The 72,089-nt window shown below is 39.3% G+C and overlaps 2 long non-coding RNA genes across 2 annotated transcripts; one reads left to right on the top strand and one right to left on the bottom strand.

The window, feature by feature from the left end:
* Positions 1-19,925: 19,925 nt before the first annotated feature.
* LOC106006930 lies at positions 19,926-38,052 on the top strand. The gene is made up of 3 exons (XR_001181280.1): positions 19,926-20,023; positions 29,727-30,059; positions 37,965-38,052. It is a non-coding gene; the product is annotated as an uncharacterized LOC106006930 (long non-coding RNA).
* LOC106006929 lies at positions 34,677-68,492 on the bottom strand. The gene is made up of 5 exons (XR_001181279.2): positions 68,403-68,492; positions 67,885-68,103; positions 67,241-67,329; positions 44,387-44,479; positions 34,677-36,543 (listed from the first exon to the last, which is right to left on the bottom strand). It is a non-coding gene; the product is annotated as an uncharacterized LOC106006929 (long non-coding RNA).
* Between the last annotated feature and the right edge of the window lie 3,597 nt (positions 68,493-72,089).

Genomic DNA, 72,089 nt, shown 5'->3' with positions numbered 1-72,089 from the left:
ATTCTGGAATCCAGAAAGTTTTTTTGAGCAGTGATTTGTATCAGCTGGAATTATGGCCCAATTTTTAATTCACAGTGGATCCAATGAGCCTAAGAATCTATCTTCTGGCTGTTTACCTGGTTTCTCAATTATAGTTGTAGACCAGCTGACAGAATCTTCTCTTTGATCCCCATACTTGTGGAATCAAAGAGCCACTATTGTAGGAATGGGCATGTAAAAGTCTCTGAAAATGTTCATACCCCACTCACCAAGATAGGAAGTTAGAAACAATGTCCTATCCAAAGAGAAACCGCAGATTAGTGATACTGCCAAAGATTCAAAGAGGTGGTAGTTGCCATTTAATTAATCTGTGACCCCTAGAAGCCCAGGTGGATTATGCTTGATAATGAAGGAGTGCTATAAACAAACAGGTGACAGCAATCTCAGCGGCTGGGCTGGCTGTGGTCTGTGTACTGGCTGGGCTGGGTGTGGTCTGTGTACTGGCGCAAATCGACACAGCCTCTGGCACTGGATTGGAAGCTATTTGTCTGGCAAGAGTACCCTTGAATCTCCCTGACTGGGGAAAAACTGAATGAGCTGCTGCCACTAGGAAATGAAAAACCTGCCTGAGCAGAGGCCACTATTAAGTCCTCATTATGGTACAGTTTCTTGAGAAGCCCAACCAGCGAAGTGGGAGCTTGAGTACATTGGACTTTTTCCGTTTTATTTTGACCTTATCTGACTTGTAACCTGATAAGTGACTTAACATTACATACATGGAGCCCTTCTCTGGATATGTATCTATTTCCCTCTCTTGCCCACAGAAATTCTGCCAGAGTCATTATTTGAGAGCTTTTTAAATGTTTTATCTGTCATCATGGTGAACAAAGAAAGTGAGACAATCGGCATCTGACTATAGCATCCACTAGTCTTATGTTATAGACTAAACCTACAATCCACCCGTATAACAGAACTGTGGAAGAGCCTACTAATACTTAGTAATGTGCCAGCTCAGGGTTGGCAACTGTACTCCAGGATACAGCACATGCAGTAGACTTATGCTCATGGTACTCTGTCTCTACTGGCCAGAATACATGATTCCAAGAACCAAAGGGTAAAAGTGGTATTATTGCCTTTAGCCATCATCATTCCAAATGATCCACTTGAAAATTTTGTTTTCCATCTCCAAAACATTAGGTCTTCTCAGTTATAGGCCAGGATTTCAGCAGGTGGAAATTTCTATGAAAGACAATATAAGGATTCCTCTGAACTTGAAATTAAGAGTACAGCCTTGTCATTTTGGGCTCTCAAAATCTATAAACCAGCAGGCAAAGAAAGTTACTCCTATGGGGGTAACTGACTCTGAAGACCATGAGGATGGAGCTGCTGCCACAAGTTGGAATAGGTGGAGGAATGAGTAGATCTGAAGTCCAGGAGGTTTTCTGAGGTGTCTATTTGTTTTCTGTGCTCAAGGATGAATAGGCAGTTGTTGCAAAGAAGCCCTGACAAAAGCAAAGCAATAAAGAAATCGGGTTACTTGGAATATGGGTGTGGATCACCCCACCAGACAAATGACCCAGACCAACTAAAGTGCTGACCAAAGGTTAGCGATATATAGATGAGCTGGTAGAGGAGTGGACGGGGACACTGGTTAGAGCCATGTGAGCAACCACAGCTCATTTGGTTTCCTTACCCCCTTCACAGGGTCTTCACAGAGATTGTGGCCACTCACCACCTGAAAGGGACATCTGTTGTAAACTGGACTTGAACGAGGGCACAAGTGGATCAGAATGGGCAAGGGGTGAAATATAGCAAGTACTTCTTAGGCACTGTTAAAAATCTTAGCCGCACCTCTTATACTAGCTGTGATTGCTTTGACTAGGTTGGTACAGGTTCTAACCAGCTTCAGACTCATCAGGCTCCTCCTACTTATCCCTTGCCTTGCTCCATAGGCAGAAGGCAAACCACCTTTTGATTTGATGCCCACACCTGTGTGCATCAGAAGTAGAGAACATTACCCTACAAAGTGAATGTTTTACCAATGGGAAATAGAAGCTAATGGACAAATGCTTTCTCCTTAGTCCTCCGAATAGACAGCTCCAGGTGGCATATTTTTTCCTGCTTCTCAGATGCTCTTGGATCAAGCAGCAAGCCAACAACACGTTCCTGTATGGATTCTGACTCCTTTCTGCCTTTTTTCCCTAGACTCCATGTCTGCTGCAGGAATCACACCGCTCAGTAAGGTACTCCCACAAAAACCTTTGTCTTAGGCATTGCTTCTCAGGCAGCCAAGCTAAGATGCTCCGTGAGAAAGCTCTTATTAGATATGCAGTCCAGATGATAAATAATGCTGTGACTTACCTAGAGTCTCACAGATGGTGATCAGCTGAGCTACATCCTGATCCTATCATCTGACTCAAAATCTTGTTGGTTCTATGCTATAACCACTCCACAATGAGGTGAAGATAGGAGGTAGCTAGGACATTGCCAGTTCTAGTGACTGTGACTTTAAAGTAAAATCTTGTGGGGTTTCTTTATAGTAAAAGCAGGGGCAGAATACGTAAGAACATAGCAGATTCCATACTTTCAAAAGTAACAAGAAAGGGGAATGGTGACTACTTTAGGTCACCCTCTGTTTCCCGGGAACTGTGAAGGGGCCTCACATCACCGTGTCTACTGGGGAAAAAAAAATGCATTCCTGCCCCCACTTTTAAAAATGAGACACTGAGGCCCAGAGAGATTAAGTTATCTGTCTAATTTCATAAGCTCATTACTGACAATATTTAAATTCTGACTAGATAATCTAAAGAAAGGAGTAATTATGCTTTTGGTAAGTTTAAATACAGGTCTATGGAGGAATCTGGGAATTTTCGATAAGGCCTCCTGAGAACCCTTCTAACACTGTATTTCTGTGATTCTAAGTAATCATCACATCCAAAGAATTAATTATGCTACATGCTATTTTCCCAGTGTAATACAGATGGCTTCATCTTATAATTTTAGGCTATAGTTAGAGATGATTCACTGGCATTTTAGAGGTACTGTTGCTACTATTCCCCAGAAGAAACTCAAAGAGGCTGCTTCAAATTTCTGTGTATTGCAAATATATCACTTACCTAGGGGCAAGTTCCTGTGCATCAGAAAGGGAGATCTGGAAAATGGGGTCAATAATGCACCCCAGGTATAGACTGCCAAACCGGCCTTCAGAGACTGAGCTGGCAATGGATATGCCTGAGCAGCAGGGTCTGGAGGCCTACCTTGTGCCATATGCCAGACTGGCTCAGAACCAAATGATGAAGCCACTGTTAAAAGGTCTTAGAAGCTCTGAGTCAGAAAGACAGCTAGAGAGCATTGGCGGAATGAAACCCTCTGTTAAAAATTTGATGCTTAAATCTCTCCCATGGTCTCCCTGTCAGACAGATATCTAGGCCCTCTCTGAATCCACTCAGCAGCTGAATTAAATGCTGAATCCACCACTGTCCAGTTTAAAGTAAACCTCCTTCTACCTACTGGACACTATGTCTGGCTATAGAATTCACTTTGACATTCAATCAATTTGACAAGTGTTTACTGAACAATATACAGTGGAGACATACAGATGGCCACATGGCTGTGTGTACACCTTGCCTCGTTCTGAAAGATCCTGAGCAATACCAGTCTTCCCTCGTGTAGAGCTCTCAGTATAGAGCAGATGTCAAAATTTCAACCAATGATTACTATAAATATGGTGGTGGTGCTCAGACGGAGGGCCTGTTGACCTGGGTGATCAGGGATGGTTTCCTGACGATGGGATGCCTGAGCTGAGGACTGGAGAATTGGTGGGATTAGATGGTAATGGAGGAAACAGCCTTCCAGACAGAGCAACATGTCCAAGGGGGAGGGTGCATGATGCAGTCTAAGAAATGGCCACCAAAGCAAAGAAACTGGTATAAAGTGCATGTGAGACAGATGTGCTGAGTGAGGCTGGGCCGATGGGGGAAGCCAAGTTACCGAGTGGCCTGTAGAAGCTTCCACTTTATCCAACAACCTGTGGAGGCTGAGGATGAGGTTGGAGTAGGGGAGTCGTATCCTCAGGTCAATTACAGCATTTTGTAAATTGGATTGTAACTTCTGCAGGTCTCCCCATACAGGTCCTGCTAGTAAGTAGAATAAATGGAAACTTTCCCTGCTATAGGAAATCTCCTATTTCACACAGGAAGGAGATGTAAATTAATAAGTGATTATAGTGGCAGTGCTTTTAACAGATGATTAGTTTCTTTCCAGCTGTTCCTTCATTTATTTCCTACCCAGGGTCTCTGGCTGTCTCCTCTACATGATTTGAATATTTCTCAGTCCGGTCGTCTCTTGCCTGTCCTTTGTGCATTTAGTGGGGTTTTTCTTTGTCTCTCATCCAAACTCCCTAATGGAGGTTTTGGTACCATCCTAACTCGACGGCTTTCTTTGCAGTCTATTCTCTTGGAAACTTAAACTGGTTGGTCTCAATCACTGTTTCATAAGTGGATTCATGCACTGCCTAATGCTATCCCATAATATAAAATTGGCCCTTAAGAAAATGGGGAAAAAAATAATACACTGAGGGATTTGTGGTCTTATCGTGTTGTTTGCATTTGGATCTCAGGTGACAGCGATGGATTAATATTTTAGTAATTATAATTTTCTTCTTTGTGACCTATTCTTATCATACATCCATGCATAATCCTTGTCTGTTTGCTTGTTTGAAACAGTTGAATTGCGTAAGTAGAGATAGATCTCCGATGTAACATGGAAACTAGAACATGGATTTTAACTTGAATCTGCATATGTAACCCCCATTCAATTCATTCTCATGCCTTCCTTCCCTTGCGATATTTCATTCTTCAAACAATTATATACACAGTTATATGCATACACATTTGTATGGAATCCTAAAAAGTATATCATAAAATTTTACTTTATAAACAGTGTGCCTTATTATATGTAAACTTCTCAGAATTTTTAATATTCAATCTTTTATTAAAATTCACACTTTTTTCATGCAGCTGTTCACTTAGCCTGACTACTGCATAATACTTTACTACATAAACATACCACGTATTTATCCGTCCTCCTGTAGATGGCCATCAGGATTATTTCCCAGATACTTCTCGTATGGCCAGGGCTGCTTGAACACTTCTGTGCATATCTCCTGGGGTATATTGATAAGAGTCATCTCAGATAAAAGCCTGAAGGTAGAATTGCTGCATATTAGATTATGCATGTTTTCCACACAGATAAATGTGCTCAGTGGAAGGACTACTTATCCTTCCTTAGATGTGCTCTCTTATAGTAGCAAATGCCCTTTTAAATTAAGTGACCCTAATTATAGATAGCAGTTGCTGATTTTTGAAAGGTAGCCGCTGTTAATAAAATGAACAACCTCAAATTTTGTTAGGAAGTTTTACTGCCCTGAAATTCTAAAGTTCAGGGAATGCAAAACTAGGTCATACACAAGAGAAAGACCAGATTTTATCCACCTCTGTGAAGGAACCATCATCACGGGGCTTCTCTCACTGTACCATCACGAGTGTTAATGAGATGAGTAATGATAAGCACTGGTATACAGTAATGACCCAGGAATCTACCATGGCTCCCTTGGTTTCAGATGGTAACTTGTAAACAAGCAGGGAAGGGTGCTTGCTGCAGCATTTAAAAGCCTTTCTAAAGGTGGAACAGCCTTTCATGAATTGTCCACTCCTTGCCTTCATCTATGAAACAAATAACAGTAGCAGTCAGAACGTGGTGTTAACCCTGGACCGTAGTGATGCCCTTTATTCAGATGGAATTCTCTTCTATTTGTTTTGACAACATGGGGGAGGCAGGGCCATGGCACAGAGGACATCTTTGGTCTGCTTCCGTTTCCTTTTCTGAGGATAGGAGCACTGAACTAGTTAAGTGGGGGGTGGGGAGGGGAGAAGGCACTAGAAAAGAGAAAAGGGAGGAAGGTGCCAGTTTGTTACAAGAGAAATTAACTTTGTTCCAGTCCCAAGGCTGGGAGGCCTCTCCCCCTACGGGGAGCTCTCTGGTGGTCTTCCCTGGCTGGGTACTGGGTCTATGGGGCACCTAAATGAAATTAGCTTCATACAGAAAAAATTGTGGACATGAAGATCTCAGGGCATCTAGACGTCATTCCCATTCATTTACCAAATCCATCAACTGCATAGCCAGATATTATTTAAATAATTCAACAAAATACTACTACATAAATTTGAGCAGCTCTTCCCATTGGTTTACAGACAAAAGGGGCATTTTTGTCCCTTGCTCGTAGTTGCTGCTTTGCAAGTGGAACTTAAGACACAGGTCTGTGTTGGGGTCAGGTATTTCTGCCAGGAGAAAGAGGGGGCACTAACGTAACAGGTGGAAATGTCTCCAAAGTGCACTTACATACTTTAAAAATCAGTATGTGCTTTTCACTTACTATATGCCAAGCCCTGTGTAGGATACTAAGGATACAAACCTGAGTAAGAGATTTTTTTTTCCCTTTCCTGAAGTTATGGAAGATGTGGGATATGGGCAACTGAAAACATTACAGCATGGCCCATAACTATAAAATCACCATGGGCAGGTGCTCTGAGAGCACAGGAGATAGCCCCCTCACTGAGGATGGACAGGGAGCTGTCACACGGATAAGGTACCATGTAGGTAGAGCCTTGAAGCACAGGTGGGATATTTCCAGTAGAGAAAGAATTCCTGAGAGCAAAAACCATTTGAGCAAAAGCATGGGGGTGAGAAAATTTGGGGTCTCTTCTAATATCAGGGCCTTTTTCACAGCCCTGAGAACTCTGTGCCATTTTCCTGCTCTTTTCCCTCCTGCTATGCCCCCACAACAGTGCATCAGATGACACACATGAAGCACACAATGGCGGGCATGTGGACGCTGGTCTGGAAATGGTGACTGTCACTATGGCGAGGCTTCCGGTGCATGTCTCCTATGTCTGGCCAACTTCACTTCTTCAACTTGTCCAACAGTGCATGCACAGTGGTGGAATTGGAAGCCAGTCCAGCTCTGCCAGACTCAAAAGCCTATGCTTTAGCCATTGCTCCATCTAACTTCTCAGACTGAGTTCATGATAGATCTTCTGGGGTTGACCGAAGTGAAAAACAAAAACAAAACAAAAAACCTTCAGCATCTTCCAAATCTGTCCTAAGCCTGAATATTTGAAATAGCCTGTTGAAGGCACCCACAGTTTCTGCCTATCTTCCAAGCTAGCATTTGGAAATCACATCTCTTGCTGGAGCAGGAGCAGACATGGGTAGTGCTCCCTCCTGTTAGCCAGGTCAGAGCGTTTGGAGACTGGCTCCCCTGAGGATAAGCATCTCTGACCAAGGCTTTGAGACTCTAAATGATGTTCTCATCAAGATCTTTATTTTCCCCTCTTTTGCATTTAACTTTTACGGGATGGACACCCCCTTTTTTAAGAATCCATCTCCTACTGCTGACTAAGTCCCAAATACTGAGCTTTGGATTCAGGATGAGAAAACCCTGCCCCTCAAGCAATCCCTTAAAATCTGGGCTGTCACATATTTCAGTTTAATTGGGAAGAGAAGATTATATGCAGGATTGAGGATTTAGGGATTTTTCTAAGCCTGCGATAGAGTATGACTCAAATCTAAGAAGTCAGTGTAAGCTACTATCTACCTAAGTCAGGAAGCCCCTAAGCCCCAAAGTCGAATTGTAATTAACATTAGAATTTCTTCTTTTCTCCGCCTTGCTATCTGAGCGTAAGGTTGACCCTATGAACCCATTTTAGCATAGACAAATGAGCTGTAATTGCTCAGCAGCTCATTGTGAGGCTGAGAACCCAATTATATGCATCTTTGATCACATCACCTCCATGGGGTTTAGACTCAGAAATATCCAAGAAATATTTGCTAAGTTAACAGAACCAAGATAAGAAGCAATTATCTTTCTAGCTGAAGAAAAGACACATGTCAAAATAGATGTTTTTAAAAAAATTGTTCATTAGGCTTGTGACATAGAAAGTTACCACAAATAGAACACTTCCTGATGTTACTGCTTCAATATTTACTAAAACTTCCCAAAACATTGGTGAAGAACTGATATGAGTCAGGCATGTTGCAAGTGGGGGTAAAACAGAGTCCTTCCCCTTAAGCGCCTTGCAGTCTTTTTGAGGAGAAAGCCACCTAACTCCTAAGTCTTGTAAAGCAGGTAGACACTCCAGCTGCTGTTCTGTGAGGGTGCTGGTGGCATGGCTTACAGTAGGAGAGCCAGGTAGCACTCACTTGAAAGAGACCAGAGAACAGAGGGAGAGGAAGAACATTTGGGGCAAAAAGAAAAACAGAGGTAAAGAAGTGCAATATATTCCAAGAACGTCAAACATCAAGTGTGTTCTGGGCATAGAGATCATGCAGGAAGAAGAAGGGTTTGGGCAACACAGTGATTCAACAATTATATACATTGCTCACCACTCACCATGGTAAGCGTAGACACCATCTGTCATCATACAATGGTTATCACAGTATTATTGATGGCAATCTCTATACCATACTTTTCATCTTTATATCTTATTTTATAGCGGGAATTTTATACCTCTTAACTCCCTTTGCCTATTTCAATAATTGTCCTACCCCTCTTGCCTTTGTCAACTGCCAGATTATTCTCTGTATTTGGGTCTGTTTTGATTGTTTGTTCTGATAAATCCCACATCTAAGTGAAATCCTTTTGTATTTGTCTTTTTCTGACTTCCTTCACTTAGCATAGTACTCTCTAGGTCCACTCATGTCTTTAGTGGCTGAGTAACATTCCAATGTATATTCATACACTCAACTTCTTTATCCATTCATCCATTCATCTATCTATGGACACAAGGGCTGCACCAACTTGCATTCTCCCCAACAGTGTAAGAGGGTTCCCCTTTCTCCTTATCCTCTCCAATGCATGTTGTTTACTGTCTTGTTAATTTTGGCCATTCTAACTGGTGAACATTTTTTCATGTGTCTGTTAGCTATTTGTATGTCTTCTTTGGAGAAGTGTCTGTTCATGTCTTCTGCCCATTTTTTGACATTATTATCCATTTTTTGGGTGTTTATTTGAGGAGTTCTTTATAGACATTGGATATCAGCCCTTTGTCTGTAATGTCATTTGTAAATATCTTCTCCCATTCCATGGGTTGCCTCTTTGTTTTGTTAACTGTTTCCTTTGCTGTGCAGAAGCTTTTTATCTTGATGAAGTCTCAAAGTTCATTTTCACTTTTGTTTCCCTTGCCTTTGGAGACGCGTCTTGAAAGAAGTTGCTGTGGCCGATGTTGAATAGGTTGCTGCCTATGTCCTCCTCTAGGATTTTAATGGATTCCTGTCTCACACTGAGGTCTTTTATTCATTCTGAGTTTATCTTTGTATATGGTATAAGAGAATGGTCTAGTTTCATTCTTCTACACATAACTGTCCATTTTTCCCAGCACCGTTTATTGAAGAGACTATCTTTTTTCCATTGGCTATTTTTTCCTGCTTTGTTGAAGATTATTTAACCATAGAGTTGAGAATCCATATGTGGCCCTTTACTCTGTTCCATTGGTCTCTGTGTCTGTTTTTGTGCCACTACCATGCTGTCTTGGCGATCACAGCTTTGTAATACAGCTTGAAATCAGGCAACATGATGCTTCCAGCTTTGTTTTTCTTTTTCAACATTTCCTTGGCAATTTGGGTTTTTTTCTGGTTCCATACAAATTTTAGGATTGTTTCTTCCAGCACTTTGAAAAATGCTATTGGTATTTTGATCTGGATGGCATTGAAAGTATAGTTTGCTCTGGGCAGCATAGCCATTTTAATAATGGTTTTTCCTCTGCTCCATGAGCATGGAATGTTTTTCCAACTTTCTGTGTCTTCTTCCATTTCTTCCATAAGTGTTTTGTAGTTCCTAGAGTATAGATACTTTACCTCTTTGGTTAAGTTTATTCCAAGGTATTTTATGGTTTTTGGTGCTCTTGTAAATGGAATCAATTCTCTAATTTCTCTTTCTACAGTTACATTGTTAGTGTATAAGAAAGCAACTGATTTCTGTGCATTGATTTTGTATCCTGCCACATTACTGAATTGCTGTATGAGATATAGTAATTTTGGGGTGGAATCTTTGGGGTTTTCCGCATAAAGTATCATATCTTCTGGAAACAGAGTTTGACTTCTTCTTTGCCAATTTGAATACCTTTTATTTCTTTTTGTTGTCTGTTATTGCTAGGACTTCTAGCACTATTTTAAGCAATAGTGGTGAGAGTGGGCATCCTTGTTGTGTTCCTGATCTCAGTGGAAAGACTCTTGGCTTTTCTCCCTTGAGAACGATATTCTCTGTGGGTTTTTTAGATGGATTTTATAAAATTGAGGAATGTTCTATCTCTATACTCTGAAGAGTCTTAGAAAGGATGCTGTATCTTGTCAAATGCTTTTTCTGAATCAATTGAGAGGACCATGTGGTTCTTGTCTCTTATTTATGTGTTTTATCACATAGACTGTTTTGTAAATCTATCAAATAGATTGACTTGTGGCTGAACCACCCTTGTATCCTAGGGATAAATTCTATCTGGTTGTGTTGGATAATCCTTTCAATGTACTGTTGGATCCTATTAGCTAGGACCTTGTTGAGAATTTTGGTATCCATATTCATCAGGGATATTAGTCTGAAATTCTCCTTTTTGTTGGGTTCTTTGCCTGGTTTGGGGATTAAGGTAATGCTAGCCTCATAGAGTCTGGAAGTTTTCCTTCTGTTTCTATTTTTTGAAATGGCTTCAGGAGAATAGATATTATTTCTTCTTTGAATGTTTGGTAGAATTCCCCAGGGAATCCGTCAGGTCCTGGACTCTTGTTTTTTGAGAAGTTTTTGATCACCACTTCAATCTCGTTACTAGTTATTGATCTAGTCAGGTTGTCAATTTCTTCCTGTTTTAGTCTGGGAATTTTATAGGTTTCCAGGAATGCATCCATTTCTTCTAGGTTGCTTAACTTACTGGCATATAGTTGTTGATAATAATTTCTGATTATTGTATTTGTTTCTTTAGTGTTAGTTGTGATTTCTCCCCTTTCATTCATAATTTTATTAATTTGAGTCCTTTCTCTTTTCTTTTGGATAAGTCTGGCTAGTGGTTTGTTGATCTTATTAATTCTTTCAAAGAACCAGCTTCTAGTTTTGTTAATGTGTTCTACTGTAGTTGTCATTTTTAATGCATTTATCTCTGCTTTAATCATAATTACTTCCCTTCTTGTGTGTGGGTTAGGTTTAATTTGTTGATTCTTCAGTTCTTTAAGTTGTAAAGGTAGTTTGTGTATTCGGGATTTTTCTGGGTTTTGTTTTTGTTTTGTTTTTGTTTGTTTGTTTGTTTGTTTGGTTGGTTTGGTTTGGTTTTTTTGAGAGAGGCTTGAATGGCTATGTATCTCCTCCTTAGGACTACCTTTGCCATATCCCATAGGTTTTGAATTGATGTGTCTTTGTTCTCATTAGTTTCCATGAATTATTTAAGTTCTTCTTTGATTTCCTGGTTGACCCAAACATTCTTGAGCAGGATGGTCTTTAGCTTCCAAGTATTTGAATTTCTTCCAAACTTTTTCTTGTGATTGAGTCCAGTTTCAAAACATTGTGGTCTGAGAATATGTAGGGAATAATCTTAATCTTTCGCTATTAGTTGAGACCTGATTTGTGGGTCTATTCTGTATTCAGTATGTGGGGTCCATTCTGGAGAAAGTTCCATGTGTGCTCAAGAACAATGAGTATGCTTTTGTTTTAGGGTACATATCTATGAGGTCCATCTTGACCAGTGCGTCATTCAAAGATCTTGTTTCTTTGCTGACTTTCTGCTTATATAATCTTTCTATTGCTGAAAGTGGAGTGTTGAGATCTTCTACTATTAAAGTATTATCAGCATGGGCGCCTGGGTGGCTCAGTGGGTTAAGCCGCTGCCTTCGGCTCAGGTCATGATCTCAGGGTCCTGGGATCGAGGCCCACATCGAGCTCTCTGCTCAGCAGGGAGCCTGCTTCCCTCTCTCTCTCTCTGCCTGCCTGCCTACTTGTGATCTCTCTCTGTCAAACAAATAAATAAAATCTTTAAAAAAAAAGTATTATCAGCACTATGTCTCTCTATTTTGGTTATCAGTTGGCTTATGTAGTTGGTGTTCCCATGGGGGCATAGAAATTTATGATTGTTAGATATTCTTGTTGGATATAGCCTTTAAGAATGATACAGTGTCCTTCTGTATCTCTAACTAACTACAGTCTTTAGCTTAAAAGCTAATTTGTCTGATATGAGAATTGTTACCCCAGCTTTCTTTTGAGGTCTGTTGGCATGAAAGATGGTTCTCCATCTCTACACTTTTCAGTCTGGATATATCTTTAGGTTCAAAATGAGTCTTTTGTAGACAGCATATGGATGGGTCCTGTCTTTTTATCCAATATAGAACCCTGTGCATTTTATGGGAGCATTTAGGCTGTTCATGTTGAGAGTGATCATTGAAAGATAAGATTTTATTGTCATAATGTTGCCTGTGAAGTCCTTGTTTCTATAGATTGTCTCTGTATATTTCTGTTCTGTATCACTCTTGGAGTCTTTCTTCTTTTATAGAATATTCCCTTAATATTTCTTTCAGAGTTAGTGGCCTCAAATTCTTTTAGTCTCTGCCAGTTCTGGAAGCTCCTTATCACTACATCAATTATGAATGACAGCCTTGATAGATAAAGAATTCTTGTCTGCATTTTCTTCTCATTTATTACCCTGAATATGTTTTGCCAGCCCTTTCTGGCTTGCCAGGTCTCTGTGGACAGGTGTGACATTATTCTGATGTTCCTCCCTCTGTATGTAAGTAATCTCTTCCCTCTGACTGCCCATAACATGGTTTCCTTGTTCTAAGATTTGTGAGTTTTACTATTACATGCCTTGGAATTGGTCTGGTCTCCTTGATCTTGGGAGGGGCCTCTCTGCCTCTAGGACATGAATGCTTGTTTCATTCCCCAGACTAGGGAAATTCTCAGCTATGATTTGCTCAACCATATATTCTAGTCTTCTTTCTCTCTTCACTCCCTCAGGGATCCCAATAATTCTGACATTGGAACTTTCATGGCATCATTTATTTCTCTAATTCTGTTTTCATGGATTTTAAGCTGTTTGTTCCAGGCCTCCTTCTGCTCCTTCTTTTCTATCAGTTTGTCTTCAAGATCAATAATTCATTCTTCTGCCTCATTTACCCTGTTAGAGTATCTATATTAGATTGGATCTCATTGATAGAATTTTTAAGTTCTTTAGATCCACTCTCATTTCTGCCCTTAGTGAATCTATGTTGCAATTGATAGGTTTCTCCAGCCTGACTATTGTCCTCATAACTCCTACCCTGAATTCTATTTCTGACATCTTGCTTAGATCCATATCCATTAGATCTACAGGATAGGCCATTGTCTTTGGGTCTCTTCTTTGTTGGGAGTTCCTCCTCCTAGTCATTCTGTTGAGTTGTGGTTGAGGGAATATACTACCAAAAATACCACAATCCAGGCAAAGTGTACCTTGGGAAGATTAAGCAGAATTAGAAGTTACCACCAAAAACAAAACAAGCAAACAAAAAAACAGCCAAAATGAAACCAAAGAGTAAGATTTATAAAGTAGAAAAACAAAATAAGCAAAAAGATAAAAAAACAACAACAAAAAAGGAACCCAGAATAAAAGGGGTGACGGATGATGAGAAGGTGGTTATAATCTCTTGATCTGGGCGAGGAAGTTCTTCCTGCGTGTATTTTGTTCTCTTTGCTAGAGAACTCTACTTCCCAGAGATACACGGAAATTAAAACTGGCATATATATAATGGTAGTATTAAATAGGAAGGAAAGGACTGTCTTGAAACTTATATATATTTAAAAAAATGAAAAAGTTCAAGTTAAAAAGTTACTGTGGAATTTGTTTTATTAAACATCTAGTTGAAATGATAAAGTAAAAATAAAAAAAGAAGAGTTTTAAAAAGAGAAAAGTTGTATCTATGAAACATACAGGCCGTGAGGCAACACCAGGAGTTTAATATACCGTTTTCTCCTGGTTTGGGGGTTTTACAGTTTTATGGGGACCCTGTGGTTGTCGTCCTCTTGTTCTTTCAGATTGTCTTCTGGGGGAGGGGCCTGTTGCATTGATTTTTAGTCAGTCCTGCTTGGACAGAGTTGTGCTTTTGTTCTCTGGAGTTTGGGCTTTTGTTCTCTGGAGGCTTTTGTTCTTTGGCAACTTTTCTTGCCTTTTTGGAGGGTCAGAGCAAGGTAACCTGTCCACACCCAGATCTCTGCCTGAGAGATCTGCCAAATCCTCCAGAACATACAGATTCCCCATCTGTAAGCACCGCTGAAAACTACAGCCTCCCACAGGTGGTACACACCCCCAGCGACCCTCTCAGTGGTTGTCCGAGACCTCTGCTTGTCTCTGTACCCCTGTGCCACCAAAACCACGAGTGATACTGGTCTCAGTGAGCCCAGCCCCCATTGCTGTCATTCCCGGGACCATGGGCTCCAGTCCAAGCTGGGTCTTCTCTGGTGCAGGTGGTGGTGACAGTGGCTCCAGCAGTGGCAGAGGCTGCCACCAGGCCCAAGGACTGCTGACTCAAGTCTGTGCCAGGTCCTTTCGGGCATGGGCATTAAAGGAATCCAAAATACATCTTCTTGTAGTTATTGACAATCAACTGCTTAAAAATAATTGGAATCATCACATTTTTATCTTACTCCCCTGGGACTAGGCAGTGTGATAAAAATCTCTAGTGACCTGACATTCTGACCTCTTCCTTTATGTTCAAGAAAGCCTGGGATAATGCCAAGGAATGAGTGTGAACTTATTTTAGGGTATAATTTTGAATTGGCTGTAGTCAAGAAAAATAAGTGAACTATGTATCAGCTAAGACGTTTTAAGTTGTTTTTAATAGAAATGATTTGTAACAGCTTTAACTCCCTGCCCCATTGCTCCCAAACTGCTGTATTTTAACATCATGACTGTACTGTGATCTGAGAAGTATGTGATTGGAGTAGGAGTCTCTAACAGCTATACATTGTAGGATAATAATAAAAGCCAAAAATTATTACCTAATTGCCCCAAATCATAGAGTACTAAAAACATTTTTATTCCATTCCCAAGAACTTGAAAATATTTTTAAACTTTTTATTTGAAGCAGGTTTGAATTTTGCAGACCTCCCCTTGGCCAGACTGCCTTTAGAGAGATGTTTAGCTGCAGAACACATTGCGTTTTGTTGCTAGTTCAAATTGATCTCCCTACCTTGGTAAAAAAAAAAGTCACCAGTCCAGCAATTAGGAACTGCTGTGCTCTTCTGTTTTTAGCTGATGTCCCATATTGAGAAAATTGCACTTTACTTTGCTTGAGTTCTATTCTTGAGTAACGCTCAAGTTAAGAAGCAAGTGTGGCTGGTAGCACTTAATTTTTTCAGTGAATAAAGTACTGTAAATGAGATGGCCCATATAGTCAGACTTCCAGTAAATACAGAATCATTAATTTTAATTTTCTCTTCCCCCACTTTCAATGACCTTTGGCCTTTACCTGGACTCTTTCAGTAGCCTCCTAACTGATCTCCCTGATCCAACTCAAGTGCTCAAATCAATGACTGTAGTGCTGCGGTAGTGATTCCTCAACAGACAGCATCCGCTCACTTCCCTTTCATAAAACTTTTAAATAACAGTCCTGTTTTTGAGAAATTAACATTGAAAGTTCATGATTCAGTCCTAAGAATTCTTTCAAATCTGTTAACTTGAGCTTTTGCTCTTCCTTCAACACACCAATCTCTAAATCTCTCCCCGTCCTATGCCTTAAACTCTGTTCTCTGAAATAAGTTGCTTCCTTAAATGCCCTCCTATCCCTATTGGCTTTATCCTTCAGGATAAATTAAGTTTTGTGACACCATTCAGTCTCCTTTTTGTCTTTGCAATCTTCTCGTTCATTCATATTGCCAATATTTACTGTTTTCCTTGTGCCAGGCATTGCTGGGAATAGAGAGATGGACCAAGGTTCTTATCCTCATTCATCTTCTATTCTAGTGTTAGTTATATAATAAAGACAATAATTAAATGCTTGAATCTGTAATTCCAAGTAGGAATAAGTGCATTATAAATAACAAACCAGAATATATAATAGAACTATTTTTGATGGTAGTGGGAGGCTTTTATATATTCTTTAGCTATAGACAATATATACTATTTTGGGAAATTGTTTTGCATGTTTTTTTCTTTGTTATAGCTCCTTAAGGTGATAAATCCTTTTTACCTTTGTCACCTTTAATCCCTTCTGCAAAACGGTCAGTAAGTACATGCTGACCACATAAATGTAAATATGTATGGAAAGGTAAACAAATGAATTATTCTCAGCCATGTTTTATCTTGAATTCATTGGAAAGGAAATCCTTCGTGAAGTAATAAGTAATACTCCCAAGATGACAAATTGATTTCTTAACAAATACTGGGCCTCTAGCCAAAGACCAAATTATCTTCAGCACATGGATTAGAGTAATAAGATATTCTTAGAACTAGGCATCTGGGTCATTTAATGTTCAAGGTATCTTTAAAGAGAGATGGAGTTTCTATTAGCTAATCTATGTTCTGTAATTTTATAAATGAAGAAATCATTTATTTCCTCAAAAAAAATACATCCACTGTACCAGTTTTAAGAATTAGTTTAAACTAAGATTTTTGTTGTAAAACAATTTTCTGGGGGCAAAAATGCAAATTTTGCCTAAAGGTTTGGAAGAATGTATATTGTAGAGTCATTTAAAATGTTGTAATTATAGACGTACCTGTGTGGTGCAGTTGGATAAGCATCTGACTCTTGGTCTCAGCAAAGGTCGTGATCTCAGGGTCATGAGATCAAGCCCCACAATGGGCTCTATGCTCAGCATGGAGTCTGCTTGAGATTCTCTCTCCCTCTGCCCTCCCACTCATGCTTGCTCTCTCTCTCTAAAATAAATAAATAAATCTTTTTAAAAATGATGTAATTATATTGCCTAAGCACTATATAAAAGGCCACCCTTTTTTAAAAAAAAATTATTTTTACCATATTAAGTGTCTCTTTAATCCCCATCACCTTTTTCACCCATCCCCCCACCCACCACCCCTCTGGTAACCATCAATTTGTTCTTTATAGTTAAGAGTCTCTTTCCTGGTTTGGGCCTTTCCCCAACTTTTTCCCCTTAAAAGTCCATCTTTATAGTGGATAGCTGGTGCCTTGTTCCAGGTTGTCCGTTAATTCACTCTAATTTTAATTAAATCTTTTACTTCATCTATTTCTTAGCTTCCATGTCTATATCGTGGGCTTCTGCAATCCTGCAGTGTATCTCAGAGCCCCCAGGGTCCTCTGCTCTCTTTATAGATCTATGTAATTATACTGAAGTCCCCTACCCTCACCAGCGGCATGTTCTAAAACAAGAAGAAATCAGAGTAAAAAGTACAGCATAGAAGGAAGCAAGTGTTCCCATAGGGATTAGTTGGTAATTTTTGTTTTCTTTGTCTTAAAAAAACAAAAAAGCACAGTGTATGGCAATGTTTGTTTAAGTTCTTTGGTTGTGGTCAGTAGCTATCCTGTTATCAACTCTTGTTAATTTATGCTAAAAAGCAAGTTATGGAAAATCTGTGGAATAGCTTCAGAATTAAATAAAACTCTGAACAGGCCTCTGAAAGGACCAGGACTATGCCAATTCTGAAATTAACATAAACGAATGAAGACTCTCCTTAGGGCTTCACCATGAGGATGAATAAATCCCATCAATAACCATGACATTCTATGCTGCTCAAAATTTAAAATCTAGGGATGGAGAATTTGATTGGCTTTTCTTGGATCACCCCTATGTCAGGACAGCTGGGTAGTGAGGCGTTTTGATTGAAAGATTCACTATGAATGTATCTAATGGAAAAGATGCAGTTCCCCAATGGAGAAATCCAATGCTTTTCATAAAGGAAATGAAAACAGATGTTCAACAAACAAAATGTTTACCTCACACAAGGTTTCAGATCTAGTAAAGGGTTGTCATAATGGAAAGAGAAATGATTTTGGCATTAAATGACTTGGAGTTCAAATCTGAGGTTCCCTATTTAGTAGCTATTATATGGAGATTATTTTGCATTCCCCAGAGGTTTGTTCTCAGGATAAATGAATCTATACAAATTAGTGTCTAACTCAAAATGAGTACTTAACCAATTGTATCTATTATTCTTGCTATTTTCGAAGAATGCATGTGTCTAGGGTATTTAGGGACAAGAATGCAAACATTACTGAAGAACCCTGAATGCCACCTAAGAAGACACAGCTGAAAGACATTCAGGAAGCAGCCTCGGGATGTGTGCCTTTCCTGATATCTGATTGCAAAAGTCACTATCCTAAATTAATCTTAGAGTTGCCGACTGCTGTGTCCTCATTGCTGAGCTGGCCTCCTCCTTTCATTATCTTTGGCCCAAAGATACAGTGTTCAAATAATGGAATAGAGGGAGTAAAGTGAAATGTTTGATTAAAATATGAGATGCTACTGTTTTCTCTCACTCTATTATTTGATACTTTCCAAACATAATCCTATTAAAACCAGGATTTTTGTATGTGCAGAGCATACTAAGATGTGTGATGGGCAGGAGGAATCTGTGCGGGTGTAGGTCTTATAAGCAATGGATACGTTTCCTATAGGGAATTTAAAAATAATAATAAAAACCTGGGTGGCTCAGTGGTTTAAGCCTCTGCCTTCAGCTCAGGTCATGATCTTAGGGTCCTGGGATCCAGCCCCGCATGGGGATCTCTGCTTGTCAGGGAGCCTGCTTCCCCCTCTCTCTCTGTCTGCCTCTCTGCCTACTTGTGTTCTCTCTCACTGTCGAATAAATAAATAAAATCTTAAAAAAAAAAAAAAGACTATCTGCTCTCTACTACTACTATGTGTTGGCACTTCTAAACAATGTTCATGTTAAAATAATCTTCTTTCAGTAAAATCTCTCTCTTTTCCTCTTCTTGATTCATCCTTCTAAGTGTGTACTACCTTTCCTGTCCTATTACTAATTTTTGGATAATAATCTCCATATCTTGTTCAATTTTGTAGCCTTAATAATAACAGGCATTGACCTTATGCTCATGTGAGTGAAATGAACCTGGGAACTTACCATAGTGATTTACTTGGTCTATGTTACTCTCTTTAATAAAGATTTTTGACTCAATGAATTTAAATCTCAGGTTTCTTGTCTGAAAAATAGGATAATAACGCTCACCTGTGACCCTGAACACTGTGATGTGGATCAGCAAAAAATGTGTAAAGTCCCTGGCACAATGCCTACCACTCAGTCTTTCAAAAATGCAATTGCCCTACTGGGTATTTACCCCAAAGATACAGAGGTCACGAAAAGAAGGGCCATCTGTACCCCAATGTTTATAGCAGCACTGGCCATGGTCGCCAAACTGTGGAAAGAACCAAGATGCCCTTCAATGGACAAAAGGATAAGGAAGATGTGGTCCATATACACTATGGAGTATTATGCCTCCATAAGAAAGGATGAATACCCAACTTTTGTAGCAACATGGTCGGGACTGGAAGAGATTATGCTGAGTGAAATAAGTCAAGCAGAGAGAGTCAATTATCCTATGGTTTCACTTATTTGTGGAGCATAACAAATAGCATGGAGGACAAGGGGAGATGGAGAGGAGAAGGAAAATTGGAAGGGGAGGTGAACCATGAGAAACTATGGACTCTGAAAAACAATCTGAGGGTTTTGAAGGGGCAGGGGGTGGGAGGTTGGGGGAACCAGGTGGCAGGTATTGGAGAGGGCACAGATTGCATGGAGCACTGGGTGTGGTGCAAAAAACAATGAATACTGTTACGCTGAAAAGAAATAAAAAATTTTAAAAAAAATGGAAGCTACTTATCGTGACATCACTGAAATCATTATTAGGTCAGCAGATGCATAATAAAATTCTATCATATGTCAGACTAAGCTATGGGGAAACAGAGGTTAACAAGACATTTCTCTTGCTCTGGAGCAATCATCAACAGACATACACTTCAAGGTGGTCTAAAGTCTCTTCTGTCCTCTGGAAAGAACTGGTAAAGAATATAGGGCAAGGCATAGATTGCAAGCTTAAATCCTATGGGGAAAAAAGGCATTCAGGAGAGGTTTCCAAGTAAAAGTACCAATGAAACAGAGTATATACTACCTAGAGATATCATGTGATGGAAAAAAATCAAGTTAATCATTCGAAGTCAGAAGATAATATGAGTTAGAAAATCCTTCTGTAAAGATGTTAAGTAAAAAAATAATAAGACACAAACTATAAATTTCAACGTGGAAAATCACCTAGAATAATTAGTGGAAGAAATCTGTCACATTGTTAAAACTGGTTGTCTCTGAGTGCTGGGATTATAGGCAGTTTTCATTTTCTTTCCTTTATGTATGAAGTTTTTCATTTCAAAAATCAAAAGGTATAACTGTAAAATTAGAAGAAGAATCATGGTCCCTGAGCTGCTGAAAACTAAAGGCTGCAATTGTTAAAAATACAACTTTATTTACTAGGCCCTAGAGCAAATAGCAGTTTCAGCTGAGAAACTTAGAAGAATTTTTGGTTCTATGGATGTCTCTTGAGTGAGATGTGACATGTGTGATTTACTTTTAGATAAAATGGTGCTGAAGGTTACCTTGCAGAAGAGAGTGAAGGGAAGTTGCAGAGAGTTGTGGCAAACTTGTTGGAACTTTAGAATGTGTTTTAAATACTCAATTCTTTCAGAAAAAATGTTGGACCATCAGATAATGAGTCACTGATTTTGAAATAAGCCCTTTCTGACCTCTGACCCTTGCCCTGAATACCTTTCTGCTTTTCTACTAGTGAGAGCCTATTTACCTCCCAGTCCAAGGGAGTCCAGCTCCAAGAAGACAAGACTGACTCCCCCAACTTCGTTTCCCCCAGCACTGTGTGTGTGTGTGTGTGTGCGCGCGCGCGCGTGTAGGTGCCTTCAAAGCTCTTATCACACAGCCCAAAAATATTCTTTGTGTTTCTCCCTTAGTGGACTGTGTTTACCATTATTCTGTTTTAAATATCTCCACAGAGTGTTTGGAATATGAGAGAAGACTAATAAATTTCTTGTCACCACATGTCAAATCCAAGTACCATCTCAGTCCTTATCTTACTTGACCACTAATGCTGATAATTTCTGTCCTCCTCTACCAGCTACTGAGGATTGCTCCTCAGTGTTTTTCATTGCTGATATCCTGAGTACATATGTTTTCTAGAATTTAGTCTGTAACCCCCTCCTCTTCTGAATAGCTTCTCCCTGACCAGGCTCATTTCCTTCTCTCAATTTGTCTCCACACATGTGACAATGATATCCACATACCTTTTTTACAGCCAGACCTCACTGCTAAAATCCAGATCCACCCTGCATGTCCTGGCCATTTTTACCCATACGCCCTATGGGCGTTCATACTCATCATGGTCACTTACGGACTCCGTAGTTTCTGGGTACCTCCCTCACCCAGGATCAACCTCCTCTTCCCGAGTTTTGTATCTCAATGAATCTCACTCTTTTTCACCCTCTTTTCTTTATCTAGAATATGTTGATGACCAATTTCTTCTTATTTTGTATCTTATAGCGATCCTTCTTTTCCCTTCTTCTATTCTCCTTCTCTATTCCCCAATTTCCTTCCAGTTTTCACACCTTTATCAACTCTTAATATGGACTATGGCAATAGTCTAATAACTGATCAACTAAATATTATCTTCAAATTATTCTAAGGTAACATTTCCAAAAGCACAGTTGTTACTATGTTACTCTCTTGGTTCATGTCTCTTCATCACCTACAGAAACAGTCCTCAGGTAGGAGGTTCTGTTCTTCATGAAACAAACTTTGAATGGAGTTAAACATACAGAATCCTCATTAAGAAAGATCTTTGAGGTCAACAGCTGTTGAAGGGAGGAGAAGAAAGCAGGAGAGGGCAGAGGGAAAGGTCAAACTGTGGTGTCAACCTGTAGCAGCCTCTGCTCATCTTCTTTTCCTAATGCTCTAACCTCCAACCAGACTGACTGATTTGCAGCTCCTCAGTTGCTCAGCTCAAGCTTTTCTGTCTTTTCCTTTAGATAATATTGGCCATTCTCTCTTTTATGTCCCACAGTGCTTGGTACTACAGAGTATTACACTTTTGATTTTTATGCCTCTCTTTAGTAGATACTAAGCTTCTTGAAGTCAGGCATTCAACTTACTCATTGTTTATCCTAGGCACAAAACATATATAACGTGTATCTGGCATGTAATACCCACTTAAAGGAACAGTATGGAAAGATGGATGGATAGAAAGAAGGATAAAAGCATTATCATTATAAGACACTGAATCACTCTTCAATTCTAGTGTAACTTTTCCTGAGAAGATGCCATTCTCTGATTTTCTGGGAGAGGAACAAGGATGAGAGGAGACAGTGTGACTTAAATAGATGAGGCCCAAGACCCAGACAAGTCAGCAAAACCAGGAATGAGCAGTAAAATTCCATAAACAAGAGTATTCAACCTTCAGGTGGTGTTGGCAGAAGGGATCAGGAATCTGGGCTGAGGGAGAAGAAAAAAAATCTAAGAATACAGAAGCATAGTTTTGTCATAGTATCTCAGAATGCTAGGAAAGATCTTTGAGGTGTTCATCAAACCTTCATTTTTCAGAGGCGAAATGTTAAGGTCCTAGGAAGTAAGAGATCAATTCACCTGTCTATCCATCCATGCAATTATCAGTGCATTCAATATTCATTTGCAGTTAATGAGAACCTACCATGTTTAGATAGTACGCTAGTCACTGGGAATGTAAATATGAATAGTCATGTTCTTTTCTATAAAGTAGTCCTCAATGTGCTAGAAAGGAAATTGATATAATCAAAAGACTGCAATTCAATGTGATAAGTGCATGAATATAAGATTGTGAATTAGAGATGCCAGGAATGAAGTTCTAATCTTTTGGTGGGGGAATTGTCAAGTGTTATGGTAACTGATAATGAGTATGAGCCCCAAGAATGAAATCAGGTTTGGAGTCAAAGGTTTTGAGAACCAGCATCTCTCTACATTTTTCTCTGCATTCAGAACAGGTAACAGATACAAGAATCTGGCAGAATCAAGAAGATAGATTAGTCTGAAGTAAAGGAGGAAGAGGAGTTGATTTCTTGCATGCCACTTTCACTTCTGCCTTCTTCCATTCCAGAGGTTGCCAAGGGCCGTGACATAAGCAGCACTACACTCATTCTAGATTTTCTTAGTTGAACTTATTTATCCAGAGTCCCTTTATTTGTTTTTCTCTAAGAAAAAGGAAAGAAGGAAGGGGAGAGGGGAGGAAGGAAAGAAAGCCCCTAGAAACAAAGATTGAAAACTAGTACCTCTTTTTCTGAGGCTCCATTTTGAACATGGCTTCATGATAGCTTTGGTAGCCTGGTGATTCCACAAGCCCTTCAGGGACCAGGCATGAAACCTTCTATGAATTACTTCAGTGAATCAGGTCAGACTGCCACAACATTTCTCAGACTTAACCTTAGGAAATAAATTGAGAAGAGGTGTTTGGTATATATTTAATCAGATGAAAATTTGCCTTATAAATAATAATATTCTATGCAGTCATTTGGATTTGTGACTCTTAAATTTATATCAGCAGCTATTCTTCCCCCCCCCAAAGATACATTTTATTTATTTCTTTTCTTATTTTCAGCATAACGGTATTCCTTGTTTTTGCACCACACCCAGTGCTCCATGCAATCCATGCCCTAATACCCACCACCTGGTTCCCCCAACCTGCCACCCCCCACCACTTCAAACCCCTCAGATTGTTTTTCAGAGTCCATAGTTTCTCATGGTTCACCTCCCCTTCCAGTTTCCCCCAACTCCCTTCTCTTCTCCATCTCCCCTTGTCCTCCATGCTATTTGTTATGTTCCACAAATAAGTGAAACCATATGATAATTGACTCTCTTTGCTTGACTATTTCACTCAGCATAAGCTCTTCCAGTCCTGACCATGTTGCTATGAAAGTTGGGTATTCATCCTTTCTGATGGAGGCATAATACTCTATAGTGTATATGGACCACATCTTCCTTATCCATTCATCTGTTGAAGGGCATCTTGGTTCTTTCCACAGTTTGGCGACCATGGCCATTTATCAGCAGCTATTCTAACACTGAAATGCTCTTGCCAGAAAAAGGAGCAGGGTGTGGAAAATATTAAAAGAAAAAGCTCAAAAATTTAAAAATTAAAAAAATAAAATATGCTACATTGTCTAATCTCTGCTATTCAGATATAAATTGAGAATTTAAATGGTCTGTGCCCACGTTAAGCTCAAACTGTACTCAACCAGTTGCACCATAAATGTGTGTACCCTAAAATGCCAAGCAGTTTCCCATATTTCTTTCCTAGTATTTTGTTCTCATTTTGAAACAGAAAAACAATATAATGAGGACATTATTGGGAAAGCAACTACTATTTGTCCTTGGGTCAGTTAGCAGTTAGTTAAATCCCATTGCTAGGACCAGACGCCAAAACTTACTGTTACAACACAAATGTTACCATACTTTGAACATTAGACCACTCTTCCTTCATTTGAACATTATCTTTTCTTAAAAAATTTGCACTAAGTTGAAAAAAATTATAGATACTCAAAGGATAAGATGTGAGTCTTTATAATATCTTACCATGGACTTCACTTATGACCAGCCATTAGCATGCCCACTGGTAAATCCTTAGTTGACTACAGTGAAAACAAGGTCAGTGAATCACTGAAGGATATTCCACCAACAATGAAGTTTTGCTAATATTCACCATCCTTGCTAAGGCAGGGCCAGTAGGTTCATAGAGACCATTAAAAGGTTTTTTTAAATTATATTAATTAACATAGAATGTAGTATTTGCCCCAGGGGCACAGGTCTGTGAAGCATCAGGTTTATACATTTCAGAGCACTCACCATAGCACATATGCTCCCCAGTGTCCATAACCCAGCTACCCTATCCCTAACACCCAACGCCCCCAGGAACCCTCTGTGTGTCTCTTGAGATTATGAATCTCTTATGGTTTTTCTACCTCCCAATCCCATCTTGTTTCATTTTTTCCTTCCCTAACCCCCACAACCACCCACCTTGCCTCTCAAATTCCTCATATCAGAGAGAGCATATAATTGTCTTTCTCTGATTGACTTATTTTGCTCAGCATAATACCCTCTAGTTCCATCTATGTCATTGCAAATGACAAGATTTCATTTCTTTTGATGGATGCATAGTATTCCATTGTGTGTGTGTGTGTGTGTATACCACATCTTCTTTATCTATTCATCTGTTGATGGACATCTAGACTCTTTCCATAGTTTGGCTGTTGTGGACATTGCTGCTATAAACATTCAGGCGTGCGTGCCCCTTCAGATCCCTATGTATCTTTAGGGTAAATACCCAGTAGTATGATTGCTGGTGACCATTCAAAGATTTTAACAAGAATAGAAATTACTTTCTGTCTAATCCCATGTCAAATCCAAAAATAAACTAACCAGCATTTTGACTTCTTCAGTCTTTTAGTTTCAAAAACAAAAACTACTCTAGTTCAAACATCCTCCAAAGAAAATTTAAGGTAAAAACATCATCAGGAACATAAAATAGAAATGACTGGACATTTCACCAAAGATTCCACGACTTCTGAAACTTTCTAGTATCATGTAATGATTCCAGAAAAGACACAAGCTTTCTTAAGTCTAATCTAAATTCCTTCGTACAGATAAAAGTTTAGTCTTTTCTGACCTAATTCCAGATATCCTGGGGAATAACTTTCTCCTCTTCATATGAAATACTCTGTCTTGATTTAAGATTTAGGGAGTTTACTTTCCGGCTTTTCTTTCTACATCTATGGCTCTACTAATAAAAAGAACATGCCCATGTACACGTTGCTGTCAGAAATAGTTTTGACAGAACTAACATTTAGGCTCCTATGTAAGTAAAACATTACCTGCCTTTCTCCAGACACTTTTTACATTGTTAGGATGGCCTTTAGTCTCTCAGGATGGCTTCTTACATTGGATCATAAATAAGGCCTCTCTGACCACCAACTGCCTGTAACAACACAAGACATTCCTTCTTCCTGAATCCTAAAATCCTTCCAGTCTTTGCTGAGTTCTAGCTAAGATTCTAGCCAGAATATTTCAGACACCCCAGGATTATGGCTCATGGAACCCTGCTGGTGTTATGTCTTTCCTCTCATAATTCCAGATGAGGCAATAATAGGGTACAAACATGATTTCTCCATCAGATATAAAGACCTGTCCAGTGGATTCGGCAAGGCCAATTTCCTACTTCCTAAGATCTAAATTCCACAGGGTCCAGGAGATCTATTTATGGGACAACAAAGCTGGGAACCCATTCTGAATGATAGACAACCTGGGATGAGTTGCTATGGTTGGACAGAGGTACTGAGAGATGGAGGAGCCAGGGAAAGAGGAGAGAATAATATACAAATTGATGCCTTTGTTGAACAACAAAGCTATGACTTCTAAGATGTTATTCCTAGGTACTTTGATTATATTTGAGATGAGGATCTGAAGCTCCTTGTGACAGGTGGGGTGATTGTATAACTTGCAAGGGCAAACTCTCAGTCAGCCTGTGTCAAGCCCTATGCAGCTCCCAAAAGGGTCTCTGTGAGTATACCAGTGTTCTCACCCACCACTTGGGGGACCAGTGACTGGGAAGATCCAAGTGCCTTCATCCTTTGTGTTGCCTGGGGTAGCTTTCACAAAGATACTGTTCTCAGAAGAGCTGTTAGTGGCAGCATGGTAAAAACTCCATTTCCTTTCATCTTTCTAAAATCACTAAATACTCCATTTTGCTGTAATTTTTCAGTGATGATATTCTAAGCATTTGAAAGCAAGAATAGTTTCTGCTTCTGATAGATGAAGCCAGATGGACTCAATAATAATTCTTTTAAATATACTCTAATTTGGGATCCTGCCTTTAAGCCACATATCACAATATCTCTTCCAAAATCTTAAAGCTGTGAAACAAATACTTTGTTAGGCTCTCTCAAAAAAAAAATTAAAAAAAAAAACAAAAACGGAAATGATGTCAGTTCTTTAGAATAAGTAAGAAGGAATGAAAGGATGGTGAGGGTAAAGCTTGGCTTTCAGAACAGAAAGCCACAAAAGGAGCCATGAATAAAATGGAATATTTTTGAAATGAGACAAATGGCTTTATGCTTCTTATATTAGCTATTAACTGCTGGGACTCATTAGATATACTATGCAAAAGGCAATAATTGAATGTGCGAACACTCTGCGGTGCCACAATGGCATTCCTATTTCTAGCGTCCACTATAATTATGAATCCTCCTCAATATATGGAACTCAGAAAAGAAATGCTGCCCTTGAATCAAGTTTGCCTGGTTCAAGGCATTTTTATTCTAACTCTAACTCATGGAGGTAGACATTCCAACTTACTGGATACAGAAAACCTCTTTGGTATTTCTGAGCACAGCACAGGAGATCTTCCCAAAGGGGTTTGTGGAGGGAAGGAAGATGAGAGACTTCTCGTTCTACCAGAGCTCCAGTGCTCCCATCCTTTACCAGGCCTAATAACTGTTCCTCATTGAATCCCACATGGTTTCTAAGTGCCTCACCCTGTCCTGCAGGGTGTTCTCTCACACAGAGTCCCTTCCTCCATCAGGCCAGTTCCCAGGACTTAAAGCTACTTATCAGTCTTTTCAGCCATCGCTGAGCATAACCTCAGCCTGATGGCCTTTTCTGCCTGTATTTAAATTTAACCTACCAACTTCCATCAACTAAACCATTCCTATAACTCTCCATCTTTCAAAAAAAATTTTTTTTTCTCTCCATGAATAGCACAATAGAACTAGCTGTCAGGTCCTGAGTCTCCATTCAAAACAGTCCTATGTGTGCAGGATGCTGAGGTTTCAGTCAAGACGTTCTCAGATTTCGGTTAACAATAAGCTTGGAATAAACCTGGGTAAATGGGCGGCAACTGCTAAACACTTCTCTTAGTCCTAGGTTGCACTGGGAAAAGTATAATGGCCTAACAGAAATAACAGTCCTTGTACATGTGGCATCAATCATGTGTCAGTCAGCATATAACACCTGGAAAGAGTGTTCACATCAGGAATATTGACAAAACAGAGTATATACCAAGAGAGGCAAGCAAAGTACTTAGTGACTTAAGAAATGTGTCCAAATAACAATAGAAACATGTAGGGATATAGAAGACCAGTGGGCCATTTTCCCATCCAGATTGTTCCCCTTCCTATCTTATTTTCTCTTCTGTCCCCACCGTATACCATGCCCTGTAATAGGCACTGAGGAAACCAAGATGATAAGGCTCATCTCTGGTCCATTCCCTGAGGCTGCCAGCCACTTGTCCTCAGAATCTAAACACTGGATGCAATAGTACAACTCTGTCACAAATACCTCATGCTAGTTTAATTGTGAGGGGTGCACTTAACCACACTTGAGTTAATACTGTTAGTTGAATAGACTTTATTGCATAATGGAAAGAACACGGGCTTTCCAGTCAGATAAGATTGGGTTAAAATTCCATTCTGACCAATCCTATCTGTGAAATGTATATTTGGAGAGAGTTTGGCTTACGTGGCGATGATCACTATTCAAAAGACACTGGTGAATGCACCCAGTAAAAGGTGGGGTGCATTGTAGTGACTCAAAAATGTTAGTTTCTAAATCTCGCTATTCTTACTAGTCTTTTTTTTTAAATTTTTTTATTTTTTATAAACATATATTTTTATCCCCAGGGGTACAGGTCTGTGAATTGCCAGGTTTACACACTTCACAGCACTCACCAAAGCACATACCCTCCCCAATGTCCATAAACCCACCCCACCTTCTCCCAACCCCCCTCCCCCCAGCAACCCTCAGTTTGTTTTGTGAGATTAAGAGTCACTTATGGTTTGTTTCCTTCCCAATCCCATCTTGTTTTATTGTATTCTTACTAGTCTTAAAGCTCCTCTGAATTTTTTGAATTTAGCTTGACCTATTAATCCAGGGCCTAATGCACCTGACAAACTCTTGTTGGGTTCCATGTTTCACTAGATGAGTAATAGTTCTTTGTCTTAGAGGACTGTTGGAAAGATGAGCTACATTAAGGAATAGGCTTGCTTTCTAAGAACTATAAAGCATCACACGTATATGAGACGGGGATAATGATCATGACCACAATAAAAAGGGTACCATATACAATTGTCAAATCCAGTGCCACAGATAGGAAGTCTAAAGAATGAATAACTGTTAATGATAATGACGGTAGCTTGCCTCATTAGGTTTAACAACTGGTTTAATCCTCACAGCAACTCTTTGAGAGAAGTACTATAATTTCTCCCATTAAAACAAAGAAATTGTGGTACCAAGGGATTCAGGAATAAGAGAACACATCTAATAAGTCAGGAAACTGTGATTCATGGTCTGACTTCAGAATCTAGGCTAAGTATAAAAATCCCTTTTTCAGATCAAAACCAGGGTGGCACCACACCTTTAGTCAATGGTCTCTGCATGTTCCATTCATATACATCAAAACAAGCTGCATTATTTTTCACAAATCCTGAGACTGTTTCCAGCTCATTCCGTACATCCTTTGCCATGCAAAAAATAGGTCTCTTTGCACCCTGAGAATAATGGACTGAGCTTGGCAGAGACTATCATGATGAAAGCCACTCCGGCTGACTGTGGTTCTATTCACAGACTTTCAATTCTTCTGTCAAATCCACTTGTTCTGCGCACTTGAAAATGGCTATGCTTTTTCCCCAGGCAACTCCTCAAGCAAACACTGGTGCTCTTTCCTGTCACCAGGCTTCGTGGATAATTGGAAGGTGTCCGTGAGTGTTGGCATTTCCACAGCAGCTGTTGACTCAGTCTCATGCACAACAGGAGAAAATGCCTTCATTTCTAAAGAAATAAATCTTCACTTACAGTCCACTCAAATGGATACGGATTGTGACAGTCCGCCAGGAAATGACAAACATACTTACGAAATCTTCCTTCAGCCGTATGGATTCAAATGATCCTGAAAACAGAGCCAGGTTCTGGACAGGCAGGCTGAGTGTACCTAAAATGACTGCAATATGGCATGTCAGAAAAAAGGTAAAATAGAATTTCCAAGGGTTTTCATAAAAATTGCATTGAACTATTGGAGAAACTATAATAGTTACTGTTGATGAACTTGTTCTATGGCAGGAACTGAGCTAGGCACTTACCTCGTTTGTTCTTGCATCCATTGATTCATTCTTTTGAGAAAATGATAAACCACCTACATACAGTGTGCCAGGAGCTGTGGTAGGGGCTTGGAATAAAACAGTAATATACATGGTCCCTAACATCATAGAGCTCATAATCTAGTGGAGGAAACAAATGTTAGACATGTTGTTAAAAAGTAATTTTTTTTTGCATGTTCTACTATAATTTTTTATTTTTTATAAACATATATTTTTATCCCCAGGGGTACAGGTCTGTGAATCACCAGGTTTACACACTTCACAGCACTCACCAAAACACATACCCTCCCCAATGTCCATAATACCACCCCTTTCTCCCAAACCCCCTCCCCCCAGCAACCCTCAGTTTGTTTTGTGAGATTAAGAGTCACTTATGGTTTGTCTCCCTCCCAATCCCATCTTCTTTCATTTATTCTTCTCGTACCCACTTAAGCCCCCATGTTGCATCACCACTTCCTCATATCAGGGAGATCATATGATAGTTGTCTTTCTCCGCTTGACTTATTTCGCTAAGCATGATACGCTCTAGTTCCATCCATTTGCCATCGCAAATGGCAAGATTTCATTTCTTTTGATGGCTGCATAGTATTCCATTGTGTATATATACCACATCTTCTTGATCCATTCATCTGTTGATGGACATCTAGGTTCTTTCCATAGTTTGGCTATTGTGGACATTGCTGCTATAAACATTCGAGTACACGTGCCCCTTTGGATCATTTCCTTACACCACACACGAAAATAGACTCAAAATGGATGAAGGACCTCAATGTGCGAAAGGAATCCATCAAAATCCTTGAGGAGAACACAGGCAGCAACCTCTTCGACCTCAGCCGCAGCAACATCTTCCTAGGAACAACGCCAAAGGCAAGGGAAGCAAGGGCAAAAATGAACTATTGGGATTTCATCAAGATCAAAAGCTTTTGCACAGCAAAGGAAACAGTTAACAAAAGTAATTTTTTTTAAATGAAATATGATTAACATATAATGTTATATTAGTTTTAGGTGTATAAGGTAGTGATTTGACAATTCTATATATTATTCAAAGCTGACCACAGTAAGTGTAGTCACCATCTGTCCCCATATAACATTATTAAAATATTATTGACCAAATTCCCTCTGCTGTACTTTTCATCTGGGACTTATTTTATAAATGTAAATCTGTACCTTTTAATTCCTTTTATCTATTTTTCCCAACTCCCCTAACTCCCCTCTGGAAAAATGTCCAGTCTCTGTATTTATGAGTCTGTTGTTTTTAGATTTCTTTACTGGACTCTTTGTTTTTTAGATTCCACATAAGGAAATCATAAGGTGTTTGTCATTCTCTAACTTATTTTATTTTATATACAACCCTCTAGCTCCATCCATGTTATCACAAATAGCAAGACCTTGTTCTTTTTTATGGCTAATATTACATTGCAGATATATGCCACTTCCTCTTTATCTACTCATCTGTATATGGACATGGCTTATTTCCACATCTTGGCTATTGTACATATAGCTGCAATAAACATATGGGTGCATATATCTTACCAAATTAGTGTTTTCATTTTCTTTGGGTAAATACCCAGTAGTGGAATTACTGGACCATAGGTTATTTCTAGTTTTATTTCTTATAGGATAAAAGTAATTATTTAAATTAAAATTATGAAGTCTGAAAAGGAGAATTATTAGGCCCTCTCTATAATTCTCACTGGAGGAGATAGTTGAATTAAGATGAGAAGTGTAAGTGGAGGTCAGAGGGAAAAGCAAGATAGTGAGGAACAGAAGAAATTACCTGGGAGAAATCATTTAAATAACTTTGAAAGGCAAGTGCTATTCTTTCATTGTAGAGCTAAGGACACTGAAGTGCAGAGTGAATTAGTAACTTGCTTAGATCACACACTAGTACATACTAAGTCTACTAATTTGAACCCAAGTAAACATTTTTTCCCTAATAATTTATTTTCCATAGAAATTACATACCAGAAGATCTTTCTACCCATCATTAATACTTTACCTTTAAAAAGAGACACTCTTTCTGTTGCCAAGGATTTTTTTTTTCTCCATATCCATGGACGATAATAGATGAACATGACTTTTAACTTCAAAAATGACACCTGTGGGGCACCTGGGTGGCTCAGTGGGTTAAAGACTCTGCCTTCGGCTCAGGTCATGATCCAGGGTCCTGGGATGGAGCCCGGCATCAGGCTCTCTGCTCAGCGGGGAGCCTGCTTCCACCTCTCTCTCTGCCTGCCTCTATCTGCCTACTTGTAATCTCTGTCTGTCAAATAAATAAAATCTTTTAAAAAATGACACCTGTATTGCTCAAGATACATAACCAAAAGGAACTAGTAATATTTGGTTTCTTTTCCATCTCTAAGAAAAGGAAAAGATCTCTTTTGTCCTTTTTAAAATTCTCCTCCCTGATAAGGATTTAATTCTGATATATTAAAGATAAAATTTTTTAAAAATCCCAATATAATAGTTGATAGTTGTGTGAGGTCCTGGTATCACAAAGATGGAGATACCAATGGTTTGAGTTGTGAGTACCTGAACGTATCAAGGAAATAATTTGCCTTCCATGTTTTAAAGCATCTTATTCCTGGAACTCTTCCCTGGGCCAAAATTTTGGCTTACAAAGAGATGACAATGGTAGTAATAACACCAATCACAACAGTAGTTATCATTCAGTGGGAGCCTGTGTATAGGCACTTAACATTTTATTGATGTTTAAGACACACATTTTTTGGTCTTCATAATCAATGACAACTTAAAATTACAATTTTCATAGTTGTAAGTGAAACAATGCATGCTTCTTATAATCAATGATTTCTTCAGATCAACATTTGACAACATATTTCTATTTGATCTTCACACCAACCTATGAGGAAGTCCCAATACATTTTTTTTTTTTTTTATAAATGAAGAAACTGAGTCTTCAAAGGTTCAGGTAACATGTCTCAGATTGCACAGCCAGTAAGTGAGGAGAATGATTCTGACCCAGATTTGTTTGACTAAAGTTTGTGTTTTCTTTAGTCTTTGAAACACAATTGTGTCTTCGAGGTTTGCCTTAAAATGACCTAGTTACGCAAATGGTCATAACTGGATCAAATATTGTTTTCTGTGGTCATGTCACTGCATGTGCAAATTTATTACATGTGCCTGATTTCAGATGAGACCTCCTCAGTCACATAACATGAGAACATTTTGGATGGTACACTAGAAAGAAACCTAAAGTTCCAGTTGAATTTACAAAGCAAATGAATAAATCTCTAATTAAGTAGTCTGTATCTCATAACAATTTGAACTAGAGGCTATTTTTGTTTTTTCACACAATTTGGGTTCAAATTTTGTTTCTTCAACTTTGCAAGTTTGAGCAAATCATGCGCCTTTTTTGAGTCCCATCTCATAGTCCGTTGTATGCTGTATTCAGTGTTTATACAAACTTTTATGATGTCAGCCAGTACAGACTGGACCCAGCAGATGCACAAGCGCCCTCCCTTACAACACTGTGAAGAGCACACTTGGGTTGACCCACAGCTGGACACAACATGGAGCTACAGTCCAGGAAAGGATCCTCTCTCCACAAGTGACAAGGAAAGGGAGTCTCTGTGTCACTGCTAACACTTCTGCCATGAGTTCTAGGCACTGAGGTATTAAGTGATTTGTGTTTGCACAGCTGCTGGGATAATGGCACCTCCTCTACCAAAGCAAGGGCACAGAGCCACAAGCTTTACTTAGTACATGCTGGAAAACCAAGATAAAAGGGTCAGCAGTTGCATGAGAAATTAAAATATCAATGCTGAAGCTCAGGACTATTTTGAGAATTTAATTAGAAAATACAATTGCTTAGCAGCACGTAGGATATGGTAAGGTTTCTGTTAATGATGATATCAGTGATAGTGACGATGAGGATCGTATTTGAAAAAGACCAATTCATCTTAGATTCTGTTAAAGCACTGATTCTTCACTCTGTGTTAGGCACTATGCTAGTGCTAGGCAAATTATCTTATTTAGACTTCATAAAAACCATAAGGCTATTTCTATCTCCATTTTTTAAATGAAAAAAATGAGAGCTCAGAGAGAACACCAAGGTTTTCTGATTCCAAGTATGCCATGACACTGTCAAGTCTTATTAAAAAGAGTCCTTTCCATAAAAATATTTGTCATAGGATCACTTTTCATTATAAGATTTTCTGTATTTTAAAGTATTTATGCACATTTCCTCAGTATTTATTTGTCGCCCTATGGAAACTAATTGTTAAAAATACAATATGTGAATCAGAAACCAGATTTTATTTTTCCTCTTTGAAAACCCAACAAGCCCATTAGAAGAACTTCTATTGAAAAGTCTGCCAATAGCTTATATTGTTGAGGATTTAGAGCAACTGATATTTGTAAATTGCTGGTTGGAAAACCAGCAATTTCCTACGAACATAATATACATCAACCCTGGGACCCATTAATTCCACTCCTAGATATTTATCCAAGATAAATGAAATAAATGTCCAGAAAATATTTATACATGAATATTCATAGTCACTTTGTTCATAGCTGTACAAATTTGTAAATGGCCCAAATGCTCATCAATCACAGAATGGGCCAAGAAAATGTGGTAAACTCATATTATGGATTACTACTCACAACAACACAAATGACTCTTAAAACTCATTTTTTCCAGTGAATCATTTCTATAATAATGGTATTCAGAACAGTGGCTGCGGGGTGAGGGGGATTGACTTAGAAGGGGCATAAAGAAGTGTTCTTAGATGATGGAAGTGCTCACTCTCTTAGTAGAGTATGGGTTAGGTCAGTGTAGATACTTAAACCTCATTGAACTGCAATAGTTAAAATCTGTACCTTGGACTGTATATAAATTTTGTGTCGTACCAAAAAGAAAACACAGCAGATGCCAGAATTAGATTCTAGTATTTTACTTCATCTCTTCAGATTGAAGATTGTTTTTAAAGGATATCCATAAGGAGAAACACTGAGATGATTTTTATTAAGTTCCAAGCCTAAGTGCTTTTACCACTATGGCAGAGATTGGTAATTACCTCCTCCTTTATCCAATCACCCCTTCTGCTTGTGTAATTCCCAAGTTTAGGTAGACACATGGATCACCAGCTAAAGACCACACTCCTCAGCCTTTCCTGAAGATGGGTGTGGACATGCACGCTTAGGATCTGCCTAATTGAACATAATGTGTGTAACTTCTACATTATGACCTTAAAAGGGAGAGAATGTACTTTCTCCTTCCCTTCACACTTTTCTGCTATGACAGATATACTTCCAGCAGAAGGATACTGAACCAACCTCAAGCATGTGCCTATGACAAGGATGGAGCATTGATAGAGGAATTTGGATTCTCTCTCATAGTCCTGGAATGCCTACGGAGACTTCTAAAGCAGAAAGAAACTTCTCTCTCATTTAAGCTACTGTATTTGAGGAGATTGTTATCTAGCCACCTAATCCATATCTTAGCATAACCATTCTTTGTTTAGGCAACCTCCTTAGGACCCTGCTTCAGGGATCCACTAACATCTGCTTGAGGAGAGGATTGCAGAAAGGTCTGGAGGGTCTGCCAGATCATTGGTTCTTACACTGGATTCTTGGCCCTCGAATGAACCTCCGCTCCAAATGAAGCAGAATCTCTGAGAGAGATACAGCCTACCCCTGTTCTCCAGTTACTCCATGGCTCACAAGCTGCTTCAGAAATGTTCTGTGCCAGGTGCAGGGAACTCAAACAGACAGCAGATGAACCTTCGTAGTAAACCTCTCAGGCTGCATTTCTCCAGAGGAAAGACTATGGAGCAAACGCAGAATCTTTCCTCAAAGTTTTTTCCTGTGGCTGCCCAGAGATTACTTCCTGTCAGTCAGACCTGGCTTTCAAGGTTTCATTCCATCTCACCAGTTTAGAGTTTGTTTATTTTAGCTTCATTTGCTCCTGGTTTTGACACAGCAAACTTGTTCTCTCTCACTGCTTTTTAATCTGCCTACATGATCACCTCTAGGTCGATGTTGACTTTCCCGAAGTGAATGAGCCCAAGAGACTTAATTAACCTCTTTAGATATTTCCTTTCACTTGGCAAGCTCCAAAGTCAATTTTTTTTTCTTCAGTACATTTTATCTTCAAGGAAGCCTTGAGTTAGGCAGAAAGTTCTAGCCTCACCATTTGAAAGATGAGATACTTGAGGCACAGTGAAGAAAATAAATATGTCCAAGATTACATAAAGAGATGGTACAAAACAGGGTGTCCTGGTTACAAGTCTAATACTTATCTTCATGAAACTATGATCTCTCTCCTTTGTATCTCATTTGGAAGGCAGGATTGTAGATATGAGTGGAGTACCCACTCTCTAGGTGATGACCTGATGAGTAAGGACAAAAAAAAGAGAAGAGTTTTACATTCCAATAATTTAATCCTCTTTCCCTGTTTTGGTAAATGGCACCACCATGAATCCAGCTGTCTGAGACAGAAAAAAATAGACTTGATCCAAAACATTTCCCTTTTAAGCATTTCCCACAACAATCATCTGCCAAGTTTTATTCTTGTGACCTTTTTATTATTTCAAAAGATATGTCCCACTCCTTTATCCTGACCACTACTGAATAAAGCCTTTATGATGTTCAGTCTGATTTAATCAATAACATTAGAACTTTTATCCTCATCTCTATTTTTTATCTCCTCCAATCCATCCTGCATCCTGCTACTTCATGATCTTTTTATAATCTGACCCTGACACTTCCTGCTTGAGCTGCTGTAATTGCTTCCTTGAATTTTCTGGATGAGATTCAGATTCTCTGTCCTTGCATGCAGGACTCTTCCTATTCAGAAGCCTCTGCAATAGTGCAGGTTCCTTTCTTTCCCTTTGCTGTATTCACCCTTCATTCTGCCCCTACCGAGCTACTTGAGGTTTCTCGAATGTGTCATTCTATTTGCTATCTTTCTGCTGACATCTGAAAGCTCAATATATTTGGAGACCAAGAGAGTCATAAGTGTGCAAGAGGTGTAAGAGGATAGGGAGCAGTAGAAAGTGTGACACGTGTGCCAAAAAGAGGTGTAAGAGGATAGGGAGCAGTAGAAAGTGTGACACGTGTGCCAAAAAGCATGGAAAGTCAGATCTCAACCCTGTACTGAGATCACACAGAAGTGCTGTGAAACACCATTCCAACTACAGCTGCCAGATTGTTACCCTTGATGCCTCCATGCTTGCTGAGGCAAGTACCAGCAGTGTCTGTCCCCTGTGACTTTGCCTCATTTGGTCCAATGGAGTCTTACAGACTCAACTTCTCATCCTTTCCTCTGATCCCAGGCCTCCTCTTTTGGCATCAGTCTTCTCATGTGTGCCCTTTTACGTGTCTTTGCCATCTCTATGGCCAGCCGAGAGCCATGACAGTAGAGGCTGCTTATGTCTTGTTTTACCTCCACTTCCAGTGCTTACCACATAACTCGTGCTCAATAAACATCTGAGTGGATGGCTGTGTGAGTGAATTAGTCTTTCTGAATGGGAGGAATGTCAAGGAATAAATGGCCTGGATTTAGTGTTCCGGGCTACCAACAGGAATGTCTGTGTTCACAGGGAATGAGTTTTCCTCCGTCAGACCTACCCCATTTTCATGGTAGAAGGAATGTTTTCCAGAGCTCTGAGGGGTACCATTTCTCTTTAAGGTCCCCATGTTCCACTTCTCATTTTAAATAGCTAAATGTCAGCAATCTTGGCTTATACAGAAATGCCCTTCTTTTCCTCAAAAAATCACAACTAAAATTTTGTTTTGTTTTCTTTTGCAGTTAATTGACTGTCACTGAATGGTATGTAACAGAGAAATGCCCCCTCATCAGAGTTTCATTTCCAAACAAATACCACATTATGAAAAGCAATTAAATATTAAGATCGTAATCTCTTCATCTTCAATAATCTATGTGTGTATAATGTAGCAAGTTAGAGAGATAATGGGATCATAATTGGCTGAGAAAATGAGGTTGGAGGAATTCTGACACGAGATGGGCTTCAGGAGGAATGAAGGAGGCAAACGTTCAGTGTCCCTGGACATGAGGAGAAAAAGTGGCGACTGGAAAGAATCCTCGTAGGAGGTGGTGTGCCTTATTGAGGTTGGTAAGAAATTGGGGAGGGGGACATAAGAAAAAACTTACAAATTGCTCCTAGAAGAAAGGAAAGGGCTCACTTTTTCCCTGGAAATTTGAGTGTTTCATAAAAACTGGGTGCCTAATAACTAGAAAATCAGAGCTCTCCTGAATAGCAAGAAAGCAGAAATAGAAGAGACATCCAGGATTGAAGTTGCAACAGAGCAAGGCAGATTGTGAAGGGAATAGGGGGCATCAAGCTGCTGCCTAGTTAGAATGAGATCATTAAGGGAATGTGATTGTAATCAAGCTACTTCTGTGCATGACACCAGGATCCCACATCTGCCTGAGACAACAAGCTCTGAAGATATCACTGATTGAAGTTGGAAAAAATGGTAATAGGAAATCGGAGCCAGACAAACTGTTTTTCTCTGAATTAAGTGATGAGGGTACCTCAGAACACAGAAAGGCCTGTTATAGAAAGAGTCAAGAGAGACTGTCAAAAATCTTTTGTTCTATTCCCCTGCCTTCAGGAGGAATGACCTCTAAGCTAACATGGGTAGAAGTGAAGATCTGCTTAACTTGCAGCAAAAGAGCTCCTTCCACTAAGCCCTCTAAGGAACAATTATAGGAGTCTTTACCTAATTGGAGTATTCCTTTTTCCATTTATTGGGGTAAATTCTGAAGACCAGAGAAGTAGCAAATGTGTTGATTCTCTGTTGTCTATCACTTTCTGAGACATTGAACAGGGATCTAGCTGGCAGAGCACAGGACTCTAGGAGATAGACCATAGTCCTTGGGCACTGAGACTTTTAAGCTGCATGGTTGGGGAAGCACCAGCCCCTGTATATTGGCACAACCAAAGACTCGGCTCCAAGCCTTGAGGTTAATCTTGAGGTAGTTATTATGACTTGAAAAGAACTTTGGCCCCCAGCCCTTTTCCATGACCTGAGCATTTACAGTTGGAAGAGACACCCACCTCTAGTGCGGTTAGACAGCTGAGTTCCTAAGCCATCCACTCATTTAAAACACTTCAGTGGCCTTCCACTGCCAATAGAATAAAATCTAGACTCTGCCTCATGACATGCATGGCCTTTCAGGGTCTGAGGCCCACCCACCTGGTCAAACGGATCTATTCCACTCTCTCACATACTCATTCTATTTGGGCACAACTTGAAGGCCCACCTTTTCCATGTCCCTTCACCTTTGCACATATATTCATTTTACCTTTAATATTCCCATTCAAACATACCTTGCAAATTCATATCTACACTTTGGCACCTGTTCTAACACATGCTTTTCTTACAATGATGAAATAGATTCCCTCAAAAGATCTGCCTCTCCCCTTTCTCTGGCCACCATGCACCTCATGCATTCCTCTATCATTGTACGTGTGATTCAGTGCAAGAAATCACTTAGAACAGCACTTTACAAATAGAAGCATTAGTAGATGTTAAATGGTAGTACTTTTTAATCATTTTGCAATTATCAGTTTATATATGCATCTGTCTCTACTATTAGACGATAGATGCCTTGTTTATCTTCTCTTAGCGCTGTCTCTCCAGCTCTGTCTCTATTTAGAATACAAGTAACTTTTATTTTTATTCTCAGGTGAAAAAAAAAGCTATTGTGGTATGAAAAGTTTTAAAGGGAAGAAATACTTGAGTTCAAATCCTAACTCTTCCATTTCCTCCCTGGAATTTGCTATATAAATCTTAACTACTTAAATCTTTAGCTTCCTCATTTTTAAAATAGGGGGAAAAAACAGCTACATCATAAATGTTTTCTTGGGCCTATATGGAGTCATATATATTTTCTGGCCCATCATAAGATAACACGTGTGTCTGACTCTGACCTGGAAATAAAAATGAAAATCATGAGGATGCTGGAGATGGGAATGTGTGAACACGAGAAATTTATTAGAAGAGAAAGTTTTTCTAAACTTCAGAGATCATGTATTTTTTAAAAAATGAATCATATAAACTTTCTTAAACAACTTTGTTCTTTTACTGTGAAATACAAAAGGATGTAATTGTGTGCAGTTGGCAAAGATTCTTACCGTTAATGTGAAATTTGAGGAAATCCAAGCTGCAATCTAGATTTTTAAAAAATCTGATCCAAAAGAAAAGTATTTATTGCCTTTAGAAAGTGACTCAGTGAAGAAGTACTTGAGCTCAAGGGGAAAGAATTTAGGACATTTAAACTTAAAAGAATAATACTTCTCTTTGAACCTGATGCTGGAGGAATCAGGAAGAATTAATTTTTTGGATAAGTCTGGTACTCCCTCTCTCTCCTATTCCTCCCTGCCTCCCATTCTCTTCTCTTTGCAGAGCAGTAATTATCATAAAGAATCAGCTTTTTAAGCATAAAATACCAAAGACTTTAATTTACTGTAGAATCACTCCAGGTAAAATCATATTCTTTTGTTACCCATGTCTATCTTTCTGATTGAAGAATAACAGGAGAAAAGAGCTTTATGAAGGAAAGAAAGGAGAATGGCTTCTGGTTATTTAAGAGTCATTACCGGGGGAGGGTAAGAGTCTCTGCGGAGCTGCATGGTACAAAGCATGGGGGTGCATTTGAAATCTTTTCTTCCTTCTGTCAGATTTCCTATGTTTTTAGGCACAGCGTTCAGCCTCATGTATTATTGCCTTTTCATACATTTGTTTGTTTTGTTTCTTAAGGATAACAACCAGATTTTACATTATTCTACCAATTAAGAAGTTTTATTTACTTTGCATTATTTTTATTGATACTCACCATACAAACTTGGTGAGGAAAGGGAGACGAACACAATGCCTTGCACTTAAAAGGAAATTGGAAGGGGAGGTGAACCATGAGAGACTATGGACTCTGAAAAACAATCTGAGGGGTTTGAAGGGGCGGGGGGTGGGAGGTTGGGGGAACCAGGTGGTGGGTATTAGGGAGGGCACAGAAAATGAATGCAAATGCGGATTCAAGCAGTCAAGTCATTTTGCCCAAGGTGACACAATACACGACTCAAACTAGCATCTCTAAGCTCTGGACGTGGTTGGTGGTGCTAGCAGGTGTTAACTGTGGGCAGGGCAGGAGCAGCTATGCACGAGTGGTGTCGGTTCTTAACTCCAGACCCATCTTACCAAATGTTACAGCTGCTTCATTGATGCAAAAGCACCCTCTCTTGTCTCCGTTGTTTTCTGCTCAGATGGAAGAAAAGAAGTTTGCTTCTGGAAGGATTCAGAACTCATAAACTGCTCCCCTGCTTCCCCCACCCCAAACAGCAAAATTGCTACTAGTTTTCCTGATCATAATTTGTATTCCTTTCTTAGCAAGTCTCAATTTCTATCATGCATGCAATGATGGAGTGTGGGGAAAGAGAACTAGGGATATGAAGCTCAGTTGTCTAGATTGAAAAGAGGCATAGCTCACATCCAGACGATCTTTTTTGCTTTTGGATGAATGAATCTGTTTGGTTAAGGTTGGGTCGGTCCCTACAATTAGTCCAATTGCCTTTGGTCAAAACCTGAGTCAGCCAAAACAAATAGTCACTTAGGTAGAAACCTTGAGCGAGTACTGGCAGACAATCCCAGAGAGGGAGTCGAGGGTCGTGAGAGGCCAAATACTAGAAATACTCAGATAAAGGAAGGAGAGATAGTGCTTCCAGTGCAGGATAGTGGGATGTGTGTGGGTGTGTAGGGCACAGCTAATCTGCTTGGTACACTGCAGAAAGGACATTTTTCCATTGGCACCTTATTTTTAAGACCTGGAAATACAAGCATGTATGCAGGTTTCAGAAATCTCAAAGACTAGAGAGCATAGTGGCAATGTACATAATTAAATGCAACACACTTGAATATATACAATATGCCTTCCAGATGCAACAGAAAAAAATGGATTCCATCTAGATGGTTAGCAGAGACTTTAGAAAGAAGCTGAAAAAACTTTGGGAAGAAATTTAACTTGATTTACTCAACAATTATTTGATACTCTGTTAAGCACTAATGAATAAAATAATTTGATTCCTTTATAAAGGATTATTACATGAAATAGGGTGGCTATGGAAGGACTCTGAGAAGAAGATGTTTATGTTGGTATCTAAAGGATAAGAGAGGTCAGCTACATGAAGGGAGGGCATAAAGACATTCCAGGTAGATAGAATAGCACATATAAATGTCTTGCAGATAGAGGAGACTTAAAATGTAATTAAAATAGGGAGCAGGCAGAAAGCAGCAGGAGATGAGGCTGGAGAGTGTGGCCAGATCATGCAAGGTCTGCTATACAGAATAAGTTCAGGATTTACTTTAAGTGCTGTGGGCAGCCAGTAAGACAGTTTCAAGCAGACTTAAGACATGATCTCAGGCATGCTTTGTGCCAGGGAGCCACACATTGAAGTTCTTATGTCTGAACATAGCATAAGAGCAAAAGAGCTGCCAAACTCTTGCTGGAGAGGGGTACAAAGGCCAGCACTCAGCTGAGTGTGCTCCCTTTTTACCCTGATAATGGAGGGGACACAGCAAAGCTTTTTTTTTTTAAGAAAGCTTAGCTACCTGAGGGTATTTATATTTTAGATTGCTCTTTTTTTTTCTTTTCAGTGTTCCAAAATTCATCATTTATGCACCACACCCAGTGCTCCATGCAATACATGCCCTCCTTAATACCCACCACCAGGCTCACCCATCCCTCCATTCCCCCTCCCCTCCAAGCCCTCAGTTTGTTTCTCAGAGTCCATAATCTCTCATGGTTTGTCTCCCCCTCCAATTTACCCAACTCATTTCTCTCCATATCCCAATGTCCTCCATATTATTCCTTATGCTCCACAAGTAAGTAAAACCATATGATAATTGACTCTCTCTGCTTGACTTATTTCACTCAGCATAATCTCTTCCAGTCCTGTCCATGTTGATAGAAACGTTTGGTATTCATCCTTTCTGATGGAGGCAGAATACTCCATAGTGTATATGGACCACATCTAACTTATCCATTCAACCGTTGAAGGGCATCTTGGCTCTTTCCACAGTTTGGCAACCGTGGCCATTGCTGCTATAAATATTGGGGTACAGATGGCCCTTCTTTTCACTACATCTGTATCTTTGGGGTAAATACCCAATAGTGCAATTGCAGGGTCATAGGGAAGCTTTATTTTTAATTTCTTAAGGAATCTCCACACTATTTTTGAAAGTGGCTGCACGCACTCGCATTCCCACCAACAGTATAAGAGGGTTCCCCTTTCTTGCCACATCCTCCCTAACACATGTTGTTTACTGCCTTGTTAATTTTGGCTATTCTAACTGTTGTAAGGTGGTATCTCAATGTGGTTTCGATATATTGTTCTTTGGTAGAGATGGACTAGAGAGAGACGAGAGCAGACAGGCCCCTGAGGACACCAGGTGTGAAAGTCCCAACAGCAACAGCATGCGCTTGAGCAGCATCTTAGCCTCAGCAACATGGTGATGGACTGATTCTGGTGAATCCAAACATGGGGGATTTTTTCTTTCTCCCTCAATTCTAATCTATTGCTTTGTTGCACTAACACAAAATTTTAATGGTCTGAATTAGTAATAGTAATATGTGTCCAGATTTTTAACATATCCAAGATTCTGGGAGTGATACAATTTTTAAAATTTGGTATAGGTAGGCTTCTCTAAGGACATGTTTATATGTCCTGCTATCCTTCTGAAAGGGAGTTTATTGGAGCACTTTAGGATGGGAACATGAGAACTTTGGAGGTATCTGCTAGTATAAGAGATGCATTCAGCAGCTGCAGAAAAAATAGATGAAACAGATTTATTCATCCAATAGCAAACAAACCAAGGTTAAAATGGAAGAGAATAGGGGATACAGGGGCATAGGAGGTATTGCATACATATTTGGGGAATTATTTTGTCTTGAGAATTGAGGAAGTACTTGAGATTTCGATTTGCTTTTATAAACTAGATGACCCTGCAGTTAAACTTAATAAAGCAAGGTTGGAGTGCAGAGAGGAAAATCTCTAGCAGTGTAGCCTAAAACACACTTACCGGTCAACTCACGTTACCATTTAAGGGCCTGTTTGTTCAAACTCATTTGATGACTACCACTACTACTACTACTACTATTACTACTACTACTACTAATAATAATAATAATAATAAAAGATATAGTGACATTACCTGTCATACCTTTGTAATATCTCGTGTTTGTCCCCCAGCAGGGTACTCCCATGGCTCATGTGTTTCCCTTTTAGAGGTATATGACTGGAAATTCTAAGTAAAACATGGCTTGGTTATTTCGAGAACAAATTTTAAAAAATACGTAAAATGATACAGAATAAATAGAATAGGAAAAGGTAAGAATAATAATGTATATTTATATTAAAGGATTACATGAATGATTGAGTTAAAGGCACTTTGTAGAATGCTATATAAGAATATTACTTCCAAAACTTCCAGATAATGTATATTTTGTAACATAATGCAGGAATAATTATGATAGTGGTCATCATACCAGAACTGAAAAATTTCCAAATCAGCATTTGGCAGTCTAGATTTTTCTAATTTGGTTGCCTCGTCATCACCTTATCAATGTGAGGACTTCAGCTATCATTCAACTATAGGGAACTTGGCTTTGCAATTTCTTAAGCATATCGTAATGTTGTAATCAGACATATTCAAATTTGGTATTTCAAGAGTCATTGTCTTCTCATAGAATAAATGGAATCTGATACTGTCTTGAATATCTTGACAGATGGGCTCATCATTTCAGAGCAGATGGCAAGATGATTAGGCTAAACTCTGAAATCTTAAATACTAGACATATGAGCAGCTATACAAGAGCTAAAGACACTGAAAATACCTCTTTAGACAGCCTGCATTTTAGGGGGATATTTGTTTAAAACTCACATATTCTTTTGCTCTGAGGGAACTTATAGCAAATACATTCTGTTGTTGAAAGAGTAGAGACATTTTGTCAGGTTGCATTAGGTTTGAATCCAGGTTTGCTTTTTGCTAACGTATGATGAGATACTTTGGCTCAGTTTCCACATCTATGAAGGCTGGGTCAATAGTAACAGCCTCATGGAACTGGGGGAGGAATTTACTGAGATCACGCATGTAAAGTATCACAGATATCTACCCCCCACAAATACTTTCCTATATTGACAAACAATTCAATTGTTCTGTATTTGTAACTGAAGAAAAAATGTTTTCATAAACATCATTTTCTGGCATTTTAAAAACATTTCACTGAAAAGTATTCTAAGAAACAGACAACAAATGGATAAGTGCATATAAAAATATACCAACTTATAGACATATGTGTGGGAGATACACAGGCACCTTATCTTTATTTAACACTAATTACAGATTTTAAAGCACTTTTGCAATCTTTGCTTCATTTGATCCACACAGTCATTCAGTAAAGCAGCAACATATCCACCTAAATAAGTTCTTAAGGCTAAAACTCAGAAATTAATTGAATTTTCCAACACAACTAAAATTAAAGTCAGACCTAAAACTGATATTTACAGATTCTGGGCCCAGATCCAAAGCAAAGGGATTCTGAAGTCCTGCCCAGACACAATTTCTGCTTCCTCCCTCCCCCATATTGATGCAATGAGCATTATTGGTTATGTTCTCAGCACCCACATCATCTTCCACCCATCAGTATACCCAAAATTTGCATTGGAGGGATCATTACCCTCACATTCTCAGCCACTTAATTTGAATACTATTGATTCTCACCCTCAGATCCAGGAGTGGTTCATGCTCTGCTAAAGCTAATTTGTCTATTTAATCCTCCTGGCTATAATGATAGATTTTGGGAATAGACGTAGTACTTGGGGTCAAAGAAATGCGGAGTGACTTTTGCTGGAGAACCCAAAATAAAACAGATTCCTCTCTCTTCTTTGAAAACTATTTCTCTGGAGACTGTGGTATACAAATGTCAGAAATGGGACCAGAGCACACATTTATGATAATTAGGGGAGCACAGGAGTGACCAGGACACTGTAAAACCTGTGGCAGAACCTAACCTTGTAGAGATCAGAAAGTCAGATCTTTGTTGGCACTTAACCCCTAGATCAAGCTTTCACTGAATTACTCCTAAACTTTCAGTTAGATTAGTCAAGGAATTCCCTTTATTATTCAAGTCCATCAAGGATTTTCTTTCCTAGCAATAGAAAGACATGTGTAAAATGCTATGGCTAAAATTTTGGTAATAAAAAAGCAATACTACTTGTGATAAACATTTGGATTCATTGGAAAATTTATCTCTGGAATGCCATTTGAGCCAATTTTGAGAAGAGTTTACTTTTGTAAATTTTACAAACAACTTTCTGGGATTTTTTTTTCATGTCTTTAATTTTTATTTAAATACAATTAGCCAACATATAGCACATCATTACTTTAAGATGTAGAGTTCAATAATTCATCACTTGCATATAACACACAGTTCTCGTCACATCACATGCCCTCCTTAATGTCTGTCACCCCCAAATTGCTGGAACTCATACAGGAATTCAGCAACGTGGCAGGATATAAAATCAATGCACAGAAATCAGTTGCATTTCTATACACTAACCATGAGACAGGAAAAATAGAAATCAAGGAATCAATCCCATCTACAATTGTGCCAAAGACTATAAGATACCTAGGTATAAACCTAACTAAAGAGGTAAAGGATCTGTACTCTAAAAACTACAGAACATTTGTGAAGGAAATTGAGGATGACACAAAGAAATGGAAACACATTCCATATTCATGGATTGAAGAATAAATGTTAAAATGTCTATGCTACCCAGAGCAATCTACACATACAATACAATCAATATCAAAATGCCGTCAACATTTTCCACAGAGCTGGAACAAATAATCCTAAAATTTGTATGGAACCGGAAAAGACCCCAAATAGCCAGAAGAATGTTGAAAAAGAAAACCAAAGTTGGTGGTCTTCAAGCTCTATTACAAAGCTGTAATCATCAAGACAATATGGTACTGTCACAAAAACACACACATAGATCAATGGAACAGAATAGAAAACCCCCAAATGGACCCTCAGCTCTATGATCAATTTCTGACAATGCAGGAAGATTATCCAATAGAAAAATGACAGTCTCTTCAACAAATGGTGTTGGGAAAATTGGACAGCTACATGAAGAAAAATGAAACTGGACCATTTCCTTACCCCATACACAAAGATAAAATGGATGAAAGACACCTAACTGTGAGACGGGAATCCACCAAAATCCTAGATTTTGGAGAACATAGGAGAACATAGGCAGCAACTTCTTCAACCTCGGCCACAGGAACTTCTTGCTAGACACTTCTCCAAAAGCAAGGGAAACAAAAGCAAAAATGACCTATTGGGACTTCATCAAGATGAAAAGCTTCTGCACAGCAAAGGGGTAAACAAAACTGAAAGGCAACCTATGGGATGGGAGAAGGTATTTGCAAATGACATATCAGATAAAGGACTAGTATCCAAGATCTATAAAGAGCTCAAACTCAATACCCAAAAAAACAAGAATCCAGTCAAGAAATGGACAGAAGACATGAAAAGACATTTCTCCAAGGAAGATATACAAATGGCCAACAGACATATGAAAAATGCTGAACATCACTTGGCATCAGGGAAATACAAATCAAAACCATAATAAGGTATCACCTCACACCAATCAGAATAGCTGAAATTAACAAGACAGGGAACAACAAATGTTGGAATGTGGAGAAAAGAGAACCCTCTTACACTGTTGGTGGTAATGCAAGCTGGTACAGCCACCCTGGAAAAAAGTATGGAGGTTCCTCAAGAAGTTAAAAAGAGAGCTACCCTATGACCCAGCAATTCCCCTACTAGGTATTTACCACAAATATACAAATGTAGTGATTCAGGGGGGCACCTGCACACCAATGTTTATAGCAGCAATGTCCACAATAACCAAACTATGAAAAGGGCTGAGATACCCATCCACAGATGAAGGGTTAAAGAAGATGTGATTATATATACATACACATACACACACACAGTGCAGTATTACTCAGCCATCAGAAAGGATGAAATCTTACCATTACATCAACATGGATGGAACTAGAGTGTATTATGCTAAGTGAAGTCAAAGAAAGACAATTATCATACAGCTTTCACTTGTATGAGGAATATAAGAAATTGTACAAAGGATCATAGGGGAAGGGAGGGAAAATAGAATGGAAAGAAATCAGACAAGAAGACAGACAATGAGATACTCTTAACTATGGGATACAAACAACTTTAAATAATAAATGCACTTGACCATCAGTCTACAGGTGATTTAACACATGCTCTGAGCCAGGTGTACAGAGGAAAAAAATATAAGCCTTGTGACTGATCTTAGGAGGCTTACAGACTAGTTAGGTAAATAGGGTAGCAAATATGACCCAGTGAAAAGCACTAGGCTGCATGTGACCATATTAAATACTGTGGGGGAAACTTGAGTCTACAGAAATTCTGAACGCCAGTGTGGGGCTGGCAGAATTAGGAATGCCCTCATGGAATAGTTGAGTCCAGGTGAGCTCTGACCTGAAACTATAATGTAATAAGTAAAGAACTGTTGACAGAGATGTCAGGACACTTTGAAAAAGAGAAGTAGCATTTAAGATATGTAGAATGTTCTGTATCCCTAATGTTTTATCATTGGCTGTTTCCTTCTCTGTATTACATGACTATTGAAAGTTGAGCTGGGACACAAGAGAGATGATGTCTTGTTGTGGTTCTAATATTTACTGCATTATTAAAAGAAACTTTGTTTTGAGATAGAGGTTCACAGGAAATAGTGAGATTGTTCCAGGAGGTCCATATACCCTTTACCCAGGTTCCTCCAATGGTATATACTTCTGTGATGTATTTTCATGTGTAGATGAGGTAACTATCACTTCAAACGAGAGGCAGACCTATTCCATCACCACTAAGGCTTCCCTTAGGCTTCTCCCTCTTATCACCCCCAACCCCCAGCAACCACAATTTGTTTTCCAGCTCTAAAACATGGTCATCTTAAGAATATTATATAAATGGAATCCATTTTGTTTTTCTCTTTGTTCATTTCTGTTTTCTTTTGCCTACTTTCCTTTGGGTTATTTGAACATCTTCTAGAACTCCATCCATTTGTAATGTTTTGGAATATATCTCTTCTCATGGCTTTTTTTAGTGGTTCCTCTAGGTATTATGCATACATAACTTAACACAGTCTGCTGGTGTTGACATTACATCTCTTCAGAGAAGGACAGAAACCTCACCTCCTTCTATGCCGTTATGACCCTTCCCCATTTATAATTTAAATGTCTTAAATTTTCCTCTACAAAATTCAGCCCTTGTCATGATGAGTACTGGGTGATGTATAGAATTGTTGAATCACTATATTGTATGACTAAAACTAATATAACACTGTCGGTAACTACTGGAAAAAATTAAACTTAAATTTAAATTTTAAAAAAATCAATAACCACATCAGTGTCATAATTTTTGGACCAACTATCAAGCATAATTTAGAAAAATGCAAGAGAAGAAAAGTCTATTGTCATTATCCAAACAATTTTATTCCTTATAGTGCTTTAGTGCTTTTTTTTTCTTCCTTCCTAGTATTTCTGGAGTCTTTTATCATTTCTAGGTAGAGCATTTCCTTTTTAGCTATTCTTTTATGGTAGGACTTATGGTGACAGATTTTCCTAGTTTCCTCCTTTTAAACTGTCCTGTGTTTTTCTTTCATTTCTGAAGGATATTTTTGCTGGATGTAAGATTCTAAGTTGACAGTTTTTTTTTTCTTTTAGTCCTGGGAAAATGTTGTGCCATTTCACTGATACTCCCCTCTTCACCCTCCATCCTGCTGTTGAATCTGTTTACTGAGTTTTCTACCACAGTTACTGTATTTTTCAGTTCTAAAATTCCATTTAGAAAACAAAATTTAAAAATCCATTTGGTCATTCTTTAGATCTTCCACTTCTTTCCTGAAACCTTTTATTTTGATAATTTGTTTCAAATATATACATGATTATTCACTGAAGAATTTTAATAGTGGCTGCTTTAAAATCTCAGTCAGATAATTCCAACATCTGTGCTACCTCAGCCTTAGTGTCCATTAATATCTTTCTCATTCAAGTTGATATTTTCCTGATTCTTTGTATAAGTGAGTTTCTATTTAAACTAGACATTTAAACACTATGAGATGCTGGGTCTTATTTAAATATTGTTTCAGTGGGACTTTTTTGACACTGTGCCAGCAGGGGAAGGTTCTGCCATGTCATTACTGTCAGATTGAGTAGAAGTCCAGATGCCCCACTTGGTTTCTGTTGGCAATATCAAAAAGAAGAAGTAGCTCAGTACTGCTGGGTATGGATGGTAGCTCTTTCTCTCCATTAGAATTCTGGTGATTCCATTCTGGCTGGGAGGAAGAGTGGTGCCTTACTGTTCTCCACCTGGCTTCCACTAAACCTACAGAGGTTTGGCCTCATTACTAAACCTACAGAGGTATGGCCTCATTACTATCAGGTGGTGATAAATTCTTGACTCTCCACCAGATATCCTCTGCTACAACCCCAAAAGGGAGGGGAAAGAGCCCTTTATTGCTGTCAGCTGGGTGTGGAAGTCCAGCTCATTAGGTGTTCTCCATTGATAGCAATGTGGCCTGGGAAGGCTCACTATCACTTACCAGGCTGAAAGCACGGCTTCCCAGAAGGCCTCTGCTCACCTTATCATTGGGGCTGGGAGATACAGTTCAATGGTGGAAATATAGGCTTTTCACTTAGTCTGTGCTACTTGGAGTTTCATGTGGAGCCTCAGTTCTTTACTGTGGTGTTTGGCCAGAGCAGCATGGTGTTGTCTACAAAGCTTTTTTTTGCTTGTTTGTTTTCTTGCTAGGCTGACCCCTTCCTAGTTCTATGGTGAGAGAGACTGGGTTTTTCTTGGGATATTTTTAAAATCTATACCCCTTGGTGTTTCTGACTTGCTGATTTCTCTAGCATCTAGTCCAGGATATATGAGGCAAAAGAAACCCCAAGAAATTTACTACCACGTTGTTCTTTAGATTCCCCCAAACCCTAGCATGTTTGTCTTTTTCTGTCTTTCATATACATAATGTCTGGGGTTTTTAGCTGTACTTGGCAACAGAAACAGGGAAAATTAAGTTTACTCTTTCTAGAATAGAAGAGTATTTCTTACTACCTCTGTGTCACTGGGCAGTCACATAAATTCTCTGAAATGATTTTCTCATTTACATAAGCTTGGAAGCTACCACCAGTCTAGTACTGATGCTAAAACTAAGACTAAACAGTAATCCAGAGTTATGGTAAAGATAAAATTAAATAATAGGTAAGTATTCTCCAAATTGTAAAATGATACATAGAAAAGTGATTGTACATATATCTTTCCATATATGTATGTGGATGGTGTGTATATAAAAATATGTGTGTATAAACACACAATTACATCTTTAAAAAGCCCCTAGAGTTTCTCAGGGGTGTTTAAAAAATTATAAGAAATACCTTAAATAACTAGTCCTTTGGTTAATTCTTTACTATAATGCTTCAAAAATTTTAGTTTCTCATTATGTGATGTGAAAATCATTTCAAAACTAGAAAAATAATGCCTCTGGTTATTTAATGGCCATTTGAAAGGGACAAGCTCTTCAGCATTATCCTTAGACAGCCAGTGATTCCACAAACAATATAATGGCTACATTTCCAAATTTGCTTTGCTGAGAAATCACAGCCTAAAGAGCAGCACAGGATATAATTTATCTCATCAACTTTACCAAAATTAGTAGGATTCTTTGAAATATAAGGGATAGAAAAGTTGACTCCAAAATGTTTTAAACCAAGAGACAAAATTTATAGACTCCTATAACTGAACAGTTCAGTTAACAGTCTCTAAATAGGGCTCGAAGCAGTGGCCAAAATATCTACAAAAGTCCAAATTTTCCCCATCTCTACTTCAATTTCATGTTCTTAGCTTTGTTCCAATAATATCCATCATTACTCTTGATATCCCTAACACATTCCAACAGCCTTAGCCTTTCTTCTTTGTTGGGGTGAAATATCTTATCACCTTTTTAAAGAAAAATAATGAAGTTTCCAGTAACTTTTTTCACATAGTCTATAATTTATTGTCCCTTATTGGACTGAATTGGTTCTCATGGAACTTCTCTCTGCTAGGCCTGAGATCTAATTAAGTTCTATCTCAAATCCAATACCTCTTGTCAGAGAGCTGAAATACAATGATTGGCATTTTGATTGTTCATTTTCATCTGTTTTTTTTTTTAATTTTTTACATAAATATTTTGACAGGTCTGTGAAACCAGACACACTTCACAGCACTCACCAAATCACATACCCTCCCCAATTTCTGTATGAAATATTTTGAGATAGAAAAAGAATCAAATTTCCATTTTAGTATGATTTCCATTTTAAGGATGAGCTGGTAGAGCTGGGACTCAAACATGGGTGTTCTAACTTTCAAGACTTGTTGCACTGCATGGCCCTCTGTGCCTAAGGATAAGCTCTCATGGTACCTACAGTTAACTGTACACAGTTTTGTAAAACTGCATGAGATGATGATGAGCCAACTCTTTCCTATTTTTATCATATAATGCTGTCAAGAATTTGATATGACTCAATAATTATATAGTGGTTTGACAACATGAGACACAAGCAAACAAACCCATATGAAAATAAACCTGGTACTTGTGCAGAATTAGAACCAGGTCCAGAAATAAGAGGAAGAGAGGGTAATATTCCCTAACTCTGGCTGCTGAGAGTACAATGAAAAATCTGTTGTGTTTTAGTTATTATTTTTCCAAAAATTACTCAGGTAGTCATGGGAACAGAGCAGTTTTCTAAAAATCCAGAGTTTGCAGCAGACTTAAAGAAAACCACCAACTAATACTCTGGGAAATTTAATAAAGACCCTGAAGTTTTTCATTTGGCAGACATTATTGAAATGAATAGAGCTCCAAATCCTACCCTGAGTAGTTATACCCATATGCAATTTCTTTTATAATTCCCTGTGAACTAAAATAAGAGTACAAATTCAGATGATAACCCTCCTAATCTCCCTACCATGACTGTTCCTTGCAACTTAACCTCCCTTAGTACATCCCCACATCTTCCCTTACCTTAAAAATCCAAAGAGCAAAAACATGCATATGAAAAATGGTGAACTAAAAATTGAGTGATCTTTGAAATACCTCTCTTATGCATCAGCTTTCTGCCTAGCAAATCTTCTATGACCCCTCATTGCCCACACACCACATGGTTTAAATGCTGATTCTTCTATACAGCTCCTTTTAAAAGTCTATCATGTTTACCTGTTGTCATCTCTTGACCATCCATGTTTAATTACCCCTTGCTCGTGCCTCTTGGATCATTCACTGTTCCTTTAGCACATCTGTACCTCTACGGCTCTCTTTGGTTATGCTATGCACTCTGACTTCATGTCCATGATCTTTTCCTCCTCCTTCACCATTCTTTTCAGCTTTACATTATTTTACTTGTTAACTATCCCTTCTTCTCTCTCAAAAATAAGTTCCTCTGAGAATCTCCCATCTCTTTCATCATGCTCCCACTGAAGCTCTACATTACTCCATTTCTAGCACATTTTCTATGTGACCTAATTACCCAAATATTTATAACCACAAACACAGAGCAGGCATGGGATAAAGAGAAGAGAAAATCCCTGCCAGTGAGTAGCATACTTTCCATCTGGGAGATAAAAATATAACCAGAAAATTTCCATATTCTATGGCTAAATGCTGACAAAGCATTATGCAGGTTATGTTATCATAACACAAAATGTGAGCAAGGTAACTCAGGAGGACTTCTAGTGATGACAACATCTTGGCAGAGCTTCGTAGGATGAGTACCTTAAATATCTGTTTAAACTAATGTATCCCCTATTTGAGCAAAATCTTTTCTTGAAATCCTATTCTTATTTTCATAACATTGAATGATGCCCAGCCAAGTCTAAAACAAGACATCAATAAATGTTTATGTGTTAAACAAATGATTAAAGTAATGAAAGGATAGATTTCTTATTAGGCACATTGCCTCTTGGATCCTGGTAGGTCAAATGGATCATTTCTTATTTTCTCTGATCAGCTCACAACACTGACAAGTGAAGATATAATCAATCAAAAAAAGAAAAGAAAGGAATTTAGCTAAATTAGAGCTGTGTTGTACAGTGTAGTATCACCCTATCTCCTACACATTTGCCCTGGAGGAATAATCTATGTGCCACCTTGCACTGGGATAAAGGGAATTGACAATATTACACAGATTGGAAGTTTTAAGGCAGAATAATGCTATTAAAAAAAAAAAGACTTCAAGTCAAATTTGGCCCTAATATTTTTTTCCTGTATGATTATATTTCACCTCTGAAGCACAATCCCTTCTCTTGTAAAATAGGAACGATAATATCTTCCTCCAGGTTTACCTTGGGATCAAATGAAACAATGCTTTTGAAAGCATTTATCTCAATGGTTAACACACTATAGGTACTCCTAAACAAGTATTTGTTAGCACTTTAGCCAATATTTATTCTTTATAATTTTGAGCAGTCCTTGACTTATACTTGATATTGGAATAGGACATATAGAAGTCTGCATGCAACCCATAATCACTCTCTACTGATACTGCAGACAAAGGCTTTAAAAGAAGATGGGGTGCTGTAATCCCATTAATTGATCTGCCAGGAACAGTGGTCCAGGTTTCACGCAAGAACACCAACCTGGGAAGAGCCAGAATGGAGCAGCTGGCACTCTGATCATCACATAGCTGGCCTGCTTCCATCCAGAGAGAGTACTTTGTAACAAGGCTTCCAGTGGGCTAGCTCAGTCTTGCCTTTTATTTTCACCAAGGGCACAAACATGGACTGTGACAAAATAAGATTGCACATCTCCTGCTTGATTTGAGGCAAATTCTATGAGCAAGACACTCTATTTTTTCAAACAGCAAGCAAATACAGTTTTTGGACAAAGACAGTTCTCACAGTATCTTGAAATCGTTACATATTCTAGTCTCTTACAGAATTCTGTATTATTAATTCATTCAGGATGAGATTTTAGTTCTTAGGGTAAATTAAGTACACTAGGTAACAGTTATAAAGCTACAGGAGAATGTGGAAAATTGTTAATTACTTGGTCATTTCCAGGTAGTCTTCAGACTTGTAAAGAGTAATTTGACCAACTGTAGCCCAGAAGAGCAGAAAATGCCAGAATTTTCCTTAGCGGCTAAGGAAAGAGTTTAGAGATATTTATTCATAGACAGTTTGGGGGTCCACCAGTACAGTCATTTGCTTTCGCATCTTAAGTGACCCCTACTCACTTCTTCCTATCAGTCATCTGAGACCAGTCCCCATCAAAATCCACTGGGATGGGGTGGGAAGAATCTTCAACTTGTCATTTAAAGACAGGAAAAAATAAGAAATGTCTCATGTTTTAGAGTCTCCCATAAGTGAAATTGTATGTAATCATCAAAACAACCCTTCTGCAGGTATTTTATCTCCATTTACAGATAATAAGCTAGAGCTTGGAAATGGCCCTATAACTGCCAAGAGGCCAAGCTGAAGTCAGAACTGCATTTTCTAAAGTCAAATTCTGTGTTCTTTCCACTTTATCATAGCTTCTGCTGATAGTTCTGACCTGGAGTGTATCCTCAAGGTTTGCTTCAGCTATGCCAGCATCACAAGAGGATTTAAAAAGCCCCGAGGCTATAAAAACCTCCCTCTCTTGAGCCCAAAGACATGTTCAGATGAGAGGTGGGGTATGAGCCAGCTGACCAGCCTTGTTCATTAGCACAAACCCCCTTCCCTTACCTTATTACAGTGGCCGATGTGGAACAGCTGCCAAATTCTGCCAAACCCAGTGCAGCTCATTTTCCCCACGCACAGGCAAGCTTCCTCCCTGTAACTCTGTCCCCTTAATGCCTTGCAGCTGGAGAAGAATGAGAAGTCCTCTCTCAGCAGAGAGAACAAAGCAGCTGGATTCGCCAGGGAAGGGGGGAACTTGGGAAGCTCTTGGGAAGCTCTCGGGAGAGCGACCATCTCCCTCCCCTGGAATTGTCACCCCTGGTCCTATTTATTTGATTGGTCACATGGGACAGAGAACATAATGTGATCCCATCTAGATAACTGCAAGGGCTCCATTTCCAGCCATTTCAGGTCAACATTCAGTATTCATCACCCTTATCTGTCCCAACACCTTGCATGTGCCTGGTACTTGTGGCTTCTCTGGAATGACTAATAAGACTTTCATCAATTCAGTTTCAACATCTCTCATTTTAAAGGAAAAGAAAAATGTTGGAATGGGGCCTCTTCCAAAGCTTTATGAAATCCTAGCAGAAGAGGAACCACCAACAGAGAAAAAGGTACATTCATTCATTCATCACTAACTCACTGGTGTGTGAAGATTTGGAGGTGAATAAGGGCATAGGTCTTGGAATCACACACACGGTCTTCTAATCCTGGCCCCTCCACCTAATAGGGGTTGGGTGAGTTGTTTGATACTGCTATGTAAAATAGAGATCTTACGAATGCATCAGTCATGCTTATTACATTGTGGAAATCAATAGGGAAAATGTGTATGAAGCTTCCAGGACGGCACCTCTCAGAGAACAGGTGACTGGCGACTGCTCACTCTTGGACGTGCTGCTGTGGTCTGGCACAGACTAGGATGTCAGGAGCCAGAAGTAAGACTCATCTCTGACTTGAGGGGTGAGGAATAATTATAAAGGAGAGTAGAAGTGAAATTATAATACCGGAAGTGTTGAGCAAAGGATAGAGAACTGGTCCAAAATAGGAAGCACAAGATTTAGGCGTTCCTCCTCTGAGTTCCTTCTGTATCTTACCCGTCCCGTCTGGCAGCACATTCACTAAGAAGGAGCTTCTTCATATCCCTAGGGTACCGAGCCACTTGGAGGTAGGAGGCATGTCTTTTCAAGTTCTTTTTCTGAATACCCATGAATGAATACACACAGCTTACATGGAAGGTTCTCAGGATATATTGGACAAAAGAATAAATAGTAGGAGGCGATGTGCAAAACACGTTCTGGTTACAATAAAGAGACCACTCGGGTTTGAGTAGGTTTATATAAAGAGGAAATAGGAAGGCCCCACTGTGGGAGGCCTGGTGTGCTAGAATAAGAAATTGGAGCTTCATCATGTACAGCTATTACAAGTTTTGGAAGACAGAAGTAAAAACAAAAGACATGTTTAAATTTTAGTTTGAATATGGTGCTCAAGGTGGAATGGAAGGATATGGAGAAGATAAACCAGCTAATGCATTCAGGTGACAGCCCAGAAATTAGGTGCTAAGGGTCTTATTGCTTTAGTAACTGGGATAGAAATGGAAGTGAGGGGACATTTTTTAAATGCCCCCTTCCCCCCCCCCCGGAGAGGGACGTGCGACAGGATGTGGTGACTACCTGTATATGGTAGAAAGGAAGGGGGGATGGGGTCATCGTTGAGCCTGATAATGACAGTATTTGTGGCAAACACAGTGGGTCTTGAATGCCTCTCCCTTAGAAAGGAGATTTCCAAACTAAAGGCTGCCCTTAATTTCAATATTTTTCACCTGTTCTTGTCTTCCTTTCAAATAAGAACTGGGATTAGAAACCCATGGAAGTCAGTGACAAGGAGCTCATTCCTAACAAATAGCCAAAGCCAGGATGTTGAGAAAAGTTCACCATTTCTCACTTTGACAACCACCATCTTTCCATTTACCGTCTCGTCCAGCCATTCACTTGTCCATCCATCTGTCCTTCCAGCCCAGAATCTGAGCACCTACTGAGGCCGAGCATTTTCCTGCTTTCTAAATATTCCATAATGACAGGCAGTTTGCTGCACCCCAGGAGTCACACAACTGCAATAGCAACCGTACAAAGTACAGAATGATCTCAAATTTTTTTTTTATTACATTGATTGGTTCTGTTTCTTCATGGGGATAGCAGTAAATTGCTCTTTTAAATTTAGCTTTGAGACACTATAATTTCAGCTCTAAGTGCAGAAATTGAACTGCTTTTAAGGATAGCAAAATGATGGCAGTATCCTGGTGCTAAAATACAATGACCAGCAAAAATACAATGAACCATTACATTGCACGATGGGAGCTACGTATCCACACTGAGAAGGGCAACAGGCTTTGTGAGTGCTGTACGTCAGCACACTCCCTGAGTGTCCCCTTTCTCTCTCTCAAGCAGGGATGATAATGCATGCCCATTGTCTCACTGCCAGGGTTGATGGATGGATCACATGTTATAAGGTCTGGGAATGTGCCTTGTGAAATGTACTAATGTAAGGGAATATTATTTTGTCCTTACAGCTTTTGGGGGGGTGGAGAGGACTATTTGTCAAAAATGTTCCCTGAGTCTCTCTTAGAACTTTGCATTCTATTGGAAAAGGCAACAGTATTTATCCAGAAAATAGTTCCATTGACAGGTTAATTTTGTTGTTATCTAACTAAGTGACCCTGAGCTGAATGTTTAACCTTGCAGTTTCTTTATCCTTAAAAGAGAAATGATCATAATACATGTTCAGAAATACTCCAGAAGCTCTCACAGCTCCCCACCCACTCCCTAAATCCATCAGCCTGAAAAATACCAAGTCTCAGCAGCAGCACAGAGCCTTGTTTCCCCTTCAAGCTCCCAGGGGCTCCACCCTGACCTGGGATCCTACACCTTCTGCACACATCTCGGGAGACATTGGCCACATTTCTAAATGGTGCCTGTCATAGACTCTCTCCTGCTTCATCTCCCCCCACACTCTAGGCCCCTTGCGAAGTTGTCCCACTTGAACTTGTGGCTCTAGCGACTGGCCTGGTGCCTATGCAAAGCAGATGTTTAATGGCTGTTTGCTGCAGCGAGTGAGTAAAAGATGTGGAAGACAATGCTTTGCAGACTGGAGGAGAGTTAGCAATTAGTGATAATTCTGAATCTCATTTGTTAAATGTTACAATGTATGAGTGAATTTGTGGCCAAACAAAAATGAGTATAATAGCCCCACCCAGGAAGGACTGGAATTGTCCAGTCTCTATAACTCAGGGTTTCTCAGCCTGGGAGATTTTGCTTGTCACTTTTTGTTGACAAAACTGGAGGGGAATGCTACCAGTGTCTAGTGAAGAGGAGCCAGGGTTGTTGCAGCTAAACACACTACAAGTCACAGGACAGACCCATGATAAAGAACTATTTGGCCCAAAATGTTAGTTGCCAACATTGAGGAACACTACCCTAAGACCCTTTCCTCAATTAGAGGATAGGCTGTCTTTTTTTTTAAATTAATACATTCAGTTAGCTACTGTATAGTACATTAGTTTTGATGTAGTGGTCAATGAATCATTAGCTGCACATAACACCCAGTGCTCATCCTTAATACCCATCACTGGGCTCACCCATCCCCCACCCCCCTCCCCTCTGAAACCCTCAGTTTGTTTCCTGGGTTCCATAGTCTCTCAGGGTTCATCTCCCTCTCTGATTTCTCCCCCTTTGGATTTCATTCCCTTCCCCTATAGTCCTCTGTGCTATTGCTTATGTTCCACTAATGAGTGAAACCATATGATAAGTGTCTTTCTCTGCTTGACTTATTTCACTGAGCATAATCCCCTCCAGTCCCATCCATGTTGATGCAAAACTTGGCTATTCATCCTTTCTGATGGCTGAGTAATATCCCATTGCATATACAGACCACATCTTCTTTATCCATTTGTCTATTGAGGGGCATCTTGGCTCTTTCCACAGTTTGGCGACCGTGGCCATTGCTGCTATGAACATTGGGGTGCATGTGTTCCTTCTTTTCACTACATCTGTATCTTTGGGGTAAATACATAGTAGTACAATTGCTGGGTCATAGGGTAGGCTGTCTTTTAGATTGTGCTGGCGATTTGACATTTCATCAATCAGTGTGGCACTCATCATTCTTGGATTTCACAAAAGGGACTATGTGATTGTTCCACAGACAACAACTTTTACAAAACACGCTGAGGTTTGCTCAAGACAACACTAAGAACTGTCGGCTTTCCGGGGTTTAGCATCCTACAGCAGATTGCCCTGGTTAGTCTTTGACTAGGGCTACAAACTCCACAGACAACAACTTTTGCAAAACACGCTGAGGTTTGCTCAAGACAACACTAAGAACTGTCGGCTTTCCGGGGTTTAGCATCCTACAGCAGACTGCCCTGGTTAGTCTTTGACTAGGGCTACAAACTCTGTCAAGAAATCTAAAGAAGAAGCTAGACTTAACTTCTTCTATGAGGAAATGTTCTTTCTAAAACACATTAACTGTTACAATGCTATCTTCTCAAGGACTATGATAGTATATCCATGGGAACAATCCTGGTTTCCAAGGGGGAGGCGGGATATAGATATAGAGATAGAGATAGATAGTAATAGTAGATACTTGAATAGTTGGTCTGTTTTTAGTTTTTTTTCAAAGTGACTTTTGTTTTCCCCTTAAGGTGAAAACGCATCTTCTGACTTACCTAATGTCACGTCCCACCTCACTCCCCATTTCTGCTTCACAGTCACAGAGATCTTATCTTGATTTCCTTGAACATCTTACATTCGGGCTCACCCCTCTGTCAGGTGTTCCCATGTGTTGCCTGGTTAATTCCTACATCTGTCAGAGCTCAGCTCAAATTGCATCTCCTATAGATTGCTTGCTGTGGCCCCAGGCTAGACCCTCATCTTGGGCCCCAGCCATTCTCCCTCATTATCATAACTGGGATTAAATCAATTCTCTATGTCCACTCTGTACCAGGAACTACTTCTGTCTTGCAGGTAAGCACTACATGCTGCTGGGATGCAATAAAAATTTGTTTACTTTAAAAAAAAAATAACTTTAGAGGTGTAGTCCCCATTTCAGAATTCAAACAATCTTAGGAAAAGAACACACAGAGATAATGTGAATTAAAAAAGTGAGGTTGAGTTGAGAACTAGGACTATAACTTGTCTTTTTCTACATCTCGTTATACCAGGGGATAAAGTCCTTTCTACAATTAGGGGGGGAAAAGTTAACTGCTAAAAATATTAAGAAATGTATGGAAAGCTTTGTGAAAATGCTAAAAAAAATCTATTGAGAGATCCAAAACATTTTGTAAATGAAGAAACTAAATAGTTCAAAAGTGTCAGTTCCCCCTTAATCAATTTATAGGTCATTGTAATCCTGTTCAAAATCCCAGGAATATTTTTACTTATTATAATGATTCAGATAATCACCTGGACTACTTACAGCCTAAAATAGCTAAAAGAGTTTTGAAAACAATGCAAACAGAACTGACCTAGTAAATAATAAAACTTCCATTGATTTTTTTCAACATGGCACTACAATAGAAATCAAAGGACAGAGCAATAGATTATAACAAATAATCAAAAACAGACCCAAGTGTATATTAAAACTTGGTAAGTGATAAAGAAATCATACAAGCCAGTGAGAAAGGTCGATTAATTGACAAAAGGTAACATTGAACATTTTGGGGGAAAAATCAAGTTACCTTACCTCTTACCATATACCAAAATAAATTCTCGTGAGCTAAACATAAAAAATGAGTAAATTAATAATGAAAATAAAACAGAATATAAATGAATTCTTTATCACTTTCCTATGGATGTACACTTTCTGAGCTATAGGAGAAATCACAAAGGAATACATTAGGATATTTTTTACATGATTTTGACTAACTTATTAAATGCTTAGTATGTTCTAGACTTCATTCTCTGTGTTTGATTTACATATTGTTTGGTGAAAATTCATCACCCACCATGAGCTGGGTGCAATTAATATGCCCATTTTATAGAGGAGAAGGGTAAGGCAGAGAGCTGTTGAAGTATTTTGACCAAGATAACACAGCATGGAGATAGCAGAGTCAGGATTCAAACCCAGGGATGCAAATACTAGAACCTGTGTTCATTACTGTGCTCTCTGGGATGCTATAAACTATAGATCTAAAGTAAAAATCATTAAAAAACCCATAAAGTAAAAAAAACTTAAACCTCCCATTAAGTAAAAGGCAAATAACAAATTAGGAGAAATATTTTCAAGAGGTAAGACCATAAATATATGTCTTTTACTTTAGTCCCTCTTCTTACCCCACCCTCCCTACGTCAGTCATCATTGTATAAAGAATACTTACTCATGTGTGGGCAAGTGTGCATGTGTGGGGAATATAAAAAGTTTTCATGAAATAAGAAAGACAACACTCAAACAGGAAATAACAGGCAATCGCATGATCTGAAATTTCAGGCAGGCTTAGAAATGGCTTTTAAACAAAATGCATTTAACCTAACTAGTAACCAACTAATAGCGAAAAAAAACTATCAACATGTTAGTGCCTGTCAAATCAGAAAATATTTGCTGATAAATTAGTATACGTTTTCTGGAAGCAATCAGCTTATAAATATCAAGAATATATTAAAATGTCCAATTTTTAAAAATTTAAGGTATTTCTAAATTCTCTTAGCCACTGATTTTCTGAGACATAACAAGTTTCAGAATAGTAAATTCCTGAAAACAGCAACAATGGAAGCAAATTGTTCTGAATATGCTAAGTGTACAATTGACTGGATAGGTGAGTCACGTGATTCCTACAGCATATGTTTCTGAACAACCCTATCATCATGAAATATTTAATAATGTTGGAAAATGTCGCCAATAGAAAATCAATTAAAATGCAACAGTATTCATCCTACAGAGAACTGGCAGATATTTTAAGGAAGACTAATAACAGCCAAAATGAACCTTAAGTTGCTGCCTCTTTCAAGCTGTGCCTAAAACCCTCATGACAAGAGAGCTTGGATGGCTGACAGAGCTAGGGTTGGCATCCGTTAGAGCTTTTCCATATCAGCTCAGCTAATCGACTAGAATCCCGGTTAAGTGGGGGAACCAGAAGGGGAAGGAAAAGGGAAGTGCTCCATCCCACCTAGGGACCAGACTGTCCATTCCCATTGCCACTGAGAATACCACTTAGACTGTAATGGAAAGACCTTAATGCTTTCCTCCACCTTCTCCCCCATCTCTTCTCCTCCTCTCCCTCCATCTTAGACTGAGTTCTTAGACAAAGAGATCCTAGTCTTGGATCTCTTTGCAAACAGCTTCCTGAGCATTGCCCTAAAATGGAAAGTAAAAGAGTGCTCAAAATTTCTAACAGGGCCTTGTTGCTAGGCAACCATTTCCTTTGTCTCTAAGTATATGGAATATGACATTGTTTGGAATGTGTTTTCAGGCCGCACCTTCATACAAAAGAGCAAGGTTGGGGGCTAGGAAGGAGGGGAGGGAAGAGCTGGTAGATAAAAACCTTTAGGCTGAACAATATAAACATACAATATGAGGGGAAGAAAAACCAAAAGAACCCACCATGGACATTTCAACTCACCACCACCACATGGTGCCTGAAACTTCACAATGGAATATTTTGTATATGGGTACATTTTCTTTGGTGAAAAAAAGCATATGGTTATAAGCATATTCTTACCTTCATTATGATCTACAGATTTCCTCTCTATAGGAAAATTTAAAGGCATTTTTGATATCTTTCTATAGTCACATAAGAAGAAAGCAGGTAAAGAAAAGCTGCACAGGTGGGTCTTCATTACCTACCTGCCTTTGTGACCTCGTTGGCCTAAAGATTGCCTATAAATAGGAACAGGCCGTGATATCGATTGACCAGAACAAGTTCACAACTCACTTTCAACCCCATTCTCAAAAGTATCTTTTTTTTTCAGGTTTCCCTTTCTTTTATTAAATGATTTAATACATTTGATTTCCAGAGACGGTTGGATTGCCAAAGGTATCATTTTTTCTTGATTGAGGGCAAGGATTCTGATTGGGCAGCTTTTACAAAGAAATGGATTGTAACAGGATATGAACAAACATACACAGACTTCTCGCTCTGCTTGGGGGCTGGCCTGCTGTATTTAAAACTACTGTCGCTATCAGGGTCACACACAATTCAGGACTTGGACGTAGGGAGAATGGGGTGTAAAGGGCCATTCACCTTGCTATGTTCTAGCGTCTGGCCATCTGCAGCCTGAAAAAGAGAACTTCTTTTCTTGGTCCAGTTTACTCACCAGGGATTGCACTGGGTTTAGGGATCAAGGACTCGGTCAGCCCTGAAAATTTGCTTCGTCAGTCAATAGGACATTTTTTTCTATGCATACATTTCCCTTTAGGACCCTGTAGGCAGAGATTGGTGATCGAGGTCAGGGGTTAGGAATTCTCTGGCCAAAAGCATATCAACCTCATTATGGTTCACAACGTTGTCACTGGTGGAGAAATGGACTTGATGGGAATCCAAAGACTTAGCTTTCAGCCCTGACTTTAACATAAATAATTAGTCATATTTTGGATGGTTCTTTATACTCTTGGTGTCACATTTTCTATTATTTAAGGAATCCTACATATAGAAACAGGTATAAAGCATACATTAGCAGTTTCAAAAATAATAAAATATACAACGATTACCCAATACTCTGATTCAGAAACAGAATATTCTGAACATGTGAAAAATGTCCCTGTGGCCCTCTATACCCTTGGCCCTGAGCATCTCCCTACTTTCCTTTTCCCTCAAGACCTCATCATTATCCTGACTTTTGTTTTAGACATCCTGCCACATTTTTGGTGATTTTATTTTTGAATGCTTTCAAACTTAAAGAAAATGACAAGAATACTACAAGGAAATCTCGGATACATTTAACCCAGGTTCAATATTTGTTGACATTTTGTTCATTTGATTTATCATCTTATGTATGGACAAACCATCTGACAAGAGGTTGGACACACTTTCCTCATTGATTTCTCAATGTGTCTATTTCCTAAGGACAAGATCAGTGTGTGTTCCCTAAGCACAAAGACACTCTCTTATGTCATCAGATACAGTTACCCAAAACTGAGAGATTTAATATTGCCATAATATGCTTTCTAATCCATTTTTAAATCTTATCAATTGCCCCAATAGTAGTATGTCAGCCTTGGTCGCCCTAGTCCAGGATCCAACCCAGAATCACCCATTTCATTTATGTGTCACATCTCTTGGGTAATCATCTTTACTCTGGAATCATTTCTCAGTCTTTTTCACCTTTCTTGACCTTGAGAGTTCTCAAGAGAGTGAACGATTATTTGGTAGAATACTCTCAATTTGGATTTATCATATGTTTTCATGGTTACATTTAAGTTAGGCATTTTTGTCAAGATAGCAGAAGAGTGACATTATATCCCCCACAGGATTTGCATAATGACAGTTGGTCCTGATGTTAGTGATGTTAACATTATCACTTGATTTAGGCAACGCGTACCAGGTTTATCCAATATAAATGTGCCATTTTCAATTGATAATGGGTATTTTGTGTGGAAATAACTTGAGACCATGTAAATATCTTATTACCCATCAAACACTAACCTTCTACTTTTATGTCTCTCTTTGTTGAAATTCTGCTAACAGAAAGTTTTTTCCTTTTTTCCCATTTGTTTATTCATGTTTTATACTGGTATAACTCATGGATTTGTATTTCATTCAATGGTTAAAAATACATTTTTAATATTATGATTATTTATTTGGGGACCTAAATTGCCACAGATTTGGCCAATGAAGTTGCTATAACTTGTTTCTGGTGTCCCTTTATAATGTTCTCATCATTCTTTGAATAATTCCATATTTTCTGACAAAATAACATGTTTCAAGGTCAATTCATAATTTCCCTGCCTTAGTCCTGGGTCTGTCCATTTCCCTAAAGAATCTTGGTTCCTTTTAATAGAAAATGATACTTAGAAATAAAGATCTAGGCTGATGAGTAATGATGTACTGTACTGTGAGTAATGACATTATACTCATTGCAACTGATAGGCCATGCCTTTAGACCATCTCAATAAAATATCTAGGGAATATACATATATTTAAACACACACACAAGAATACTCTCAGTACATAATAGCGAGAAACCTGGCTTCCATTTTCTCAACACAATTACTCATTGGCTAAAACTTGGAAAACACAAAAAGTCATTTCAGCATTGGTATCCCATACCACAGCCCCACGCAAACCTAGTAACTGCAGTTCAATATGATTTACATTATTTACTCAGATAAAATTTATGTTCAGTGAACAAAAATCTTAGATATAAAATTTCATGAGTTTTGACAAATGCATACATATGATTCACACTTCTGTTCATAATAGTACATAGAATACTTCCATAACTTCAAAAAATTTCTTCATGTCATTTCCCAAACACTCCTACCTTTTCAGAGTGTTCTGAACATTTTCAACTCTAAATTAATTGTACCTATTCTAGAACTTTAAATAATTAGAAGAGAATTTTCTGTGGTATCTCCCAATCCTTGAACATGGTGTATCTTATTTTTATCTAGGTCTACTTAATTTCTCTTTGCAATGTTTAGTACTTTTCAGTGAATGGATATGTATCAAACATTTTGTTAGATTTATATCCAAGTATTTTACATAAGTTCCTCTTTTAAGCTACTATGAATATTTTTATTTCATTTTCTAAAAGATTGCTGCTAGTCTATAAAACCACAGTTTTTGCACACTGACCTTCTATTCTGCAACCTTGCTAAATTCACTCATTAGTTCTGTTACTTCCTTTGCAGTTTCCTTAGCTCTTTCTGTAGAGACAATCACGTTTCCTGCAATAAGGATACTTGCACTTCTTTTTTTCCAAACTTAGTGATTTTTATTAGCTTTTTATGCTGCATTGCATTGTTAGAACTCCCAGTATCATGAAGAATTATGTGAGAACAGAAACTACCTTGAACTGAAACAAAAAAAGTTGATAATGGCTGTTTCATAAATAACTTTTGTCAAATTTAAGGTAGTTCTCTTCTTAGTGTACTGAGAGATTTTTTTTTTTGATTGATCAGTATAGACAGTTGTATTGATTATTTGTGTGTATGTATGACTGTGGGAATTGGAAATGATAAGAAAAAAGAGGAAAAGAGAAAAGGGTAAAACCATTCTTACCACTCAGCTTGGAACTTTCATCATACTTCCATCTTTCAATTGATTCCTCTCTTACCTGAACTCAGATTGCCTTAGGAGTCCAAGCTTAATTGTTCGCTATTATGTGTGTGTTGATTTTGTCTTTACTTTCAAAGTAGAAAGAACCTTGAGGACAGAAATACAAAGTTTTACTTCCTTGTACCGCCTCCTGCCCTTGTATTTAGCTGGACTCATAGGGATTGCCTGATCAGGTTCAGTATTGATTTTTGTGAGTAATAAAATACTAAAATCGTTTACTATTTTAGAGTTCTGTGTCTGAGATCACATCTGCATCCACGATCTCAAAACCAGAGGTATATGACTTGTAACTTGTAAATGAAAATGGAACTCATTTAAAACAGAGCCAGAAATAGAATTTGGGTCCTCTGATCCTTCATCCACACCCCATCTCAGTGCACCAAGCTGGCTGATCTCCCTGGTTCCTTTCAAGGCTATCTCTGACGCAGGTAGCCTCAAAATTGGGTCAGGTCATGGTGTACAGATATTAAGCCACCAGTGACCTCTTATCCTCCACCACCATGGTATCAGCCCACCAACAAGCTTGGTGCTGAACATGACCAGTGGCCAAGCAGTGTCTTTTCAGAGTGCCCTCCATTTCAGACATTCTGGAACTTGACACAAATTAGGTACTAGTTAGGTACCTGTGATTTTATGTTGTACCTGATTCCTGGGCTCTGTTGTAGATCCTCTCTGGTGTGGGTAACTCTTTCCAGAGAAGTGTCCTCCAAAGGTTCACAGTGGGCTGCAGTTAGGGTCACCATATTAGTTTCAGCTGCTGTACATGCTGCATCTCTGTTGCATTACTTGGTAGGGAGAATGGTCTGTACCATGTTCACATTAGACAGATGTCAGCTTCAGTGAGCAATCCTTAAGACCCCGCTACAGGAAAACAGAGATCAATGGAGGGCACTTGACTTCATTTACCATGATACTGAAGCTGGGTCTCTCCTTAGTTTTTCAATTTTATTTCCTGCCACTCTCTCCTTTGCAGGGTATGGTCCAGCAACTCCAAAATATTTGTCATTCCCTACACACAATACTTAGTTATTTTTGCCTCCATAGACTCATGCTGTTCTCTCTACTGAGAATGTCAAGAACTCCTCCCCTCCCCATCCTTCTCTCGCATACAGCTTTTCACCCAGCATCCAACCATTTCCCAGGTCTCTATTAAGCACTACCTGTGTGTCAGGTACTATATGAGGTGCTGGAGATCTAGAGGGGAGTATCGTAAAGCTCCTGCCCTTCCAGAGCTCCCAGGGTGACATGGGGCTGACAGACAGGTAAATGAGCGTAGACAGCGAAGAAACTAGTAACAGTGATGGGGAGGGGGCACTGTGAGGGCACAAAGAAGCATCACCTATCCTGGCCTTACTGGTCACTGAAGTCTTCCTGGTGGAAGTTATATAAGCTGAGACGGAAGGGATCTGGGTCTTAAGAGTTAGCCAGGCTGAAAGGAAGAAATATGAGAGCCAAGGCTGTAGAGTTTAGACTCTCAGCTTCAAGACAGGGCCCAGCTGTGGTATCTTCCAGAAGACTTCACTGACCTGTCCCCAGAATGTCTGTTGTCTGCTGAATTTTCATCACTTCTTGTGCTGATTCCAGTTATGACACTTGTCATTCTCTGCCATTGTCACTCACGGGTCTCTTCTTCAGTAAGCTGGGAGCTCCTTAAGAGTAAGACCTGAGTTTTATCCAGCTCTGCTTGCAGTATCTCGTGCTAAAACTGGTGCTCTTGGATCTTTAATAAATGTTGGGGGTTGTGAATGAATGAGTAAATGGACCAACCAGTACCTCCAGGGATCTTCCAGTGAGGATACACCAGCTGTGTAGCCCACTACACTGCTCTCGGCTCCAGTACTGCTGTGCAAAACCCGTGACCCCAGGCCAAATCAGTCTAGGCCCTCATGGGCAATGTCCTGGTAGGAAAAGCAGAGTGATGAGGTTGTCCTCCCTTGGTGTCATCATTTGTGACTTTTAGAACTACAGGGACCACTGTTCTTTCCTAGTTTCAGGAAAAGATTATAAAAGATTTACATTCTCAGAATTGTATTCTTCTGTCTAAAACAGTTTCTGTTTCTCCACTGTCACATAGTTTTCATTCTTTTTAAGACTTGTAACAAAGACCTACTGTACATCACCAACTATCACAAATAAAAATGAAATGACAATCCACCTTTGATTCAGCTGCCTTCTCCCATCAGCCATGATGGGAGTCATTTTGCCTACATGTTGTGGGGGGCAGACACCCCAAGCTTCATGTCCCTTCTGATTGGTATTGGGGAAGTAATCTTAAAAAATCTCCTGCCTGGAACCTGAGGCTGGTGGTGGGTATTAAGGAGGGCACATATTGCATGGAGCACTGGGTGAGGTCCATAAACAATGAATTTTGGAATACACAAAAAATAAAATTAAGTTAAAAATTTTTTTTTTAAAAAAGAACCTTGGAAAAAAAAATTTCCTGCTAACCTGAAAGAAATATCTCTACAAAATATAGAAAAGAATGAAACAGTTTTCTTGGTGATTAAGCGTGAAACCAGACTGCAATGCAGATCACAGGCAATTGCTAAAGTGATTGCAAGGACCAAAAGAAACCTTGCCCTTTAGAACAGCTGGGCAGATACATTCCATTACACAATGTTAATTATCTTTCTCCAAAGGAAAATAAACTTTAACTTTATGACAAGTGGATGGTAACCACTTGGAGCCAGGTACCTAAGCTAACGAAACTCACACAGGGACAGGGAAATCTGGCACCATCCTCCCCACACTCACATTCCAGAGAGATGCCAGTAGCCTCCCAGAACACCACTCTTAGGAGCCAGAACAGACCAGAGGCTACTTTCACTTTTAAAAAGATTTACATACATCTGAAGCAGTCCCTGAAAGCATTTGCAACTTCTAAAGGAATACTAGAACAAAACAAAACAGAGGGGGTAGTTCTCTTTCCCTCTTGGCACCAGAGGACATTTTAAATGTTTCTTTTAGTATTTGGATATACCCTTATATGGCCCATTCTTGTTTATCTCGTTCCTGCACCTGATTTGTCTCTCACGTAATCTATGATTATTATCTATTTCAACTTCTGATCCTCTCTCTCTGTCCCTATTCTGTCTGTCCCCCCATGAAACCTGTGATTTTACCACCTGTCCTCACAGCCTGCACACAGTGATTGATTAGCTTCCGATAACCTTGGGCCCCATCTGTCTGTCCTTTCTATTGACAGTGACCAGGCACATCCTTAGAGCAGTTCTTGAACTTGAATGTATGTACGGTCATCTGGGGAGTGGGGTAAGACTTGGGTTCTGAATTTTCTAATCAGCATCTTGGTGAGGCCATTGGTGCTGCCAAGGGACCACCTTTGGAGTAAGAAGCCCCGGAAACAAGACTCATTTTTTTCTAGAGCCGGGACAGGCTTGTTTATCTGCCCCTCCTGTTGCCTGTTTGACCGACATGGACCGTTGTTAGTAATTTATTCATTTATTCAGTAATAAATATTTATTGAATGCTTTCTTTAGGCGATGTCACCCTCACCCTTTTATCCTGCTGTGGCTGGTGCTCCCAGCCCTTCAAACATAACCCTGCAACCTGGAACGAACTCCTTCCTAACTGCTGCAGCCAATTCCCTGTCTGCCTGCAGCATGTTCCTGGGACCACATTCCCTTCCCATGGGGATTAGTTCTCCCTTTGTCTTTCCATGAAAATTAATCTCGAGTTGGAATACATCCCTTGGTCAGAGTACATCCCCTGGCTTGTTCACTTGGAAAACAGAATGACAGAGCATAGAGCCTTTGGCACGAGTCTGGGTCCCTTACAGCCTGCAGCTGTCATTGTTGGCTTCCGGGCAACCAGGATGAAGGCTTCTCTGCTTCGCCACCTGTGGCCATGGTCCTCGATACATCAGAAATGGGGCAACCTGAGGGGTTCTGAGTGCTTTTCAGCACTAGCCTTCCTTTCTCATCTTACTCTTTGTGACAGGCAGAGCCAAAGCAGGGTTCTCTGCACCCTGGATGACATTTTAGCCAGTTCCCCTGCTGACTGCGTGCCCCTGAGCAGAGACCTCCATGATCAGCCGGGCCCTGAGGTCATCACAGAGGGGGGTTGGTACTGAATCCAGGGGAAATGGTTCCTCTCCCCCCCTATCCCCCCCCCCTTCAACTGCCATGTGGTCTGATCCTAAAAATTACTTTCAAAATATTTTCTTTGATCTTCCAAATCACTGTAAATGGTCTCCAATTGGCATTAATTAACATCAAAGCGATTCCTTGCCAAGCCCCACAGGAGCTATAGAAGGTGTCTGCGTTGCCAGCGGCCCCTTTCTGGGTTCACTTATGGGCGCTACTAATCCGGGCTGCGGTCGTGCCGGCCTGCCTACAGATTTGCCGTCAGCCCAGGATTAGGACCGCTTGCCTGCGAGCCCGAAACAGCCAGAGCCCCGAGTCTGCTCCCGCCACTCTCCCTCACAGTAATGCCATGGCGCTTCCTCGCTGGCCCAGGTGTTCACCTATTGTTAGTCAGGTGCACAAACGTGTGGTCGTCCGTGGACTGGCGTGCTGAAAATTCAGGCAGTCAGGTGCCCAGAGAAGAGTGAAAAAAGTTGGAAACAGGCAGTGTTGGTATCGGTATTGATCGATGGGGATAAGGTAGGGAAGGCCTGCTTGCGCATCCCAGACCCTGGCCATCCATCATCTGAGGAGCATTAAGATCATCTGAGTTTGTTTGACAGTTGAGGTCCAGTAGACAGACCACGTGCCGCCACAGGCGCAGCAGTCCCGAGCCCAGGCACATGGGTCCCAGCCTTCCAGGGCAGGGTTCTGTCCGCCTGCCCATCCATCCATCCATCCATCCATCCATAAGGCAGGGCTGCA

Source organism: Mustela putorius, unplaced genomic scaffold, assembly GCF_011764305.1.
Source record: "Mustela putorius furo isolate JIRA1106 unplaced genomic scaffold, ASM1176430v1.1 tig00003987_pilon_pilon_pilon, whole genome shotgun sequence".
NCBI classification, from domain to species: Eukaryota; Metazoa; Chordata; class Mammalia; order Carnivora; family Mustelidae; genus Mustela; species Mustela putorius.
The sequence above is the reverse complement of the archived record's forward strand: the minus strand, read 5'-3'. Positions and strand labels throughout refer to the sequence as shown.